Genomic DNA, 72,089 nt, shown 5'->3' with positions numbered 1-72,089 from the left:
TCTCACCTCCCGCCTAACTGTCATAGTACTTACAGGGAATCCTGATGCAGTTTGGAATTTCTGTGTGATGGTCTGGATAGATGTCTGCCTATTATTAATTACGGCTCTCTTTCAACTGTCAGCGGTCTCTGTCAGCCAACAGACGAGGTCGGCCTGTGCGCTTTTGTGCTGTACGTATCCCTTTACGTTTGCACTTCTCTATCACATCGGAAACAGTGGACCTAGGGATGTTCAGGAGTGTGGAAATCTCGCGTACAGACGTATCACACAAGTGGCACCCAATCAGCTGACCACGTTCGAAGTCCGTGAGTTACGCGGAGCGCCCCATTCTGCTCTCTCACGATACCTACTGAGGTCGTTGATATGCAGTACGTGCAGTAGGTGGCAGCACAATGCGCCTAATATGAAAGACATAAATTTTTAGGGGTGTCTGGGTACTTTTGATCACATAGTGTATTTCACATAGTCACAACGGTTTATAGCACATCACCTTAAATGTGGTACTTTCCGAAGTGGTCAGCTGGAAGCCAACTCAATGTTAGGACGAAACCATTTATAACGTCAGTAGTAAACTTGGGAACCTGATAAACCTATCTAGTTAGGACGATTTTTGCATTGTCGTAACAAACTGACCCAAACACCGCGTGTCTTTTTACCATGTAAATGGAAATAAATAAGCTGGTATGATTATTCGAAATCTTAAAAAAACACTGGACGCAAGATGCATCAGCGTCAGTCATTATGCTGTGCCGTCGCCAAATTTCAATGACTTCAGTTGCCAGCTAAGCAGAAGCTTGTTTTTATTTTAGCATTTCCTTCGTTTTCCCAGGAAAGAAGAGTTACAGTTTAAGGTCTCATCGCCACCTAAGTATTTACATAGCTCTGTTGCAGAAAGATTAGGGGGGACGGGAGTAAATTGTGATCCAGCTCACGGATGCTAATTGATATGTTGTAGAAATATATAGTTTCTCATGCTGTCGCCAACGGTGGCGAACGGTGAACCGATAGCACGGCTGTAATAGAAACCGACAACTTCAGCATAATCCTCGGATGTAGTGTTTAGTGCGGTTCCAGCTTAGATACTGAGAACGACAAAGTACCACGCATGAATATAAAGGCAACTCTTTTGACTACACGTTTCATTTTTCGCAACCTGATGTGAGAGAAAAGAAGACAAGTTAAACATGTATGTCCAACCAACCTGCCTCTTTGTTTCCAAACGTTATACGCACTGTAGGCTCCTTATTATCAGTGACTATTCTTTAGACGGGTTGAGGTTTCTTCTGGGTGGCCTCACAGCCTCGGTAAACTATATGGAGGACACTGCTCCACTAGACTGTGTTTAAAATGATTTATTTGCACTTCTGGTATCGGGCACTGCCCTTTCTCAAGTGAATCTATAGTTACAGACACGGATGCATTGTTTTCAAGGCAGGCGATTTTTTTTTTTAGCGAAATGATAATGAAGTATCCACATCTGCTAGTATAGAAGCACTTGAGACTGGGCAGTGCCCGAAATTACACCGAAGGGAAAAAGAAACTGGTACACCTGGCTAATATAATGTAGGGCCCCCGAGAGCACCCAGGGGTGCCGCAACACGACTTGGCATGCGTTCGACTAACGGTTGAAAAATGGCTTTGAGCACTATGGGACTTAACATATGAGGTCATCAGTCCGCTAGAACTTAGAACTACTTAAACCTAACTAACCTAAGAACATCGCACACATCCATGCCCGGGGCAGGATTCAAACCTGCGACCGTAGCGGTCGCGTGGTTCCAGACTGAAGCGCCTAGAACCGCTCGGCTACAACGGCCGGCGTTCGACTAATGTCTGAAGTAGTGTTGGCGGGAACTGACACCATGAATCCTGCAGCGCTCTCCATAAACCAGTAAGAGTACGAGGCACGGTGCAAGGCATCCCAGATATGCTCAGTAATGTTCATGTCTGGGGAGTTTGGTGGCCAGCGTATGTATTTACTCAGATCAGTGTTCCTGGAGCCACTCAGTAGCACTTCTGGACGTGTGCAGTGTCGCATTGTCCTGCTGGAATTGTCCAAGTCCGTCGGAATGCACAATGGACATGAATTGATGCAGTTGATCAGGCAGGATGCTTACGTACGTGTTACCTGTCAGAGTCTTATCTAGACGTATCAGGGGTCCCGTATCAATCCAACTGCACATGTCCCACACTGTAACAGACCCTCCACCAGATTGAACAGTCCATTTCTTACATGCAAGGTCCATGCATTCATAAAGTTGTTTCCATACCCGTCCATCCGCTCGATACAATTTGAAACGAGACTCGTCCGACCAGGCAACATGTTTCCAGTCATCAACAGTCCAATGTAGGCGTTGACGGGTCCAAGCTAGGCGCAAAGCTTTGTGTCGTGCAGTCATCAAGGGTACATATCGATGATATTTCGTTGAATGGTTCGCATGCTGACACTTGTTTATGGTCCAGCACTGAAATCTGCAGCAATTTGAGGAATAGTTGCACTTCTGACACGTTGACCGATTCTCTTCAGTCGTCGTTGGTCCCCTTCTTGCAGGATCTTTTCCCGGCTGCAGCGATTTCGGAAATTTGATGTATTAACGGATTCCTCATATTCACGGTACACTCCTGAAATGGTCGCACTGGAGAATGCTCACTTCACTGCTACCTTCGAAATGCTGTGTCCCATCGCTCGTGCGCCGACAACAACATCACATTCAAACTCACTTAAATCTTGATAACCTGCCATTGTAACAGCAGTAAGCGATCTAACAACTGCGCCGGACACTTACTGTCTTACATAGGCGTTGCCGACCGCAGTGCCGGATTCTGCCTATTTACATACCTCTGTATTTTAATGCGCATGCCAATACCAGTTTCTTTCGCGCTTCAGTTTAGAAGCCTAAATGAAATATTTTAAACACAGAGTGGTGGAAAATTGTTCCACTTCAAAGGAGTTCATATCGTTTAGATTATCTTTCATGGAGAAGCAAATGAGCAACATAACATTTGGCAGATGGAGTGTTCACTAATAACAACGGCCTAATTAAACTGCACTCTTCTCGAGAACTTGGTTAGGAGCTCCGATATTCGCCTAATGAGATGAGATGGCGCTGGTGCTGGGGACAGCAGATGACTCGCAACTAATTAAATTCCGCTGCCTGGTCCAGCGATTCTAAATTCCAGTGCGGAACAACCGCCTCCTCACAAGAAAGTGGCCATGGGTCAGCGAACTCGTTAAGACTGAGAGAAACGCACGCACTGGGGATTCTTCTGAAATAGACGACCATCGAAACTACATTCCAGCCTTAGTGGCTAACGAATAACACAAATGAGGTGAAAATTCTTTCGACGGAGCGCATTGAGATTTCAACATCGCTGCCATTGCTCTACATTTATCAAAAAAAAAAAAAAAAAATTAAGAGCACATAATAAAACTGTAAATGCCAATACAAATTTTGGAGATAGTAGGAATTACTTTAAAGTGTTGAGGCAGGCGATTGTGGTTCTTGTAACTGCTCCCAAAATCAGGAAAAGGTGAAATGTGCAGGTTTTCATTCCAGGCTTATCACCCTCCAGATTCAATTTGGTGAACTGTCCACTAGATGCGTGGTGTTTTAACAGAAGACCATCGAATTAAGATTTCTAAGACTTCTGAAACGGTGCCCATCTCCTCTGAACAGGTGCACAATATTGTGAACAAAGTTCTGCATATGAAGAAGCTGACTGTGCCATAAGTGTTGATTTCAGACGTAACTAGTCCTTGGCGTCTCTCTGCCAACAGTGCCGTACCAGTTTACTTCTTTTCACATGAAACTAAATCATGGAAGGTAGTTTTAAGTACTCTGATGAACATTCGCCAGTCGATAGGCAGCAAGGAAAGTCAGACCGTGTTCAGAGTAAAGACACTTCGACTGTCCAGGTTTTATCTATAAACTGTCGAAGTATTCGTAACAAAGTTTCCGAATTTACTGCCCTTCAGAAAAGTTCTCGCACTCAGATTATTCTTGGGACTGGGACCTGGCTGAAAACCAGAGTGGAAGGCTCTGAGATATTTAACGAGTCGTTGAACGTATACCGGAAAGACGAATTGGAGGCCATAGGAGGAGAAGTGTTCATTGTAGTTGACAAAAATACTGTCGCTACTGAGATCGAAGTGGAGTGTGACAGTGAAGTTATGTGGTCGCATGTAACAGGTCTACGTGAAAACAAGTCAATTTTTTTTTATGTTTTTACTTGCCACCCGATTCCGCTGTGACAGGTCTAGAGTCATTCAAAGAAAGTCTACCTTCAGTTGCTTGTACATACACAGGTCATGCAGTACTATTTGGAGGTGACTTTAACCTACCAAGTATAGACAGAGCTGTGTATGGATTCATTACGGAGGTTACAGACAGAGAGTCGCGCGAAATATTTTTGAACACATTTTCTGATAACTGTCTTGGGAACGTGGCCGGCAGCCCACGCACAGTTGAAATATCTTAGATCTTATAGCTACAAATAGGCCAGATATTACCGACAATGTCAGTACAGAAACGAGGAAAAGCGATCATGATGTTAAGTTTAAGCAGATTTTTAATTGTGGTCTGAAGAGTTGTGCGCCTAGTAAGTGGATACAGGGTGAAGAAGAACTACCATGGTTTACTAACGAAATCCGGAAGGTGCTGAGGAAGCAGAGGTTGTTGCACTCAGGGTTCAAAAGAGAAAGTACAAATGAGGACAAGTAAAGGTTAGTGGAATTTCTTGTGTTTGTGAAAAGATCTATGTGCAAAGCATACAACTATCACTGTCGTACCTTAACGAAAGATCTGTTCAAATGTGTGTGAAATCTTATGGGACTTAAGTAAATGGCTCTGAGCACTATGGGACTTAACTTCTGAGGTCATCAGTCGCCTAGAACTTAGAACTAATTAAACCTAACTAACCTAAGGACATCATACACATTCATGCCCGAGGCAGGATTCGAACCTGCGACCGTAGCTGTCGCTCGGCTCCAGAATGTAGCGCCCAGAACCGCACGGCCACTCCGGCCGGCTTGGGACTTGACTGCTAAGGTCATCAGTATCTAAACTTACACACTACTTAACCTAAATTATCCTAAGGACAAACACACACGCCCATGCCCGAGGGAGGTCTGGAACCTCCGCCGGTACCAACCAATGATCTGGCACAGAACCCAAGAAAATACTGGCCCTATCTAAAATCGCTAAGCGTGTAAAGGCTTCCATTCAGTCCCTTGTTGACCAATCTGGTGTGGCAGTTGACGACAGCAAAACGAATCCGAAGTTTTAAATTTAGCATTCAAGAAATCGATCACGAAGGTGAATCATACATACATACCGTCGTTTGACCCTCTGACAGACTCCCTTATGGACGACATAGAAATAAGCAAATCTAGCGTAGAGAAACAACTGAAAGATTTCAAAGCAAATAGGTCACCAGATCCGGATGGAATCTCAATTCGGTTTTACAGAGTGCTGCATGGTATTGGCCCTGTTCCTTGCCTGTATTTATCGCGAATCTCTCCCCCAGCACGAAGTTCCAAGAGACTGGAAAAAATGCGCACGTAACTCCAGTATATGAGAAGAGAAAAGAAAAGAACGGACCCGCTAAATTACGGGTCAATATCCCTAACCTCTGTTTGCGGCAGAATCCTTGAATACATTTTCGGTTCCAATACAATAAATTTTCTTGAGACTGAGAAGATTATATCCAAGAAACAGCATGGTTTTAGAAAGCATCGCTCGTGCGGAACCAGCTTGCCCTTTTCTCACATGATATACTGCGAAGACCTGAAGAAGGGCAAAGGGCAAATTGAATATTTCTAGATTTCCGGAAAACATTTGCCACGGTGCCCATTGCAAGCTATTAACGAAGCCACGAGCATCTTCAGTAAGTGCACAATAATGTGAGTGACTCGAAAACTTCTTAAGTAATAGGAACCCAACATGTTGTCCTCGACAGCGAATGTTCATCAGAGACATCCTTTATCGGGAGTCCCCCAGGGAAGTGTGGTAGGACCGTTGTTGGTCTCTATACACATAAATGATTTGGCGAACGGGGTGGGCAGCAATCTGTGATTGTCTGCTGATGATGCTTTGATGTACGGTAAGATGACGATGTTGAATTTCTAGTTGGTGTAATGAACGGCAAGGGACTGTTCAAGCTGGTGGAGGCTCTGTAATTGTGTGGGGCATGTGCAGTTGGGGTGATATGAGACCTCATATACATCCACATACGACTGTGACAGGTGACACGTATGTAAGCATCCTGTCTGATCCGCGTCATCCATTCATGTCCATTGTGCATTCCGACGGAGTTGAGCATTTCGTCCAGGACAATGCGACACTCCACACATCCAGAATTGCTACAGAGTGGCTCCAGGAACACTGTTCTGAGTCTAAACACTTCCGCTGGCAACCAAACGCCCCAGACACAAAAATTATTGAGCATATCTGGGATGCCTTGCAACATGCTGTTCAGTAGAGATCTCCACCCCCTCGTACTCATACGGATTTATGGACAGCCCAGCAGGATTCGTGAAGTCAGTTTCCTGCAGCTCTACTTCCAGACATTAGTCGAGTCCATGCCACTCGTGTTGCGGCGCTTCTGCAAGCTTGCGGTGGCCCGACGCGATATTAGGCACGTGCACCAGTTCCTTCGGCTCTTCAGTGCAGTTCTAAATGTGGGAATATGTAAGTAGGAAAAAGAACCTGTTGTTCAGATCTCGAATTAGTAGTGTCCTGCTTGACACAGTCACGTCGTTCAAATGTCTGGGCGTAACATTGCATAGCGATATGAAATAGAACAAACACTGGTAGCAGTTACTTCTGTAAAATATCTGGGAGTATGCGCGCGGCACGATTTGAAGTGGAATGATCATATAAAATCAATTGTTGGTAAGGCGGGTACCAGGTTGAGATTCATTGGGAGAGTCCTTAGAAAATGTAGTCCATCAACAAAGGAGGTGGCTTACAAAACACTCGTTCGACCTATACTTGCGTATTGCTCATCATTGTGGGATCCGTACCAGATCAGGTTGACGGAGGAGATAGAGAGGACCCAAAGAAGAGCGGCGCGTTTTGCCACAGGGTTATTTGGTAAGCGTGATAGCGTTACGGAGATGTTTAGCAAACTCAAGTGGCAGACTCTGCAAGAGAGGCGCTCTGCATCGCAGTGTAGCTTGCTGTCCAGGTTTCGAGAGGGTGCGTTTCTGGACGAGGTATCAAATATATTACTTGCCCCTACTTATACCTCCCTAGGAGATCACGAATATAAAATTAGAGAGATTCGAGCGCGCACGGAGAATTTCCGGCAATCTTTCTCCCCGCGAACCATACGCGACTGGAACAGAAAAGGGAGGTAATGACAGTGGCACGTAAAGTGCCCTCCGCCACACACCGTTGGGTGGCTTGCGGAGTATAAATGTAGATGTAGATGAAAAACAACCAATTTCACATATTTGCTTTCCCCAGAGCGGTATTGTTACTGCCCTGCACCGAATTATCGGAACTATGTTTTAGTAAGTTACATGATAGACAATTTACAGAGAAGCAATCAGTAATGGTTTTGGATGTTTTATTTCTTCATCATGCTGCTGTTGCAACCCTATTGAGGTTGTACACGTCCACCTTAATATTGTCCCGTATATTTCCTTAAGTGAACTGAAATTAAATAACAAAAGTAACTGTCACATGACATAACATAAACAAATTATGGTTCAAAAAATGGCTCTGAGCACTATGGGACTCAACTGCTGAGGTCATTAGTCCCCTAGAACTTAGAACTAGTTAAACCTAACTAACCTAAGGACATCACAAACATCCATGACCGAGGCAGGATTCGAACCTGCGACCGTAGCGGTCTTGCGGTTCCAGACTGCAGCGCCTTTAACCGCACGGCCAAACAAATTATGGTATTAATATGTGTGAAAGACAACTGGAAAGACAGTTTCATGAAGTCTGCATTATCGGTGCAAACCCAGAGAAATTCCTTTTAATCTTTTTTTCGAGACAGTGGCGTGCTTGTACAAGGTCAGTGGACATGTTTCAGTAAATGCCTGTGAATAACACGAATAAAAATCATCGGCCGTACTGCCACAATAACGCCGCACCGTTGTTGGGAGAATCATTTAGAATCATGCCTTGGTTCCGTCGGCCACAGGGACAGCTCAGATGTATTTATGTTATGATTAATAGCGACAGGGCTGAAGAAGCGAGCGCGCGCCGCCTGTGAGCTGCTAATTGCCCATGAAGCGTATTTATACGCTTTCTCGCGGCTGCCAGTTCTTCGGACCGTCAGCCATATTTACTTCCTTGGCCGACGCTGTACTGCCGTGCGCGGTGGTTTATTATGTTTGTGGCTTGTGGTTTATCACATAAGTCAAGACGGGAACTCATAGTATAAATATGTAGGGGGTATAGTGGTAAGAATGTACTGAAGGCCTGTATGATGGAGAGGAACTGATGACGTGATAAAAAAACAACTAGAGAAAATATGGATGAGATAGGGGATTCACTATTTGAGTCCGAATTTAAAAGAGCAGAAGGGATGGATAACAAAATGGCTCTGAGCACTATGCGACTTAACTTCTGAGGTCATCAGTCGTCTAGAACTTAGAACTAATTAAACCTAACTAACCTAAGGACATCACACACATCCATGCCCGAGGCAGGATTCGAACCTGCGACCGTAGCGGTTGCTCGGCTCCAGACTGTAGCGCCTAGAACCGCACGGCCACTCCGGCCGGAGGATGGATAACATTCTGGCGCAGTTTCTAAAACCTTCGGGGTAAGTGACAACAACTAGACTCTTCAGGGTGATGTGTAGAAACTTGAGACTGGCGACGTACCATCAGACTTTCGGAAAGCTAGCAAGATCTGATGAGTACGAGAACTATCGCACAGTCAGCTAAACAGCTGATGCATCCAAGTAGCTGACGAGAAGATCTGTTTGGCCTTAGGAAACGTAAAGCCCCCAAAAAAGCAGTCCTGGCGTTACACTTGATAACTGAAGCGCCCGCAGCTCGTTGTCCAGTGTTTACTGTTGCTGCCTCTGGATAACGTGGTCCTGGGTTCGATTCCCGGCCGGGTCGGGGATTTTCTCCTCCAGGGGCTGGGTGTCAGTGTTGTCCTCGCCATTTCATCATCATTCGGGAAAGTGACGAGACTGGACAGAGAAAATACTGGGTATTTGTAAGGGTATTGATACCCAGGCCGTTGAGCGCTCCGCAAGTCAAAAGCATCGTCTCATCAGCGATAATGGATGCAAGACTGATGATAAATGAAGAACGTTCATAGGATTTTCTACGTGGAAAAAGTGTTGAACAATGTAAAAAGGAGCAAGGTCTTCGAAATTCTGAGAAAAATAGCGATAAGCTGCAGGGTACAAAATGTTCAAGTGGCTCTGAGCACTATGGGACTTCTGAGGTCATCAGTCCCCTAGAACTTACTACTTAAACCTACCTAACTTAAGGACATCACACACATCCATGCCCGAGGCAGGATTCGAACCTGTGACCGTAGCGGTCCCATGGTTCCACACTGTAGCGCTTAGAACTGCTCGGCCACTGCGGCCGGCTAAGCTACAGGGAAAGAAGGGTAATACCCGATATGTGCAAGAACGAAGAGAAAACGGTAACACTGGAAGACCATGTGCTTGCTTTGAAAAGGGTGTAAACACGGATGCAGTCTTTCGTGCCTACTGTTCAAATTACTCATATACAAGGAACTTCTTGGCAGATTAAAACTGTGTGCCCGACCGAGACTCGAACTCGGGACCTTTACCTTTCGCGGGCAAGTGCTCTACCATCATTCTGCAAACATCCCCCAGGCTGTGGCTAAGCCATGTCTCCGCTATATCCTTTCTTTCAGGAGTGCTAGTTCTGCAAGGTTCGCAGGAGAGCTTCTGTAAAGTTTGGAAGGTAGGAGACGAGATACTGGCAGAAGTAAAGCTGTGGGTACCGGGCGTGAGTCGTGCTTCGGTAGCTCAGTTGGTTGAGCACTTGCCCGCGAAAGGCAAAGGTCCCGAGTTCGAGTCTCTGTCGGGCACACAGTTTTAATCTGCGACGAAGTTTCATATCAGCGCACACTCCGCTGCAGAGTGAAAATCTCATTCTGGAAACATCCCCCAGGCTGTGGCTAAGCCATGTCTCCGCTATATCCTTTTTTCAGGAGTGCTAGTTCTGCAAGGTTCGCAGGAGAGCATCTGTAATGTTTGGAAGGTAGGAGACGAGATACTGGCAGAAGTAAAGCTGTGGGTACCGGGCGTGAGTCGTGCTTCGGTAGCTCAGTTAGTAGAGCACTTGCCCGCGAAAGGCAAAGGTCCCGAGTTCGAGTCTCGGTCGGGCACACAGTTTTAATCTGCCAGGAAGTTTCATATCAGCGCACACTCCGCTGCAGAGTGAAAATCTCATTCTACTCATATACAGTGAAGAAGGAATGACGAAATTAACATTCAGGTTTAAGATGAGATTAAAATTCAGGGTGAAAGGACTCGCTGATGACATTGCTATCCTCAGTGCAGGTGAAGAAGAATTACAGGGTCTGTTGAATGGAGAAAAAATACAGTCTAATGAGTACATAATATGGACTCAGAGCACACCCAGAAAGACGCAAGTAATGAGAAGGAGCGTACATGAGAATAGGGAGAAACTTAAGATTAAAATTGGTGATCATGAAAAGACGAAGCTAAGAAATACTGCTACCTTGGAAGCAAAATAACTAACGAAGCAAGGAGGATATAGAAAGCAGACTAGCATACCCTGAGAGGACATCTTGATCAAGTGAAACCTATTGGCACCAAATATAGGAATGAATTTATGGCTGGCCGCTGTGACCGAGCGCTTCTAGGCCCTTCAGTCTGGAAACACGCGGCTGCTACTGTCGCAGGTTCGAATCCTGCCTCGGGCATCGATGTGTGTAATGTCATAGGTTAGTTAGGTTTACGTAGTTATAAGTCCAGGGGACTGATGATCACAGATGTTAAGTCCCATAGTGCTTAGAGCCATCTGAAACATTTGAATAAATTTATGACACTGTCCATTTTGAACACAGCATTTCGCGGAAAACGGGACCAGAAGAGAATCGAAGCATTTGAGATATAGTGGTAGAGAAGATTGTTTAGAATCAGGTGCACAGATAAAATAAGGAATGAGGAGGTTCTTCGCAGAATCGTCGAAGAAATGAACGCATGGAAAAGACTGGTAAGAAGATGGAATAGGACATGTGTTGAGATGTCCGGGAATAAGCTCCGCATTACTAGAGGGAGCAGAGATTGGAATACGTTTAACGAATAATTTAGGACCTTGGATGGAAGTGGTACTGTGAAATTTGGAGAGGCTGGCACAAGAGAGAAACTCGTGGTGGGCCACATCAAAACTGGCCAGACAAAAGTAATAGGTGATATGAAATGCGAAGATCACGTGAAAAAGATGTTATGGAAGGCGAATATTTCGGAAGCGTTACAGGGAAAATGAACACATTTGTTTAAACAAATCTGCAACAAAATGCTACAGCGACTAATTCTAGAACACTTTTCGAGTATTTGGTGTCCTTAGCGATTATTCAGACTGTAGACGACTAAGGAATTTAGAGAAACATTGCTAGGGTCGTAAATCGTTTATAGCCCATAAGAGTCGTAAATATAAAAGAAATGCTCGGGGAACTTAAATGGAAATTCTTGGAAGGAACACGACGACGTTCACGGGAAATACAGTTTGGTAAATTCGGGTTTGGCGACTGCCTGGGGAACGTCGCCTGCCAACACGTGTAGCACCGTCATTGGATGTCACGTGAGGAACAAATTTTTCAGGGGTATTTTAAGTTTCCTAGAGCTGCCGACGTCGACTCTGGGTGATGTAAATGTGTAGCGGAAATGTGAAAGAATAGCCACAGCTAAACCAAGACCTGGCAAATCGTCGAGCACTGTGGACAGCGATTGTAAAAAATCTCGTGAAATGAGCGGCGAGCTAGAACGTTTATTTCACTCCAGACCCCACCGTCAAAGATTCCAATATCATCATCTACAGAGATTAGAGCGCGCACGGAGGCTTTCAGACAGTCGTTCTTCCCGCGAACCATACGCGACTGGAACAGGAAAGGTAGGTAATGACAGTGGCATGTAAAGTGCCCTCCGCCACACACCGTTGGGTGCCTTGCGGAGTATCAATGTAGATGTAGATGTAGATGTAGATCTTCTCTGGATCTCGCTGTTGAGGGGGAATGCACTGTCGTTCATCCTCAAACATTAAGATGTCTGACTCAAAATGTTGCCAGCAGAGTTCAAGCCGTCATAAAGGCGAAAGGTGGACACACTCCACGTAAATTTCCCCTGAAAAGTATCTGGATTCTTATAGTCAGATTATATTGTGTAGTCCATCTCTAATTTTAAATACTGGTGTAAATATTGACTAATTTTAAATTTAAATATATTTGCAACTAAATGACTCCAATTTTCTGTAATGGGGTACCACTTTTCCTTCAAATTTACTTTCCATTCATTTTATTAGATAGCATCTTCGGTGCAATGAAACACATATACATTTACATGCTGCACTTCTCCTTTTCAGTTACTGTTATAGCAATTTCAGCTTACTAACTATGCTGACACTTTCTTTCTTAACTTATATTTGTTACTTAAGAATTGTGTTTTCTCCTTAACGAATCTGATTTTCGCTTCACTACAGATGAATCAAAAATGGCTCTGAGCACTATGGGACTTAACATCTGCGGTCATCAGTCCCCTAGAACTTAGAACTACTTAAACCTAACTAACCTAAGGACATCACACACATCCATGCCCGAGGCAGGATTCGAACCTGCGACCGTAGCAGTCGCGCGGTTCCGGACTACAGATGAATCCGGTCTCCTTCTTCCAGCGCTATGTATATTTGCACCATAGTTCATGCAGTTATCCTCCAAGTTATTTTGTTGTGTTCTGGTATTGCTGTGACATCTTCAATGAATCTGTATGATGTATAAAGGCAGTAATACAGTTTTTACTTTAAAATTATCCATAATTTTTCTTTCATTGTTCCCTAATCCTTCTCCTTTCTCATCTCTCTGCTCGCATTTTCCTTATTTTCTTTCTATCTTTGTGTGTATGTGTGTGTATCTGCGCGCGCGCACACACGTGTGTGTGTGTGTGTGTGTGTGTGTTGATTATCATGCATTGTGAGTAAGTAGACCTACACCCTAAGACAAAACAACAACGCATCACGAAGGAATTATCAGAATGGGATGGAAATCGGTAGATGTGATGTTAATGTTCAGGCAAACAAATGATTACAGTTTCAGAACAATTGAATGGTTTATTCAAGAGACAGAGCTTCATAATTCGAGCAAGTCAATAATGCAATGGTCCACCTCTGGCCATTGTACTGTTTCTCCTGGGTGGACTTATGTTTAAAAAAATGTAAACTACATATTACGATAAATTTCATAAATAACCGACAAGTACGCCGAAGAAGAAGAGATAGAACAACAATGAACATGTTATTCCATGGACTCTTGCGCTTATGTGTATGAACTATCTTTCCTTTTTTTCTTTCACTTATCGTATCTGCTTGGATTCAGACCTAAGAGGACGTTCTTGTGTAAAGCTCATCATGATGTACCAGCTGATAAATTAAGTTGCACTTAAAACCCGAAAAATATAATGGTTATTTTGTGAAAAGAATTTGTGTATGTGGTCAATCTATTGTTAGTCTGATACCTGGATTGTCTTAAGTAGATATGGGCCTTAACAAAGAATTTTCATTGTTAGGCGCTATCTTAGAAAAACCTTTAACGTTTTCTTTTAGCTCATCTACGAGACGTGCCGTCGGTTAGGACAATTAACTTTATTTCAGATCCCACGAGACCGGAGGTAGCTACTAATATTTTCACAATTTTACTTACAGATTTTCTTTATATAACGAGATAACATCCCAGGCAGAAACGGTCTGGTCACAGGATTCCAGTTCCATTATAGGATTTCATTTGTAGATGCTACTCTTGTTATCTTATATTGGGGAATCGAGACGAAACCACGATGTTAAGTTACGTATTGCAGTAGTGTACATCGAACAGACTTGGCAAATATTCTCTGGTGCAATAAGCATACGACTTCTCACGAGCCTGGAATAATATCTGTAGTGTTGAGTAAATAAGAAAAGGACAATTAATTATCGACGATTACGTAACTGCCCTGAGGACTGAACTAGTTAACTGAGTGCTTATACACGTCGGACTAAATTAAATAACATATTACACTGGTAATAACATTCCTACGTTAGTTATTTCTCTTTAATGCTGAGCCATTGCATTAATGCGTGTTTCTTTTTTATATAAGTCACGGCTCATATTCATTCTATTACATTACACTGATAGCAAAGAAAAAGAGTCACAAATAATTTTTATTTTGTTACATTACACCCTTACGCAGGCTGTTGTTCAGGTTAGCTTTCATTACATAGTTGTTGGATGTCCCCTTTAGGAATATCGTGCCAAATTCGCTCAAAATGGCGCGTTAGATCGTCAAAATCTGGAGCTGGTTGGAGGTCTCTGTCCATAATGCTCCGGCAACCTTGCTGGTCAAATAAGCTCTGGCACGCACGAAGACACGCAGAAGAAACTGTCGCTGTGATACCTCCCAGTACCGCGTCGGACTCTTCTTTTGCCTGGCGTAATGCAGCATGGACTCAGCAAGTTGTTGGAAGTCTCCGTCAGAAATACTGAGTCGTAATGCCCCTGTAGCCTTCCATATCTGCGAAAGTGTTGCCGGTGCTAGATATTGTGTACGATCTTATCTCTCGGTAACATCGCATAAATCTTCGACGGGACTAATGTCAAGCGATGTGGGTGGCCAAATCATTCGCTCGAAGTGTCCACAATCTCCTTCAAACCAATCGCGGACGACTTTGGCCCCGTGACATGGCGCATTGTCATCCATAAACATCCCCTGTTGTTGGCTGAAAATGGTCTCTAAAGCAGACAAACAGAGCCATTTCCAGTCAATGATCGCTTTAGTTGGACTAGAGGACCTAGTCTTTTCCACGTAAACACAGACCACACAGTTGTGGAGCTGTGAAACTTCTTCGTTGGATCCGCGCCACACTCGAGCCTACAATCAGCTCTTACCAGCTGAGGTCGGGACTCATCTGTCGAGGCCTCGGTCTTCCGGTTGTCTCTGGTCCAATTGATGCGATCACGAGCCCAGGAGAGGCGCTGCAGGCGATATCATGCTGTTAGCAAATGCATTCGTGTCCGTCTTCTGCTGCAATACTGCAATAACGCCAAATCTTGCCGCATCGTCCTAACGAATACGTTCGTAGTACGTTTCCACATTAATTTCTGTGGTGATTTCACGCAATGTTGTTTCTCTGATAGTACTGACAATTCTACGCAAACGCCGCTGCTCTCGGTCGTTAAGAGAAGGTCGTCGGCCACTCCGTTGTACGTGGTGAGAGGTAATGCCTGAAATTTTGTACTCTCGCCACAAATGACAGCTCCACCAATGGATCGCGCTTTTATATCTTGTGTACGGCGTGTGTATCTGTGGCTATTACTTTCCCGTCACTTTCGTCACCTCATTGTATCTTGCTGGTACGTGAGCCTGGAATGGTTTGGCAAAAAGGGCGGCCGGCCGGGGTGGCCGAGCGGTTCTAGGCGCTTCAGTCTGGAACCGCCCAACAGCTACGACGCGGGTTCGAATCCTGCCTCGGGCGTGGATGTGTGTAATATCCTTAGGTTAGTTAGGTTTAAGTAGTTCTAAGTTCTATGGGACTGATGACTTCAGAAGTTAAGTCACATAGTACTCAGAGCAATTTGAACCATTTTTGAACCAAAACTGGCTAGTACAGTCGACGTACTTCTGTACTGTAATTGAGCCACAGATGACAACGAAAAGGGTCCTGCTATGGAATGATATGGCACCCCAGACCATCGCTCTTGGTTATCGGGACGTATTGCGGGCGATAAATGGTGTACCCGTGGTCTAGGGGTCAGTCGGCTCTCAGCCATGGCAGCGTGCGGACGGCCCCGCGCGCCGGCCAGTGTTCCGCTGCAGGCGTTGTTTACTTCCGCGTCGTAGCTTTCAGGCTTGCGTCCGTCCACTGTGTACAACATGTCGAGCGCTTACCGCCGTGCGACCCTTAAAGTTTCCTTCCCAGCTGAACATGCGCGACCTCGTGCACATGAAGTTGAAACGTTCATTCGTGAAGAAGTTCGTTTAGATCCTAACCACGTTATCGGAATCCATTTTTCGATCACGAGTAGTGTCGTTCATATTAAAATGACAAACACCGAGGTGTGTGAAGATGTTATTCGCCGCCATGCCAATGGACTTAAGTTCAAATACTCTGATGGTCACGTCGGAGCTGTAACACTTGAACTCGCAGAGTACGGTCAACGCACGATTAGGGTGTTTGAACTACCTTTTGAAGTGCCGAAGGACGAAGTTGTCTCTGCGTTACAACCATACGGTAACGTCATCGGTTACGTAGAGGAAAAATGGCAAACTTTCACGACCTACCAGGTCCTTAATGGTGTGCGTCAGGTCAAAATTGAACTGAAAAAACATATTCCATCATACCTGACCATTGGCGGGGTGCGAGCCATTGTCATGTACGACGGCCAACCCCGAACATGTGCGGGTTGCGGACAAGAAGGCCACGTCAGATCCGCCTGCATGCGACGCCGCCTGATTCAGACGCCGGTCGGCGAGGAAGCGTCCCCAGCGGTGATGACTCAGATCCCTGTCACATACGCCAAGGTTGCCCAGGGAGGTAACACGTCTACACAGAGTCTTCCTGCTCCGTTGACGTCGTCTGATCAGGTAGATGCAACCGCTCCTGAGATTCCTTCTGAGGTGCCCCAGACGCCAAATCCTAACCTGCCGAATCATCGCAGCACTGTGACTGAAAATGCTACTGAGATGGACGTTGATCCGGGAGTGGTACCTACTTCTGCTTTCCTTCAGACTGGTCCGGAGTCAGACGAAAGCCACCCGCCATCGGACTCTGAACGACTTGTTCGAAAACAAGGGTCGACACGAAAGAGAAAGAAACGTAGCCGTACACCCCCTGATGAATCCATTCTACGGATGGATACCGGGGATGCAGACCCGAAGATGGACGACAAACCGATCTTTGTTGACCGAACGGCTGATGCGACAGACCCGCCACAGGCGACCACTGGCAACGAACACCCCTCATTACTGCCGCCGTCGCCCCCACAGGTCGACGTTGAAGAGAGCCTATCCGATGAGACGAAAACTACGTCTCCTCTCCACGTGGATGACGTGCACAGCCGATGCCCTACCGCAGCATCAGTCTCCTGGGCAGACGACGTGGAGATCGAAGGGACTGGGGTGGATGCTGCTGATGATGGGGCACCCCCATCGGTTGCGCCCGCGCCCGCAAACTCTCCACAATAGCAGCCTCTTCAGCGGACCGGCAAGATCGACGACCTCTCGCCCCTGAAGAAGAAGCCCCGCCTGTGCCTGTGGGACTCCAACACCAGCATTATCGTGTCGCAACGATTAACCTCGCGACCATTCGTGCGCCCCACAAACTAGCGCTGCTCCGCGATATGATTTATGATGCGGACATAGATATTGCGCTTTTTCAGGAAGTGCATGTCGCCGATTTTTCACCACCACATGGCTTCACGGTGCATCTTTCTCCCGCTTCGGACACCGGTAGTGGTGTTGCCATCATCTTACGCGAAGGTCTTCCTGCCGAAGATGTCTTATACCTCCCCAGCGGCAGAGGTATGGCCTTTACTCTCTTTGGTGTACGCATCATCAATATTTATGCGCCGTCGGGCTCCAGCTACCGTCGTGAACGCAATGCCTTCTTCGCGAATGAAGTCACACCCCTTTTTATGGGACCACACGATGACTGGATCATGGGTGGAGACTTCAACTGCACCCAGCGACCTCAGGATCAATTGCCGCGTCACTCACCATGCGCAGCTCTTGAAACAGTCGTCACGCGGCTACAATTTGTCGACACGTGGAGACATGTTCACGGTGATCTTTTGGGCTTTACGTACCACACTGCGCACTCCTCTAGCCGACTGGATCGCATCTACATCTCGCGATCCCTAATTCAACACACTCGACAGGCTGAAATCTGGCCTGTTGCTTTCTCAGACCATGAGGCTTACTTCTGTGATGTTGTTCTCACAAGACAGGCAGTATGGCACGGACGTGGTTTATGGAAACTGAACACGGCACTTCTTAATTCACCTGACTGTCGACTTCTAATAGAAGACACTTGGATCACATGTAATAGACGCCGACCCACGTATCCGTCTACCATATCCTGGTGGATCCAGTGTGCAAAACCTGCTCTTCGAAAAACTTTAATCCGGTATGGCAAAGATGTTGTCGCTTGGAGGAAGAGCACTATGGATTTTTACTACAGAATCCTACGAGAATGCTCCACGATGCCAGCCTCCCCTGAGCGCCATACAAGGATGAACCAAGCTAAGGCCCAAATCTCCAATCTCATGCGACGGCACTTGGAAGGGGCGATAGTACGATCTCGTACTGCTGATCGCATGCCTCATGAACATCCGTCGATGTACCATATCATCCAAGAACGACAAAATCGACGCCGAAAATTGATTCACGTCCTAACGGATCAAGAAGGGCGTCGCTACGTAACCCAATCTGCCATAGGGAATGTGCTTCACGCCCACTACCGGCAGCTCTACGCCGCAGTTCCACATTCCCCAGAGTTGATCGAGGAAGTCTCACAGCTCAACTTCGGTGGTATCCCAGGAGATGCGGCGATTGAATTGATGTCGGAGGTGACTGATGAGGAAGTCCGCGATGCGATCCGGGCAGGAACCATCAATCGCTCCCCGGGCCCCGACGGTCTTCCCCTCGAATTTTATCGCACCTTCCGTGATTTGTTAGAGTCCGCATTCACCTCCATCTGTCGAGAACTGATGTCTCCGGAAGTACCTGTGCCGGACGCTTTCATGGAAGGAATTATTATTCCTGTACATAAACCGCACAGTGGCAACAATATCAGTGATTATCGGCCCCTCACCCTCCTTAACAGTGATATGAAAATCTTCACTCGCCTTTTGGCAGCACGACTTAAAAACGTTGCCCGATATGTTGTGTCGCCAGACCAAGCATCTTTGGGAGGCGACAACAATATTCGCACGGCTCTATGCCGCTACAGGGATATGATCGCCGTTACCCAGGCACAACGCCTCTCTGGAGCACTTGCGTCTTTGGACTTCAGTCAAGCTTTTGATAGGGTTGACCATTCGTTCCTTACGGCCGTTCTCCACCATATGGGTTTCCCGGTCGCCGTTATCACGGTAGTGATGCGCCTTCTGCGGGGTGCCTCATCCAGGATTATGTACAATGGCAGACTCACTCCACCGATAATAATAGGTCGATCCGTACGTCAAGGTTGCCCTCTATCAGCAATTTTGTACGCCTTTTCCTTGGAATCCTTGCTATGTGGACTAAGACAACGTTTGGTAGGGTTGTCCATAGATCGCTACCGATTCTGTTGCACGGCCTATGCTGACGATGTCGTCATCTGTTTACGTAATGCCGACGAAGTTCGAGCTGTTTTGACGTGGGTAGCGACTTATGGTGAGGCGTCAGGTAGCTCTTTAAACGTACGTAAGTCACAAGTTATGTTCATTGGCACGGGACTTCCCGTGGAGTGCGTTACACCTCTCACCACCGTTGATACCATTCGTTGTTTGGGAATAGATTTTTCATCTGATCTCCGGCGTTCAGCCACCATCAACTGCCGACGCCTCCTTTTAATGATCAGAGCAGGTCTTATGGACCATCGCCTTCGATCCATAGATATTCTCCAACGAGCTCGATATGTCAATACATATATCGCATCCCGAGTTCCCCATGTAGCGCAAGTTCTACCTTTCCCGCTTACTGTGGCACGTCGCATGTTGGCAGCGATGGCATCTTTCGTCAGCTCTGGGATGTTGTTCAAAATTAACTATGCGACCCTTACTCTTCCCCGTGAACGAGGTGGGATAGGTCTGTTTCACGTGCCGGATAGAGCTCGCGCCCTATTTGTCAGCTCCCAGATGACGGTATGGACACGTTGCCCAACGAGCCTCACTGGTCTCCTCCTGTCGGCATACCCGCCGGTCTCACTGTCAGCCCCAGTGATGATCTCGGATGTTCCGGCCCAGTTCCATTATATACGGTACTTCTTTCTGGAACTCAGTTATCTACGCCTCACCTTACCAAGACAGCTTTTACTCAAGACAAAGGCAGTATACAATGTCCTCCAATTAGGTCGTCCACCTAACCCGATTGAACTAAAGTTCCCACAGGTTGACTGGCGTCATATATGGCGCGCGGTGTTCGCCTGTTACCTTGACACGAATGTTCAATCTGTCTGGTACATAACTGTCAATGGTAAGCAAATCAACCAATTTCGCCTTCATCGTATCCACCTCGCCCAATCACCTCTCTGCTCCACGTGTGGAGTGCCAGACAATGATGAACATCGGTTTGTTTGCGGACCGGCGGCGGAGGTTTGGCACTTGGTTCGAAGTATTGTGGCTTTTCTAGCGCGGGACATTCCGGATCGGATTACTCCCCTTTCATTATTATTTCCGGAACGTGACTATTTTCCTCGGACAAAGACCAATGCTGTGAATTGGATTCGCGGACATGCCATTCACTACTTATTTGGACAAACTGTAGACTCTGTACTCGATTTTTGGACATACCTCAATGACCGTCATTATGTCGTTGTCCGTCACCCAAAATACAGACAATTTTTCTCGAACTTCCTTGGGAGTGCTTTCCACGAGCCACCTCGCAGCTGGAATGTGTTAAGCCAAGAGAGGAGAAGATTTCCTGTTTGAACCAATGAACATTTCTGACAATTGAGCGGAACACATCAATTTCGAGAAGACGTGACTCAACATATTACCAGCGGGGCGCAGAAGGCCTCTGATCAATTACCCACAAAAAAAAATAATAAATAAATAAAATAAAATCAATAAATATCAAACAAAAAAAAAAAATTAAAATAAAATTCAGAAAAAGGAAGATTTTGTTTTGTTTCTAAGGATAGCCCTAACCTTGATTTCCCATATTTCCCCTGGTATATAGGCAGCTCTCTGGGGTAGGTTTAGTCAGGAGCCAACGCCTGAAGTGGCCTAGATTTTTTTTTTTTTTTTTTTTTTTTGTTGTAGGATGAAAAGTGGCGGTGGCACTTGTTTTTTTTTTATTTCCATTTTATTAAAAAAAGGGGGCAGCGAAAAAAAAACAACAAACAAAAAAAAAGAAAAGAAGAAACAAAAAGAATTAAAAAAAGAAAAAAAAAGAGAAAAAAATGACCTCAGCAAAAAAAAAACAAAAAAAGGGGTAGCGTCTTTGATTCATAATCAAAACGTCATCGGTCCCGGGTTCGATCCCCGCCACTGCCTAAATTTTGATAAATAATCAGCATTGGCGGCCGAAGACTTCCGGCATAAGAAGTCAGCCTCATTCTGCCAACGGCCTTGTCAAAGGGGGCCAATAGAGGTTCAGGGCACTCTCTTGTTCTAGGGGTGGGAAATTGCCCCTAAAGGCGGAAGAATCAGCAATGATCAACGACATGAGGATGCAGAAGGCAATGGAAACCACTGCATTAAAGACACGTAACGTGTATCCACAGGACAGGAGTAGAAGAAAAAGTTACAGGAGAATATGGGCTTGGGACAAGGAATGAAAGAGGAGAAAGACTAATTGAGTTCTATAACAAGTTTCAGCTAGTAATAGCGAATCTGTTCAAGAATCACAAGAGGAGGAGGTATACTTGGAAAAGGCCGGGAGATACGGGAAGATTTCAATTAGATTATATCATGGTCAGACAGAGATTCCGAAATCAGATACTGGATTGTAAGGCGTACCCAGGAACAGATATAGACTCAGATCACAATATAGTAGTGATGAAGAGTAGGCTGAAGTTCAAGACATTAGTCAGGAAGAATCAATACGCAAAGAAGTTTGATACGGAAGTACTAGGGAATGACGAGGTACGTTTGAAGTTCTCTAACGATATAGATACAGCAATAAGGAATAGCGCAGTAGGCAGTACAGTTGAAAAGGAATGGACATCTCAAAAAAGGGCCATCACAGAAGTTGGGAAGGAAAACATAGGTACAAAGAAGGTAGCTGCGAAGAAACCATGGGTAACAGAAGAAATACTTCAGTTCATTGATGAAAGGAGGAAGTACAAACATGTTCCGGGAAAATCAGGAATACAGAAATACAAGTCGCTGAGGAATGAAATAAATAGGAAGTGCAGGGAAGCTAAGACGAAATGGCTGCAGGAAAAATGTGAAGATATCGAAAAAGATATGATTGTCGGAAGGACAGACTCAGCATACAGGAAAGTCAAAACAACCTTTGGTGACATTAAAAGCAACGTTGGTAATATTAAGAGTGCAACGGGAATTCCACTGTTAAACGTAGAGGAGAGAGCAGATAGGTGGAAAGAATACATTGAAAGCGTCTATGAGGCTGAAGATTTGTCTGATGAGATAGAAGAAGAAACAGGAGTCGATTTAGAAGAGATAGGGGATCCAGTATTAGAATCGGAATTTAAAAGAGCTTTGGAGGACTTACGATCAAATAAGGCAGAAGGGATAGATAACATTCCATCAGAATTTCTAAAATCATTGGGGGAAGTGGCAACAAAATGACTATTCACGTTGGTGTGTAGAATATATGAGTCTGGCGACATACCATCTGACTTTCGGAAAAGCATCATCCACACAATTCCGAAGACGGCAGGAGCTGACAAGTGCGAGAATTATCGCACAATCAGCTTACCAGCTCATGCATCGAAGCTGCTTACAAGAATAATATACAGAAGAACGGAAAAGAAAATTGAGAATGCGCTAGGTGACGATCAGTTTGGCTTTAGGAAAAGTAAAGGGACGAGAGAGGCAATTCTGACGTTACGGCTAATAATGGAAGCAAGGCTAAAGAAAAATCAGGACACTTTCATAGGATTTGTCGACCTGGAAAAAGCGTTCGACAATATAAAATGGTGCAAGCTGTTCGAGATATAGGGGTAAGCTATAGGGAGAGACGGGTCATATACAATATGTGCAACAACCAAGAGGGAATAATTAGAGTGGACGATCAAGAACGAAGTGCTCGTATTAAGAAGGGTGTAAGACAAGGCTGTAGCCTTTCGCCCCTACTCTTCAATCTGTACATCGAGGAAGCAATGACGGAAATAAAAGAAAGGTTCAGGAGTGGAATTAAAATACAAGGTGAAAGGATATCAATGATACGATTCGCTGATGCCATTGCCATCCTGAGTGAAAGTGAAGAAGAATTAAATGATCTGCTGAACGGAATGAACAGTCTAATGAGTACACAGTATGGTTTGAGAGTAAATCGGAGAAAGGCGAAGGTAATGAGAAGTAGTAGAAATGAGAACAGTGAGAAACTTAACATCAGGATTGATGGTCACGAAGTCAATGAAGTTAAGGAATTCTGCTACCTAGGCAGTAAAATAACCAATGACGGACGGAGCAAGGAGGACATCAAAAGCAGACTGGCTATGGCAAAAAAGGCATTTCTGGCCAAGAGAAGTCTACTAATATCAAATACCGGCGTTAATTTCAGGAAGAAATTTCTGAGGATGTACGTCTGGAGTACAGCATTGTGTGGTAGTGAAACATGGACCGTGGGAAAACCGGAACAGAAGAGAATCGAAGCATTTGAGGTGTGGTGCTATAGACGAATGTTGAAAATTAGGTGAACTGATAAGGTAAGGAATGAGGAGGTTCTACGCAGAATCGGAGAGGAAAGGAATATGTGGAAAACACTGATAAGGAGAAGGGACAGGATGATAGTACATATGCTAAGACACGAGGGAATGTCTTCCATGGTACTAGAGGGAGCTGTAGAGGGCAAAAACTGTAGAGGAAGACAGAGATTGGAATACGTCAAGCAAATAATTGAGGACGTAGGCTGCAAGTGCTACTCTGAGATGAAGAGGTTAGCACAGGAAAGGAATTCGTGGAGGGCCGCATCAAACCAGTCAGTAGACTGATGCCCAAAAAAAAAAAAAAAAAAGGTTCAAATGGCTCTGAGCACTATGGGACTTAACATCTATGGTCATCAATCCCCTAGAACTTAGAACTACTTAAACATAAATAACCTAAGGACATCACACACATCCACTGCCGAGGCAGGATTCGAATCTGCGACCATAGCTGTCGCGCGGTTCCAGACTGAAGCGCCTAGAACTGCTCGGTCACTGCGGCCGGCCTTGCGGGCGATAGGTTGGTATCCCTCTGCTGTCCGGGGCGTCTTCAGATACGTCTTCGCTGGTCATTTGTCTCATTTCTAAGCATCTCTGGAAACAGTTCTACACTGTCAATGAGATTCCAAGCTGAATGTGCCTGACACCACTACTGTGGATGTTGGTGTACAGAGGGCAACGTTCGCCGGCGCAAGGTGCGCCGTGAGCTCAGCCCTCCTTCATGTGAGGCGCCTATTAAAGGTCCTTGTGCTCAATAAAACACCAGTTGCGCGTTCGATAGATGTTGAATACGGTCTCTGAGAACCTCCCTGACGACTGCTTAGTTTTCACGTTCTGTCGTCTCTCTAGGTCGACCGATTCTTGACGCTGTGTTCGACCCTGGTTCACCAGTTTCTGCCAACATCGTCTAATAACGGCATCGCTGCTCTTCAAATGACGAGAGAGTCTTCGATCATCCCAGCCGGCTTCTTCAAGCCCAACTATACGTCCTCTCTCAATGCTGACGTCAGTGTATATTGTTCACTCGCCTGTCTGTGAGGCATAGTTACTGTCCAACTGAATCTATGGAATGAAATTCACAAAGATTTTATGCCCTTGTATCGACAGGTCCTGTAACCCCTTCTTGGTGTGTCTTTCTTTGTTTTTTGTTTGTCTTTTTTTGTTTTTTGACACTATGTGTTTTGTTTATTTGGTTTGTTAAAATAATGTTCCATGCTTATAGCGGGATCGTTGTGGTTTCTCTCGTGTTTAGAAAATGTGAAAGTCAGTCTTCCCCAATACCAAAAGAGATTTTCGCTGCTGTTCTTACTCTTACTCATAGTTCTAATTACTACCTTATTGGAATAAAGCTTGCAATTTACTGTCAGTAGCATATTTCGTGGGGCATGAGATGATGCTCCGGGACGGTCCCTCTAACTACCCCAGCTGCCTGTACAAATAAATAGATAAACTAGGTAGCGCCCTCATGCTGTTTGTAGACGTCAGTGTTATACAGAATGGATAAGGGTTTTGAAACAATTGTTACACGCTTATAGTACAAGATCTACAACTTTGCTTCCGCCGTTTGCTACCAGGTGGTGGCAATGGTAAATAGCGGTCGAAAGAAACAGATCGCAGACGTCAGGCAGTTAGCTTGGACCTCGGTCAACATAACCTCATTCAAACATTAGTCGATTTGTGTCTGCATCATGAAGTTGCTCTTGATTGAAAATTTCAGTTTACGAGCCTAATTCTCGTAATTTGCGGCAGGTGTTACTGTTTTGTTTCAGTATGAAGAAAACAGCGGCTGAGTCTCATCGAATGCTCTCAAGTACTTATGGTAAGGACGCTATTAGTGAAAAAAACCTGTCCTGAGTTGTTTGAACGCTTCAAGAACGGTGATTTTAACGTCGTAGACCGGCATAGTGGTGGAAGAGAGAATGTTTTTGAAGATGCAGAGCTGGCCGGTGTGGCCGTGCGGTTCTAGGAGCTTCAGTCTGGAACCGCGTGACCGCTACGGTCGCAGGTTCGAATCCTGCCTCGGGCATGGATGTATGTGATGTCCTTAGGTTAGTTAGGTTTAAGTAGTTCTAAGTTCTAGGGGACTGATGACCACAGATGTTAAGTCCCATAGTGCTCAGAGCCATTTTTTTTTTTTTTTTTTTTTGGAAGATGCATAATTGGAGACATTGCTGATTGAAGACTCCCGTCAAACTCAAGAAGAATTGGCACGATTAGTGGGCGTGACACAGCAAGCCATTTAAAAACGTCTCAAGGCTATGGGCATGACTCAGAAAGAAGGAAGGAGTGAGCTGAAACCAAGGGACGTTGAACGACGTTTGTCTGTTTGTGAACAGTTGCTTCACAGGCTAAAACGGAAGGGATTTCTGCATCGCATTGTGACCGGGGACGAAAAATGGGTTCATTACCATAACCCTAAACGCAAAAAAGTCATGCGGATATCCCTGCCAAGCTTCCACGTCGACGGCCAAACCGAATATTGACGGCTCCAAGATCATGCTCTGCATTTGGAGGGACCAGCTCGTTGTCGTGTACTATGAGATGTTAAAACCAAGTGAAACAATCGCAGGTGCTCGTTATCGAACGCAATTAATGCGTCTGAGCAGAGCATTAAAAGACAAACGGCCGCAATACAGCGAGAGGCACGATAAAGTGATTTTGAAGGACGACAACACTCGATCCCACGTTGCAAAAGAGGTCAAAACGTACTTGGAAACGTTAAAATGGGAAGTCCAACCCCACCCGCCGTATTCTCCAGACGTTGCTCCCTCTATCATCTGTTTAGATCAATGGTGCGAGGCCTGGCTGACCAACACTTCCGATCTCAAGAAGAAGTCACAAATTGGATCGATTCGTGAATCGCGTCAAAAGATGAGCAATTATTTCGACTCGGGATTCGGACTTTGCCCGAAAGATGGGAGAAAGTAGGGGCCAGCGATGGAAAATGCTTTGAACGATACGTGCTTAACTAATGTGTTTCATTAAAGCCTCAAATGTTGGGGAAAAACGGTGGAAGCGAAGTTGTACACCTTTTATTTGTTCTTGATGATAGCACAAAATGAGTTTCGTTCACTCATGGAAAATTTGATAATTACGAAATTAACATGATAACATGCTGAAATGTGCTGAAATTGTTTTTAGTGCTGCAGGCAGAACAACAGCTTTATTAGTAGTACAGCAAGAGCACGTGTAGAAATAACATAAACACATGCAGCCTCTGCCGCTGACAAAACAAATATTTTCTTTATTCAGTCGCATATAGGTGGAAATACCCTAAAATCATTAATGTAGTATTAATAGCTCCTGAGGATTCGCAGATCAACAACATTACTCACGGTAATAATTTTCCATTTTATTATACCATAAGATGTGACGTTGAGTCCCTAGTAAGTGAATTATTCTAAATTTTGTAGCAACATATTAACAAACTTATTTGCGCTGGTGTTCTTGCTCTTGTCACAAGTGTTTTAGTTTAGGTCTTATTTAGTTGTAGATAATAAATCGAAAGTATTGTTTTCATGTGTGTGAGGATTTGTTACAGGTCCCACTCACTAGAACTTGAACTTTTGCTTTCTTTAAAATTCTTATTGCAATATTAATGGCTATAATCACAGATCCATGCAAAGGGAGGATCGCAAAACCTTTATGCTCTTTGGAAACCGGAGATTCCCTTGCGTGGTTGAGGTATCTGTTCAGCACATTCAAGTACCGATTACCAGTGAAGTTTTCACGGCCTTCGATTATGTGATCTAACCCTTCGCGTTTGCATGTGTATCCTTTAGCAGTGCTCCCGGAATATTAATAATTATTCCTTCACACTGGACTCATATTCGGGAGGACGACGGTTCAATCCCGTCTCCAGCCATCCTGATTTAGGTTTTCCGTGATTTCCCTAAATCGTTTCAGGCAAATGCCGGGATGGTTCCTTTGAACGGCCGATTTCCTTCCCAGTCCTTCCATAACCCGAGCTTGCGCTCCGTCTCTAGTGACCTCGTTGTCGACGGGACGTTAAACACTAACCTAACAATTATTCCTTCGCTGTTTCGACTACAGCAAGTTTCACGGAATGTCGTTGAATGGTTTCTGAGTGCAATGTCCAGAGATGTGCCCATTTATTCGATCAGACGCCAACGTGAGGAAACAAAGATTTCACTGATAACATGAGCTGAATTTCGCTTAAATCACGAGAAAGCTAGGTGTATGATACACGTCCATACTGATGATGAGTCAGATTAATGGTCTTTCAAATTCTTTAGCTGTAATAATAATTTCGTGTGGCTCAATGGCCTGGTGCAGGTACTCCAGTTGTACACTTTCGACGACTTGCGTGTCCCTAATCAACCCCAGCTACACAATTAAGGAGAGGGGATCTACGGTTTAACTTCGAACCCAAGTCGTCTCTGACGAATCCTCACATCACTGAGAGCTGAAGGCTAGGTTACAGACAGACTGAAAAAAGTCCTTGATTCGACGAGGATTCAATACCGCCACCTTTCAATTCCAGTCACGAACTTCACCGCATATTTTCCCCGCAATTTTTCGCTTTTGTGGCGTAATCTCAGCGACTGGTTAGAAACAGTCTGGAAACAAGACTTATCCAAGCAAATGACATTCTTGCATTGCTCCGCAGTCCAAGTGTTATAGTTTCGGAATCACGCTATCCTGTTTCGTGCGTTTGCATTACTGGTGTGTGATATTGGAATACTGACTGGGCCTGCAGTTCCCTTCTTACGTAGTTCCCTTCGCTTTGTTTTCGTGTTGACGGGGTTCGAGAGTGCGATATTCGGTTCTGCAGTGATTTTTGCTGCCGTCGTCCTCTTATTTTCTGTCAGAATCCTTTTTCAATGGCCGTATTCCACGATCATTCAACACGCACTTTCGTCTGCGTTGTGACTTATCGGATAATGTTTCTTCCCGTCTCCCTGTATTCGGTATGAATCTTCGATGAGGTGGCTACTGAAACGTCAAACCATTCAGCTAACTTGGTTACGGGAACAGCCATCATTCGAGCACCAACAATTTGGCCAAGTTCGTAATCACTTACCTTCCTCATAATGGACTCACAACTACCCAGAACACTATTCCGACCGCGATTGACACTTGCAACGTACTGAGGATATTGCACAGGTGCCGTTAGTGGTCAGATACAACAGCACAACCTGAAAGTTTAACTACCATCTGCATTTACCTTAAAGCACAGATTTTGCGTGGTGTTTCCATATTTTTGCCCAACCCCCTTATCTATTCAAAAAATGGTTTAAAATGGCTCTGGGAACTATGGGACTTAGCATCTGAGGTCATCAGTCCCCTAGGCTTAGAACTACTTAAACCTAACTAACTTAAGGACATCATACACATCCATGCCCAAGGCAGGATTCGAACCTGCGACCGTAGCATCAGCGCGGTTCCGGACTGAAGCGTCTAGAACCGCTCGGCCACAACGGCCGGCGTCCTTATCTATCAAAAGAAGTAAAAAAAAAAATCGTGATAATTTGAATGACCTGTTATTAGGTGCAAAAAAACATATTTTTCAGTTAGCTTGAAAACTTTGTTCAATCGTTTTTGCACTCAAGCAACAAATAGGTGCAACATAGTATTCGCAAATCAAAGACAATCCTTTATTGTAGCTTTTCGGTTCGTAGCTGAGACACTGAGTAGACAAACAACGTACCGGATACACTTACGATAGTGGGTGGCACGGCGCCAGTAGTATTTGAAGAAGCCAGCCTGATGATTTGAATAGGTGCACGTGAGTGTGTAAAACATTCTGAGTATCTGTCGCATCAAATCTAGTTAAAACTGGAGCTTTCGACAGACTCCTCCACCGTCTTTTTCAGCACCAACTGCCTGCCGTGGCCACTGTTGTTGTGACCATAGCACATAGATAGTGATTGGACGGTGCATTACGTCATGCAGCCAGAGATTGTTGCACAGGTTCTACCAGCGCTCTCACAGGAGATCATTTTTCTGTCTTCTCAGCGTCGAGACTCTCTTGGAAGCCTACGAGAGCTCAGTCTTTAGGTCCTTATAGGACTGCACATGTGTCGCACGCTGAGTGGGCGATAGTCGTTCACCGTCACTCGCTATCTACGCCTCTCGGTCTCCCTCACTTCCAAACGGGTAAGCAGTCAGCGAGTGCGACATAAAAGGCGCGTGAAGGCTTGCACCCCGCTAAGGAAACATGACGGTTAGCTGCTGGAGACCGGACGTGAGTTCGGAGTACTCGCTTTAAACTCGCCAGCGAGTCCTCATATGACGTCATCTCCGAATTCTCAGTCTCCGTATGTTCGGAGACGCGACTCGTGAGTCTGTGCTGCTGCCAGTTTAACCGAAAACTCGTCACTGTAGTCTGTTGTCGTCTACAAATGGACTGGACCACCTAGAAAAGTGGGTGAGTGCACGAGTACGGAAGTATAAGTGAGAACTCTCTACATTGCGCCGGTAAATCCACAATCGGTGCAAATGGCGATTATTACATGCCAGTACAATGACTGATCGGTTAGTATTCATGGCTTTCTCCTCCACGTTGCCCTCAGCCTCCCTCAGCTTCTTCTCCCTGGCAGAGGATAACTTGAACAAACACTGCGGCCATCGATCATCTTCCATCAGTCGGACGTTTCCATACCACCTCAGTGCTCGGGCATAAATCTGTTAGTCTCCTAATCTGTTTTAATCTGTTTGTATGTAACTTTATACACACGATAGTGCAAATATACATATATATTTATGTATAAGTGTGTATGTGTGTATACAAATATGCATGTATATGTACGTGTGTATTTGTTTAATACTAAAGTATGTTCAACAATTAAGTTGAAATACACACAGTGTCGACAAGTTACCGAGTCTGCGACGACAATACAAGAAAACAGGAAATGGAGATGAGGAGTATTCTCTAAATGGTGATAATTATCAAAATAAACTTACAGCAGCCTTCGAAAAAGTTGCATAAGTGAATGATAAGCTACACAGCTCGCTAACAGTCAATAAACCAACGTTGCTCTGACATAAGTCATGGAAGGCCTGCTAATATAGCGTCGGATCTCATTTTGCCCGGCGTAGTATAGCAGCTGAAAGTTCCCTGCGTAAATATTGAGCCATCAAGCCTCTACAGCCTTCCATAATTGCGAAAGTGTTCCTTGTGTAGGATTTTGTACACGAAGTGACCTCTCCTTATGTCAATTATATTCAATTCATTGCTCGTAACACTTCATTTTACATGCATGTGCGTTGTCAACTAATTATGAAGTTTTTAAAATTACCAATTTTTTTAATTTACATTATTTCTTATTAAACTGTAATTCATGATATATTCAAATTATAAGGGCATTTTTGGATAAGCCACTGCTTGAATCGCTTTTGAAAAGTATCCCCCGTCAATATCGTAACTTCATTTGGTAACAAGTTATTAAAAACAGCTCCTTTGACATAGGGGCTTTTCGCTGTTAAAGTTAATCTTCTGTTATCCATACGAAAATCTTTTCTATGCCTTGTTTCATAGCTGTGAATATCAATGTTTCTTTTTGTGATCTTAGTATCTTCTTTGACTAGCATTATAATTTATAGTATATACATGGCGTAAACTGTGAGATTATTTTGCCTAATGAATAGGGGTTTGCAAGAACTTCCTGGTTTTACTTTCGCTGTGATCCTCAAGGCTCGCTTCTGCAGTATGAAAGCGCGGGATTAAGCGAGCGGTCTAAGGCGCTGCAGTCATGGACTGTGAGGCTGGTACCAGCGGAGGTTCGAGTGCTCCCTCGGGCACGGGTGTGTGTTTTTGTCCTTAGGATAATTTAGGTTAAGTATTGTGTAAGCTTACGGACTGTTGACCTTAGCAGTTAAGTCCCATAAGATTTCACACACATTTGAACATTTTTTTGCAGTATGAAAACTCTTTTCCTATTAGTTTGCCATGTCCCACCCCACAGCACTCTTCCATAAGACAAGAAAGGATACGATAATCCACACTATACAGTCCTTAGGATTTCAGTGATAAGCTTCAGTGATAATCTTCTTAATACATACAGACTGGGTGTTATGTTTTTACAGACATAATCAGCTTGCTGCATCAACGAAATTCGATCATCTATGCATAAACCCAAGAATTTACTATCTGTAAAGGTTTTCGGTAGAATTACATAAATATTCTGAAGGATTCATTCGGGTGGACTGGGTAGCCAAATCATTCGCTCGAACTGTCCAGAATGTTCCTTCAAACCAATGGCAAACAGTTGTGGACCGGTGAGATGGCGCATTGTCCGTCTTCGTTTGGGAACAAGACGCCCATGAATGAAAAAGATCTCCAAGTACCCGAACATCCATAGGACTCAGCCCATTCCATGTAACACAGTCCACACCATTATGGAGCCACCAACAGTTTGTAAAGTGCCTCGTTGACAAATGGGGGCCCATGGGTTTGTAGGGTCTGCACGACATTCGAACCCGATTGTCAGCTCTTACCAAATGATATCGGGACTCATCTGATCAGGCCACAGTTTCCTAGTCGTCTAGGGTCCAACCGATCTTGTCACAAGCCCATAAGAGGCGCTGCAGACGATGTCTTGCCGTTACCGTCTGTCGTCTGCTACCATAGCCAATTAACGCCAGATTTTGCCGCACTGTCCTAACAGATACGGTCGTTGCACGTCCTACATGGATTTCAGCGGTTATTGCACGTAGTATTTGTTGCCTGTTAGCACAGACAGCTCTACGCAAACGCCGCTGCTCTTGGTCGTTAAGTGATCGCCATCTGGCGATGCATCGTCCTTGCAAGAAATTCGATATTCTCGGCACACCCCTGACACTGTGGATCTCGGAATATTGAATTCCCTAACGATTTCCGAAATGGAATTTCCCATTCGTCTAACTCCAACTACCATTCTACGTTCAAAGTCTGTTAGTTCCTGTTGTGCCATAACCACATCGGAAATCTTTTCACATGAATCGCCCGAGTACAAACGACACCACCGCCAATCACTGACCGTTCGCACCTTGTGTTAGCGATACCTAATACCACCATCTGAATATGTGCATATCGCTATCCCATGACTTTTATTCCGACCGTGGTGGCCGAGCGGTTCTAGGTGCTTCAGTCCGGATGTGATGTCCTTAGTTTAGTTAGATTGGAGTAGCTCTAAGTTCTAGGGGACTGATGACCTCAGATGTTAAGTCCCACAGTGCTCAGAGCCATTTGAACCATTTTTTGACTTCTATTACCTCGCGGTGTAGCATGCTTGTTGGTTCCACAGACGTTAATCTGTGACCAGTTTTGGTTTGACGGAGCACATGTGCTTTCTTTTCGTGGAGATCGAATAAACAAGAACACAGCCATTTTGTTTGTGTCTTTTCGTCTAAAGCGTGGACTATAGTATCTAACTTTTCCCAGACACTACTCTTTCCCTTTACGGGGCACATTTTCAGTTGTATTCACTGCTTCGCTTAAGCTCTCCACAGTCCCAGGAAACGTAGCTTCATTTGGGTCTACCTGATCCCGAGAGTCAGGGGTATTCGCCCTGTCAAAACTACTTTACAACAGCAAGATAAGGCATTCAATTTCTATGCTACGTTACAGCTTTACACTCCCACACTCTTGAGTGAGAGAAACGAGTTGACGAGTAGGAAGCGAACGCAGTGCAACAGTTCTCAGACTTGTCTAACTCACAGAAGTACAGCGGGAAGGAAGGAAGCCAGTGTGAAACTGGAGTAGCACCACCTTGATTTCTAATGTAGGCAACCCTCAACATTGGACTCTAACACTCGGTCTGTTTCTGACCCCCCATTACCTACAACTGAATGCGAGACCTGCGGTAGAGCATCGAGCCTGCACACACTGAAACTTTGAGGCCTTTGCGCATCTGTGCCCTTTCCGCGTCGCTGCGCAAGTCGAGCAGTGTCATTAAGCGAGGTAATGTCGGTCGTCTTCGGAAACTTCTGCAAAGCTGTTTGAAGTTTATTCGTCCTCTCTCCCGCACAGCGCTGCCTCATTAACGACATGCTGATGGCGCATACGCTTGCAGTGCTCTGGCTGTCGCCACCAGCGCAGACATGCACCTCCGGAAGCGTGACGTAATGAGTGTCTATAAGTGGTCACCACAATAGAAGCCGCGACGGTAAGTTGTTCATGACGAAGTCGATGAAGAATTTTGCCAACCGCTCGAGATTTTAGCCAGAGTTGAGGGGATAGATAAATCGAGAATATTTTATACAATGACGTCGTCGTGAAGAAGTTCTCTGTCACGTTGCAGCACACTGTAGATGGTGAGATTGCCAGAATAACGACAGTGCTCTCAAAGTATTGAAGGTTACAATGCACAGTGAGGAATCCACAGTGGCCGGCTGCTGTGCCCGACCGGTTCTAGGCACTTCAACAAGGAACCGCGCAGCTGCTACGGTCGCAGGTTCGTATCCTGCCTCAGGCATGGATGTGTGTGATGTCCTTACGTTAGTTAGGTTTAGTTAGTTCTAAGCCTAGGGGACTGACGACCTCCGATGTTAAGTCCCATAGTGCTTAGAGCCATTTGGACCATCCACAGTGGTGCAGAGTTTGAACCCTCCTCTGGCTCTGTTAGATGGAACAAGTACTTCAGAGTTCATAGAAACTTATATCTACAATGATGGAAACATACCAATACCAAGAAATAAATAATACAGGGTTCTAAAATTTCGTGAATGCATTTATCTAGGTGACACAGTTAAGTGATTCCGATTGGAACATCACAGGTTAATGTAAGCACGAGAAAAGTCAATGCAAAACTGAAATGTTGTTGCGTTAATAACTTGTGTAGCCGCCAGTATGTTGACTTCTGCATCACTTGTTAGCAGCAGACACAGTGGCTGCGCCAAAGACTGACACGGCGTGGAGTTTTACAATTATTTATTGAACTTTCTTTACAATTTCTCCCTCATCGTCGCTGCCCAGCCCTGCGGATTCCTCCACCTGGCTGCTGCTGACAATGCGCGCAACGCGCGCCGCCGATCGCACTCGGGAGCCTCAGGCCAGCAGTTCTCCGCCGAAGCCAGGATGCCCTGTGGTTGAGATGAACTCGTCGCCGCCCGACGCTCCAGTGCGATCACGCCCATGGAGCCGCGTCGCCGTGAGGTCAGCTGCCGACGCCTGCTGCACCGGCGGCTGGAAAGCCGTCAGTCACGATGTCCGCGAGGTTCCATCATGGACGGACCACGGACCACGGACCGCTCGCCGTGGGGCCGGGTTGCCGTGAAGTCCGGGCGTCAGTCCCCGGCGGCGCCTGTGACCAAGACCGTGCTGCGGCCGGTCCTGCTGGAAGTTCTCGCTCTAGTTAGTCAGCCATGGTGCCGACCGAACTCGGGCCACGCTCCAGAGCTGAAGTTGACATCTGCCGGCAAACGGATGACTCCTGCGAGCTGGAACAGACTTCCGGAATCGTCACCTACGAAGACTGAACATTCAGACACGGTCCACGTCCGTTCTCAGATCCGATATGCTTCCTAATGGCCTCTGTCTGTTGCTGCCTGCGCTCCGCTACTTATATTCGGCAGGAAAACGTTTTTCAGCCTCGGTGGTAGCTTTTTGTTATTACTCCCGCAGTATATTGCAGTGTAACTTAGTGCGCTGGCCTCACTTCCCCTTACTCAGCACTCTCCAGGCTTCGCTCAGCGCTCGGTCTGTGTGCGTCCTTGCGTCAACCTGTTGGTAGACTGCTGCTGTCAGAAAGGCTATCTGTGCCTGCCTACTTCGTAACACCTCGGTCGCCGGCGTGCCTCTGTTTTGCGATTCTCCACTGTGTGAAGCAATGTTTATTACATGTGGCTGCAACAGCATGCAAACGTGCAACCTTTGTGTCATACAGGTGCAAGATGTCAGTTTGCGAGATGAGTTCCACACTTGTTGCTTTTTGGTCTATCGATACAGGGATGGTTAACGCTGGTTGTGAATGACGCTAGGGTTGTCGTCCGATGATGTCTCATGTGTGCTAGATTGCAGACAGATCTGGTGACAGAACAGGGCGAGGCAACATGTCGACACTCTGTAGAGCTTGTTGCTTTACAATAGCACTATGAGGGCCAGCTTTATCCTGTTGGAAAACACCCTCTGGAATGTTGTTCATGAGGGCAGCACAATAGGTCGAATCATCAGACTAACGTACAAATTTGCAGTCAGGGTGCATGGGATAACCAAGAGAGTTCTCCTGCTGTCATAGGAAATTGCACCCCAGACCATACTTCTAGATGTAGGTCCAGTGTGTGTAGCACGCAGACAGGATGGTTCCAGGCGCTCACTAAGCCACCCTCTAACCATCACACGGCCGTCACCGGGACTGAAGCACAACCGCCTTTCATTAGAAAACACAAAGACTTCCACTCTGCCCTCCAATGAGCTCTCGCTTGTCACCACTGAGGTCGCAGACGGCTGCGGTTTGGGGTCAGTGACATGCAGGCTACAGGGCGTCTGGCTCTGAGCTGTCCTTGAACCAACCATTTGTAACAGTTTGTTGCGTCACTGCGGTGCCAACCGCTGCATGAATTGCGGCTACAGACGCAGTATGATGCGCCACAGCCATACGCCGAACACGACGGTTTTTGCTCTCGGTAGTGCCAAATGGTCGTCTGCAGCCCGATCTTCTCGTGACTGTACATTTCCGTGACGACCACCGCCAGCAGTCACGTACAGTGACTCCATTCTTGCCAAGTCTTTCTATAATACCATGGAAGGAACATCCAGCTTCTCGCAACCCTACTACACGGCCTAGTTCAAACTGTGGGCTACTGATAATGGCCTCTTCGTCGTCTTGAAGGCGTTCTTGGCTAGCGTCACCTCACCTCGTCCTGCCGCGCGGGATTAGCTTAGCGGTCTAAGGCGCTTAAGTCACGTATGAGCGGCTGGTCCCGGCGGAGGTTCGAGTCCTCCCTCGGGCACGCGTGTGTGTGTTTGTACTTAGGATAATTTAGGTTAAGTAGTGTGTAAGCTTAGGGACTGATGACCTTAGCAGTTAAGTCTCATAAGATTTCACACACATTTGAACATTTTTTCACCTTCTCCAATCTCAAACGTAACCAATCAGAGGACTACAACAGTGTGTATTTAAGGGAAACTTGATTTGCATTCCCTAGTGTCGCTACTAGATCCACTCTTATGGGGTTGCCGCGAAACACGAATAGACGTCATCTGTTCAGATTTGTTAAAAACTCTAACTACTTCCGTTTATCTCGCACAACTCCTTCTTTCTGTCAATGTGTATGCTCAGCTAAATTTCACTAGCCACTGAGAAGAGAATGTATAGCGTACTTACATTCCGCCGCATATTAGAGCCCCTTCCCCTTTTTTTCGTATAGAATGTGAGAAACATGACTGATTATGCATATGGTAACTAATCTAACAGCCTTTGCTGTCTGTACAGGAGCGTTATCTAGGGGACGATACTATGTTCCTAGATTCCTCACTTAATTCCAGGTTCTTGACAATTTATAAGTAGGCTTTAGGGAGAGAGTTTGCGTCTATCTTCAATCGTCTGCCAATTAAGTTGGCTTACGTTCATTTGCGTTATAGACTTCCGTAGTCAGGTAAACCTGTAACCATTCGTAACGTCCATTATACGCGTTTAATATTCCCTGTTAGATCTACATGGTTAACAAAATGTTATGGCCAGGCTTTCGGGAAATATTCCTCACACGTATAGGAATGGTTCAAATGGCTCTAAGCACTATGGGACTTAACATCAGAGGTCATCACTCCCCTAGACATAGAACTACTTAAACGTAACTAACCTAAGGACATCACACATATCCATGCCCGAGGCAGGATTCGGACCTGCGACCGTAGCAGCTGGGCGGTTCCGGACTCAAGCGCCTAGAACCGCTCGGCCACAGCGGCCGGCCCACAGCTGCCGGCCCACAGCGGCCGGCTGTATAGGAATAAAATGTTGTATGGACATGGGTCCTGATACGCTTTATTGCCATGTTAGAGCACAGTTTCTACTTCTCTTCGTAATCACATTAATCGTTGGAAACATACAGGAAAACAATGTGTCAGCACAGTATGAAACACATTGTTAAATAAAATGTTCAAGATGCCCTGCGTTAAAAGGGATACATACATTAACCCACAGTCGCATTGAATCCCTGAAGTGATGACATATCCTTCGAAAACTGTGTATTGTTCCATAGCCTTCCACCAATACAGGCTCGAAGACATTTCGGTATTACCTTCGTACTACACACCGACTGTGAGTCTAAGAATTGCAACTTACTGTACATTTTAACCAAACGTAACCAAGTGGGTGCTTTGAAGATTTCATGTAAGAAACGTTTCATGTAACGCTGGTACGTTTTGTTTCTGTGATTGGCGAGAGGCTAGGAACTCAGCTCTAATATGGAAACAAAGTGTTTCCAGACCAGTGTCGATGAAACATATTTCATTTCTCTATGTAACGTATCCTGAAAGTTGCAATACGTTTTTGGTCCACTCTGTATTTGATTTTGGTCCACCATGCTTGAACAATAACTGTTGTAGGTGGGTTGATAGGGGGTGTTTTGCAAGAAGTTTTCCTTGAAGAAGCACAGAACTATCCCACCATCCCGCCAATGGAAGGTCTCTCCTTTGTAGACGCACAGCACTACCCCAGGATCCTCCCAATCAACGCACTTTCCTTTGTAGACGCACAGCAATACCTCAGTATCGCGCCAGAGAACGAACTCTCCTTTGAAGACGCACAGGACTACCCCGGTATCCCGAAAATAAATGGACGTCTGCCATTTGCTTTACCTATGACTGGCTGTGTGATTACTCCATTGCATACCACAAACTGCTGCACTCAGGCACTTGTAGGAGTCTGATTCCAATAGTGACTACAATTTTGCATTTCCTGAAGTGTGTAATTTTGCATTTCAAAAAATTTAAAGCAAGTTACCAATCTCTCAATCTTCTTCAAATAAAGATTCGATTGAATATTCGTGTAGATTTTTGTAAGATGGTACTTCATCCGTAAAATCTAACGACTACGAAGTTATTAATGTATAACATGAGTAGCAGGGGCATGCCTGAAATTACTTCTACATCTGCTGATGACTCTCCATCCACGATAATATACTGCATTCTGCTTACCAAAAAGTCCGCAATTCAGTTACATATTGCGTTTAGTACTCTATTTTATCGCAGTTTCATAGCGAGTTAATTGATTTTCGGATTCGATTGTCAGACTCGATTCATGGTTTTCAGGATGCAATATGAGAAAAGTGCGAGTTGGATTTTGAATGACCTTTGTTTTTGGAATCCATGCTCGGCGGCCGAATATACGAGCACACAGATAGTTTCCGTAACATTAAATTTGATATGAAGCAGAAGACCATTTTTTCTGTTGGGATCCTTGCTTTGCTTTTTCTTAGTTTCACTCTATCACTTTATGATAGCACCAGGATGATTTCTTCAACAACAGAACGGTCTATTGCATCCACGTACTTCAAGAACGTTAACGCAGCAGAACTAATAATCAAGATGTTATACTACACATTAACTGCGAGCGAGTGCTGAACAGTAATGTCTAAGAATTTTTATGTGAGAATTTTTAAAGATTTTGATGTAAAACAAACTTTATTGACATCCTACGTCTTTATTCAACATGTCTACATATTTACTTCTCAACGCAATCACCCTGGAGAAAAACACATTCCCCACAACCAGAGGCCATTTTATAGACACCGACGCTGGAGAATGGGTTTGTTGACGGAGCCAGAATCTCACCTCAGATTAACCGTTTCGTTTGCATCTAAGTGAAGACATTGAAGGTGTTCTTTAAGTTTTGCAAACAGATGAAAATCACAAGGGGCCAGGTAGAGATTGTATGGAGGATGATCGATGACAGTGAACCGAAGACATCAGATTGTTTCAGATGTTGCCGGCTGATGTGTGATCTGGCATTAACATGCTGAAGGAGAACATGCTTCATATGTGGTCGAACTCTTCGAATTCCAAACTCGATTGCAGCACGCTATTTCTCGCTCATCATCATAATTAGGTTACAAACGGCCATGGTGCATGCTACAATTCGGAGCCGTCTAGCGGCGCAGTGTTGCAGCTTGCGTCAGTGAAGCGGAAAAGTCGGCCCAGTATTATGAATGACGCGTAATACCACAACCGAAACTGAGAACAGAATAAAAAATTCGGAGGTGTTAATAATTAAGATGCTGGTGAAGTGTTTAAGAGGACTCTTCTGTTATTTCCAGAATGAGATTTTCACTCTGCAGCTGAGTGTACGCTGACATCAAACTTTCTGGCAGATTAAAAGTGTGTGCCGGACCGAGACACGAACTCGGGACCTTTGCCTTTCACTGAGCTACCAAAGCGCGACTCACACCCCGTCCTCACAGCCTTACTTCTACCATTATCTCGTCTCCTACTGTCCAAACTTCACAGAAGGTCTCCTGGTTCGCACTTGCCAGCGAAAGGCAAAGGTCCCGAGTTCGAGTCTCGGTCCGGCACACAGTTTTAATCTGCCAGGAAGTTTCATCTTCTGCTATTCCTTTGCATGTGAATATGTTCACTTCTCATATTTTGCAACATAACACTATCATTCCACACATTACCGTTGCTATCATAACTATGCACGGATATCCGTCCTGGATAGTGGTAGATGCTGAAGGTAGCAGGCCGGTGCGGCCGTCCGGTTCTAGGCGCTTCAGTCTGGACCCGCGCGAAAGCTACGGTAGCAGGTTCGAATCCTGCCTCGGGCATAGATGTGTGTGATGTCCTTACGTTAGTTATGTTTAAGCAGTTCTAAGTTCTAGGGAACTGATGACCTGAGATGTTAAGTCCCATAGTGCTCAGAGCCAATTTTTGCTGAAGGTATTACATGAACTAGATGAAGTAAGAAGAGAGAACAAAGTTCGTCACATTTCGGAATACGAAAACCACAAAACCACAAAAATTTCTGGATACGGTCATGGTGCAAGACTTGTCAAGCAATTTTCTTTAGAGAAAGAAAAAACAATCTTATCTGATCTAAAATGGTTACTTTTTATAGCTGTTCCTCGTTAATTCTGCAAACAAAACAACATCGCCTCTGTGTGTTTAATCGGCCCAGAGTTATGGTTTTATCCTACTTTCAAAGCCCTGACGCGTGAGCTACGTTTAGCGGTTCGTCCCAGCATTTAGTGCTTGACACACATACGCGGAAGTCTTTCTCTAACATTCTTTTATATGATTAGCACCGAAAGATCACATGTCAGCAATTGGTGGTGCAGCAAAGTACCCTTCCGCAGGGTGAGTCACGCTTTCAAGTTACGGATGAAGTGAGTGTGGTGCAGTCGCAGTTTTTTCTGTTTTTAAAGGCGTTTCACCGTATAAATAGCCAGATCGGTGCGGCAGTCCTTGCCAGCGGTCGCAAGCATTCTGTCTCACACGCACACACGCACGCACACACACACATATACTCGCACGCTGCCCTCGAGTTAATGACGCGCGTCGGCGGCTGGCCTGATAGTGTTGGCCCGGGAATGAAGCCCTGTGGGACACGTGCCGCCAGCCACCGCGCAGCCGCTTTGTCACTTTGCGGCTGTTTGCCTGCCGCTGAGGGGGCCGCCTTCGATGTTTATCAAGCAGCACGAAGCGCGGCCCGAGGCGCCGACCAGTGGCTAGTGCCTCAGAAGTGCTGTCCAGCTACAGCCACTGTGATTCTTCATACAGTAAACATATCCACGGAGAAACACTCAGATGCGCAGAGCAGAATTTTTGTCGCCAGCCTACAATTACTTCGATAGTCACGTGGCTGTAGTACGGCATTAGGCTTGTCCATAAGGACGTCGCAGATTTTAAATTTCATCACAACGCTAGAACGGACAAATCCTGATCTAACCTAGTGTGGGGTTTTTCACAAGCGTTCCATAGACATGTCTGGAATCAGCTTGGCTTAAAGCTTAGGAGAGATAAATGCAAGGGCAGAAGTGTCACATCTGAGGTATCGCCATTTTTTGTTACTGGGAAAGAGCAGGTGGGCATCACAACTTTTTAGATTTCGTACTTCATGCGATCGTATTGCTGAGTGTCCACTTTAAGACATTCTGTTGCAGTGGCATTGCGAATAGCTTCCTTGTAGGTCGAAGTGACAAGGTTTCTGGAACTTATATTTTGTGCTATGATATGCAGCAGATTAGCGACAGACTTTTTTTTGATGAAATTCTTCCGCTTTTACTTTCTGGGACAATCATTTTAATCTCTGCTCACACTTAGGGAAACTGAAGTATCAATCGCTCTTATCCATTCACCACATCAAGGGAATTTTATGAATAAGCAAACTAAATCACACTAAGGGAATGATTCATATACTGTACAGGGTGATTCACGCAAGAAGTACATCTACATCTACATATACATTTATACTCTGCAAGCCACCCAACGGTGTGTGGCGGAGGGCACTTTACGTGCCACTCTCATTACCTCCCTTTCCGGTTCCAGTCGCGTATGGTTCGCGGGCAGAACGACTGCCGGAAAGCCTCCGTGCGCGCTAGAATCTCTCTAATTTTACATTCGTGATCTCCTCGGGAGGTATAAGTAGGGGGAAGCAATATATTCGATACCTCATCCAGAAACGCACCCTCTCGAAACCTGGACAGCAAGCTACACCGCGATGCAGAGCGCCTCTCTTGCAGAGTCTGCCACTTGAGTTTGCTAAACACCTCCGTAACGCTATCACGCTTACCAAATAAACCTGTGACGAAACGCGCCGCTCTTCTTTGGATCTTCGCTATCTCCTCTGTCAACCCGACCTGGTACGGATCCCACACTGATGAGCGATACTCAAGTATAGATCGAACGATTCTTTGGTAAGCCACCTCCTTTGTCGATGGACTACATTTTCTAAGGACTCTCCCAATGAATCTCAACCTGGAAGCCGCCTTGCCAACAATTAATTTTATATGATCATTCCACTTCAAATCGTTGCGTACGCATACTCCCGGATATTTTGCAGAAGTAACTGCTGCCAGTGTTTGTTCCGCTATCATATAATAATACAATAAAGGATCCTTCTTTCTATGTATTTGTAATACATTACATTTGTATATTTTAAGGGTCAGTTGCCACTCCCTGCACCAAGTGCCTATCCGCTGCAGATCTTCCTGCATTTCGCTGCAATTTTCTAATGCTGCAACTTCTCTGTATACTACAGCATCATCCGCGAAAAGCTGCATGGAACTTCCGACATTATCTACTAGGTCATTTATATATATTGTGAAAAGCAATAGTCCCATAACACTCCCCTGTGGCGCGCCAGAGGTTACTTTAACGTCTGTAGACGTCTCTTCATTGAGAGCAACATGCTGTGTTCTGTTTGCTGTTCTGTTAACACCTCAGTTAATTCGTGAAAGGTTCCAGGTATCGAAACGAGGTTTTCGACAAATGATAGTACACTAAAGGTATGTACTTTGTTACGTGATAAACTGTTTTAACCCTTATATCCATCGAGATGTTGTTGTTGTTGTGGTCTTCAGTCCTGAGACTGGTTTGATGCAGCTCTCCATGCTACTCTATCCTGTGCAAGCTTCTGCATCTCCCAGTACCTACTGCAACCTACATCCTTCTGAATTTGCTTAGTGTATTCATCTCTTGGTCTCCCTCTACGATTTTTACCCTCCACACTGCCCTCCAATACTAAATTGGTGATCCCTTGATGCCTCAGAACATGTCCTACCAACCGATCCCTTCTTCTAGTCAAGTTGTGCCACAAACTTCTCTTCTCCCCAATCCTATTCAATACTTCCTCATTAGTTATGTGACCTACCCATCTAATCTTCAGCATTCTTCTGTAGCACCACATTTCGAAAGCTTCTATTCTCTTCTTGTCCAAACTATTTATCGTCCATGTTTCACTTCCATACATGGCTACATTCCATACAAATACTTTCAGAATCGACTTCCTGACACTTAAATTTATACTCGATGTTAACAAAATTCTCTTCTTCAGAAACGCTTTCCTTGCCATTGCCAGTCTACATTTTATATCCTCTCTACTTCGACCATCATCAGTTATTTTGCCCCCCAAATAGCAAAATTCCTTTACTACTTTAAGTGTCTCATTTCCTAATCTAATTCCCTCAGCATCACTCGACTTAATTCGACTATATTCCATTATCCTCGTTTTGCTTTTGTTGATGTTCATCTTATACCCTCCTTTCAAGACACTATCCATTCCATTCAACTGCTCTTCCAAGTCCTTTGCTGTCTCTGACAGAATTACAATGTCATCGGCGAACCTCAAAGTTTTTATTTCTTCTCCATGGATTTTAATACCTACTCCGAATTTTTCTTTTATTTCCTTCACTACTTGCTCAATATACAGATTGAATAACATCGGGGAGAGACTACAACCCTGTCTCACTCCCTTCCCAACCACTGCTTCCCTTTCATGTCCCTCGACTCTTATAACTGCCATCTGGTTTCCGTACAAATTGTAAATAGCCTTTCGCTCCCTGTATTTTACCCCTGCCACCTTCAGAATTTGAAAGAGCGTATTCCAGTGAACATTGTCAAAAGCTTACTCCAAGTCTACAAATGCTAGAAACGTAGGTTTGCCTTTTCTTAATCTAGCTTGTAAGATAAGTCGTAGGGTCAGTATTGCCTCACGTGTTCCAACATTTCTACGGAATCCAAACTGATCTTCCCCGAGGTCGGCTTCTACTAGTTTTTCCATTCGCCTGTAAAGAATTCGCGTTAGTATTTTGCAGCCGTGACGTATTAAACTGATAGTTCGGTAATTTTCACATTTGTCAACACCTGCTTTCTTTGGGATTGGAATAATTATATTCCTCTTGAAGTCAGTTTATTACGCCTGTTTCGTACATCTTGTGATAATGAAGCAAATAAAATATTTTAAAAGGGAATGATATATTTTTTTAACGGTATCCGAAAGTGCTTGAAAAGTCGAATACAGTTTCTTGTTAATGCTGTGGTTCAAACTCTTCGCAAAATAATCCCAGAAATATTTTAAAACTTACTAGCACGTCGACCAGAATCGGCTATTGCCTTGCAAACACGCTCATGTCAGGCTATGTCGTTCTTACCAAGCCCTTCGACTGTTTACTTGCCTGCACTGCAGAACTAACGGGAACTGTATCATCTATCGGCAAGTAATTTCTGCTTCGGCATTCCTTCCGTGCAGACATAGAGCAATAAGGAGGAGTCAGACATGCTGCTTTTGTACAGAGAATGGTGGCACGAGACGTCCATGATAATACTCCGGGCGAGTGTAAAAATTAATGTGCGCAGCGGAAAATAATAAACGTTAAAATGATGATTTGGCCCGGCCTGATTATCCCCTGAAGCATATTAGGATCTAGGATCTCTTAACGCTCTTTTGAACATATAAATTACAATCTAAGCATAAATGAATGATGAAGGCAACTAATACTACTAAATGATAAACGTTGTTGTTCAATATTTATTTATTATGTATTAAAATCAACCCTTCAAGTACAATTGTCTATATTTACTAACTAAAATTATTAATCCATTGCACAGCTGTGCCCCTTATTATGACTGCGCGGTCTGATATCACTAACGCGAAATGACTGACATTAACTACGTTCCAAACACTAGAAGACACTACTTTCAAAGATGATCTACGGTGGTGTGGAACCTCAGTGGAAATAAACTAACGTGATCACAGCAGTTTAGCTTTATGGTCCTAGTATGCCGAAGCAATTTAAGGTATCATCATATGTACTGCGTCCGGTGCGTCGAAGTGATGGTTCTCATACTCGTCTGTAACGATGGAAGAACTCCAGCCACAAATTAAATCTTTCAAACATTAGGACAGAAGAAGGCGATCCTTTGACTAATATACTCTAATACTGTCTTCTCCTCTCTGTGCTCTACAGACGAGAAACGCCAACTCCCAACCACAAGGACGGAGTTCAGATAATGTCACAACATAAGTATAGGCAGAAGAAGTGCTCTCAATTACTGATCACTGCATACTCAACGACGACTTCCAACCCGGAGGTGAAGTCCAGAATCGTTTAGGTTCGCAACAGTACATTGCCTAACTGTTCTAACTATAAACTCTCCTGTGAGGAAAGACAGCAAGTCTGTATGTACCAACAAAGCTGATACCGAGCGACCGTCACACATGGGCGCTCACAACGGAAGACTTCGTCTCTCCACCACTGGCTTCCCAGCAAGGCTCGGCTCCCCACCCTCGTAATTCCAAAAACGGATCATATTCCCGAAACCACGGAATATTCTCCCTCTCCACAGATTCTTTCGAACGCAGATCAACCGTATTTTAGTCTTTTGTGGTCTAGCGCGGGAAGTTTGCGAGGAAAACCTATACTCGTACAATGGTACGCTTCTGAGGAAAAATCCTTGGGAATAACCAAGCCTGCGTGGTCTCCGAGAGGTGCCGCTTCTTCGTTCGACTCACCTGCGTCCAAGATTTGCAGAGTTCCCAGTTATCCCTCCGGTCCTGCTACAATAGCGGCCGGCTGTCAGTCTATTGTGCTCCAGAGCTCAGGTGTCGAGACGTCCGTCTAGCTACCTCCTGTGTTTAAGCAGGACCAACACCAGTGTGGGCCTTCCACCCAGAGCTTGAGTTCAGCCTGCCGTTTCATCTCCACTGGCGTTCGAACCTCTACTAGTATAGGCAATCATTCATTACACTATTTTTATAATAACGACACTCCGTCACCTTTGATGCAATGAGCGTTAACAATTACTTACAAGGCGTACGTGACAATGTCAGTCTCCTTTAAATATTGATATATACGATGTACAACCTATCACATGATACCTAATTGTGGTTGTAGATCACGGCAAAGTATGTGGATGTGTGCTTGTAAGGTGCGAAATTATAGCCACCTTACAGACGTATTGCGATGGAACGTGGGGTCACTCAGGGGAGTGTCATTCCCTTGTTGCATCGACATAAATTCCACCCTTAGTGCCTCTCACTACACCTGGAACTCAGAGGACGAGATTTTGAAAGTCGTATAGAATTTTGTTGGTTTGCTCCGCATCACTTGGGAGAAGTCACCATGTTCTTACAACGTGTGCTATTTACGGATGAAGCAACGTTTACAAACAACGATAATGTAATTTTACGTAATATGCATTAATAGGCACGTGAAAATCCATGCTGTCTTCGACAGGTTCAACAAGAACGCCCGTGAAGCGTAAACCTATGATGCGGTATCATAGGTGTTGTGTCTAGACAAGACAGCCTAGACACAATGAGAGCAAGCCGAAAGGCACGCGCTTAAACTCACGCAGGCTGGCGTGAGGTCTGAAACAGGATGCGTAATGAATGCTATAAAGAAAAGTACGTAGCTGCTGGAATACTTAACTTTAATCCACAATGGGTGAACATTGGTCTTGTTGATACAGTATTATCATCTCAATATAACTTGGTGATGGCGCCTTGCTAGGTCGTAGCAATTGACTTAGCTGAAGGCTATGCTAACTATCGTCTCGGCAAATGAGAGCGTATTTGTCAGTGTGGCGTCGCTAGCAAAGTCGGCTGTACAACTGGCGCGAGTGCTCGTCCGTCTCTCTAGACCTGCCGTGTGGTGGCGCTCGGTCTGCAATTACTGACAGTGGCGACACGCGGGTCCGGCATATACTAACGGACCGCGGCCGATTTAAAGGCTACCACCTAGCAAGTGTGGTGTCTGGCGGTGACACCACAATAGGAAATTCCAGTGGAGAGCCTTACTTGATCCCAAGGTTGCTAACTGGAAATACGAATGCACGCTTTCTTACGAACAGTCCAGCCGTTCTTCCAGACGAGGTACCACAGCATGAGCGACAGTGGATGTGGTTCCAACACGATGACTATTTAGCTTCACATTTCCCGTGTTGCACGCAAATAGTGAATGGAATGTTTCATGACCGTTGAAGAGGACTGGACGCTGCAGTACAATGGCCGACCAGGTCCCTTCATTTAACCCCTCACGACTTCTTTCTGTGGGGAGCATTTAAAGGTGCAGTCTATCATGAAGTTCCAACTACGCCAGACGATACGCGTCGTCGACTGGCCACGCCATATCATCCAATACACTTTCATCGGTTCATCTATACCTCTAACTGTGCCACTAATGAGCTTTGCAGTCGATGGTAAACTATTTGAGCACATACTTAAGTGAAATGTAAAGCTACATTTCGTTAATAAAATTGTTTTGTGGGTGTCATGTTGTCAGCGTTCTGAATAAAGTTTTTAGTTTATTTAAATTTATTGCATCTATCTGCAGTTACGACTGTTATTTATGGACACATTTATCCGAGAGCAGGCGCCTCCAGGCAGACAGACAGATCAGTTTTCTTTTCTCCAAATCTAATAAAATTAAGAGAGTAGTTTCCTTTTCTTTCCTTTTATATGGCCGTTTTCATTATGAGGCATTAATGACCGACATTTGTGTTTGGGGTTTGAGAAGCAAGCAGCAACGAGGAGGGTTTTTTTAAGTAGAAAACTGCCTGACGAAACTGTAGTTGTTTCCACAAAAACTGCAAATGTATACATATTTAAAACAGTTTTCCTAAGCCCCGTTTGATCCGCCAGAAACTAGCATATGCCGTAATTCCATATACAGAAATGGTAGCTGATTCTGTTTCTGTGTCGTAAAGGAAATGAGGTTTTATGTTAGTAGCTTGATTAAATTTTCTTATTCTCAGAAATTAGAGGGAGAGATTTGTGTTACTTGGTTAAAACTTTCTATGGTCAAAATTTCATAAATATTTCTTTAGTAACAAACAACTGGTTTCGACAGACTTTGATCTCCGATCCACCTTACACGGCGTTTAAGGCACAACAACGATTAGAACATGTCCAGCTAACGTTAACGGATGTGCAACTGTGCATTTTATTGTATACTGTGTTTTTTATGACCACATACGAGCGCAACGTACGTGGAAATGGCAATGTGTAAAAGGTGCTTCTTGATTTTAAATGTTTTATTTATGACAAAATTTATCTTGTGAGCTACATTTTTATCTACATGACAGCTTGGCGTGAGGTACAACTGAAAATGAGCACATTTCATAACATAAATTTTTGAAGACTTGAATATACCAGTAAAGTCTGTCGAAACTTATTATTTGTAAATAAAGAGATATTTATGCGATTTTGGCCTTACAAAGTTTTTACCTTAGCAGCGCAGGCCGCTCTTGCTGCAAATAACGACGGAGCCTCGCATTTTAGCTCTGTTTAGCGCTGTTTACACCACAACAGCTGCCTCTCACGACATCACTTTTTCAGTTTTAGCACATTTATAGATTTATTTTGCCAATAATAACAAGTGTTACATCACTGTATTTGTCTTTTCAAGCGCTTTCGGATGCCGTTGAAAAGTATATCATTCTGTTTAAGAGTCATATTTGCTTCAACATATCGATCGATACAAAGGCTAGGACTGTGTATTGCACACTGAAGTACATGCCCGTTACCATTCTGTCATTTGCCGAAAACCTAGCTTCGATACTTGAAATCTTTAACGAAATAAAACGGCTGTTACGCCTTATGTGACTGACCCTGTACTTTGGGCGAAACGCGTGCACATTCAACAGATTAAACGACTGAACAGCCCACACTTACAGCTGTACTCATTACTTGGCTCATAAATATATGGCCACAGAGTCACATTAATTAGCCATACCGTTTTTTACCTTCATTACTGTGTGCCTCGACAGCTAGATAGACTTCTGGTTTTATCTATGAAAAACAGAGTGGTTGGGAAAAATATGGAAGCACCGTGAGAAATCAATGCTTGAATATAAATACGGATGTTAGCCAAGCCTGCAGACTGTGCTGTTGTATTTTACCACGAACGATTCCTGTGCAATATCCTCAATACGTTACAAGTCTTTCTTTCCTTTTTTTCTTTCTTCTTTAGCTACTGCCTTTATTTCGCATTGTGCGCAGGGTTAAGTACGGATTTGGCATGCTTAATTTTTTAAGGGGTGGCCGGATGCCCTTCCTGCCGCCACCCCATACCCCCTAGGACGGAAGTGGTGTACTCCAGCTGTCTGTGTCTAGTGTAAATCGTGAAATAGTGTGAATGTGGGTCAAATGTCTACGAGTCGTGTAACTGAGGCGGGACGTGGGGAACAGCCCGGTATTCACCTAGCAGGATGTGGAAAACCGCCTAAAAACCACATCCAGACTGGCCGGCACACCGACCGCCGGGCGGATTCGATCCGGGGCCGGCGCGCCTACCTGAGTCCAGAAAGCAGCGCGTTAGCGCTCTCGGCTACCCTGGCGGGTCCTCAATTCGTTACAAGCGGCAGTCATGATAGAAGAGGATTCTGTGTCGTTGTCAGTGCGTTATGTCGGAGCTAACAGTAAGTGCGTTCGGACGTGCCCGTTCGTGGCTCTATGTCACTCGTTGACCACGATGGCACCGAAACAGAGGACGACCGAAGAAAGGCAGAAATACTGAATTCAGTGTTCCGAAACTGTTTCACTGCGGAAAATCGTAACACGGTCCCTGACTTCAGCCGTCGCACGGACGCCAAAATGGAAAATATTGAAATAAACGATATCGGAATTGAAAAACAACTGCTATCACTTAGTAGCGGAAAAGCATCCGGACCAGACGAGATACCCTTAAGATTCTACAGTGATTATGCTAAAGAACTTGCCCCCTTTCTATCAGCAATTTATCGTAGATCGCTGGAAGAACGTAAAGTACCTAGCGACTGGAAGAAAGCGCAGGTCGTTCCCATTTTCAAGAAGGGTCATAAATCAGATGCGAATAATTATAGGCCTATTTCGCTTACGTCAATCTGTTGTAGAATAATGGAACATGTTTTGTGTTCTCGTATTATGACGTTCTTAGATAATACAAATCTCCTTCATCATAACCAACATGGATTCCGCAAACAGAGATCATGTGAAACTCAGCTCGCCCTATTTGCCCAAGAAATTCACAGTGCCGTAGACACTGGCGAGCAGATTGATGCCGTATTCCTGGACTTCAGGAAGGCATTTGATACGGTTCCGCACTTACGTTTAGTGAAAAAAATACGAGCTTACGGAATATCGGACCAGGTTTGTGATTGGATTCAGGATTTCCTAGAAGAAAGAACACAACATGTCATTCTTAACGGTTCAAAATCTGCAGATGTAGAGGTAATTTCGGGAGTACCGCAGGGAAGCGTGATAGGACCTTTATTGTTTACAATATACATAAATGACTTAGTTGACAACATCGGTAGCTCCGTGAGGCTATTTGCAGATGACACGGTTGTCTACAAGAAAGTAGCAACATCAGAAGACTCGTACGTACTCCAGGAGGACCTGCAGAGGATTAATGCATGGTGCGACAGCTGGCAGCTTTCCCTAAACGTAGATAAATGTAATATAATGCGCATACATAGGGGCAGAAATCCATTCCAGTACGATTATGCCATAGGTGGTAAATCATTGGAAGCGGTAACGACCGTAAAATACTTAGGAGTTACTATCCGGAGCGATCTGAAGTGGAATGATCACATAAAACAAATAGTGGGAAAAGCAGGCGCCAGGTTGAGATTCATAGGAAGAATTCTAAGAAAATGTGACTCATCGACGAAAGAAGTAGCTTACAAAACGCTTGTTCGTCCGATTCTTGAGTATTGCTCATCAGTGTGGGACCCTTACCAGGTTGGATTAATAGAAGAGATAGACATGATCCAGCGAAAAGCAGCGCGATTCGTCATGGGGACATTTAGTCAGCGCGAGAGCGTTACGGAGATGCTGAACAAGCTCCAGTGGCGGACACTTCAAGAAAGGCGTTACGCAATACGGAGAGGTTTATTATCGAAATTACGAGAGAGCACATTCCGGGAAGAGATGGGCAACATATTACTACCGCGCACATATATCTCGCGTAATGATCACAACGAAAAGATCCGAGAAATTAGAGCAAATACGGAGACTTACAAGCAGTCGTTCTTCCCACGCACAATTCGTGAATGGAACAGGGAAGGGGGGATCAGATAGTGGTACAATAAGTACCCTCCGCCACACACCGTAAGGTGGCTCGCGGAGTATAGATGTAGATGTAGATGTCGAAGGTAACCAAAGGCTTTGGTGTTTCAACAGGCACCGTATCAAAGGTTTACATCACATACACGGAATGCGGAAAAACGTCGTCTGCTACGTCGTAATGCGGACGCAAGTGTGTGATTACTGATCGTGACAGGCGGATACTGAAGAGGATTGTGACGCAAAATGAGGGGAAGACAGAAGCACAAGGCACTGCAGAACTGTCACGCTCGTGAACCCTATCAGCATCAAAACAACACGAAGGGAGCTCTATAAACAGGGAATTGCAAGACAAGCTGGAATTCCAAAACCACTCATCAGTGATGACAATGCCCGTAACAGGAAAACGTGGTGCCGAAGTTATGAAACCTGGACTGTGGAGCAATGGAAGGAAGTTATTTGATCGGACGAGTCTTTTTACACGGTGTTTAAAATTTCTGGCCAAAATTACATTCCAAGAATGAAACATGGTGGGAGTTTGGTGATGATATGGGCAGTCAAATCGTGATATTCCATGGACCCCATGGATAGACTGCAACGTCACATTATTGTCAAAAATATGTGATCATTTTGGCTGATCTGGTCCATGCCATGGTACAATGTTTATGCCCCAATTTAATTTTCGTTTCAAATTTTTGTACGTTCTAGATGAATCTACACTCCTGGAAATGGAAAAAAGAACACATTGACACCGGTGTGTCAGACCCACCATACTTGCTCCGGACACTGCGAGAGGGCTGTACAAGCAATGATCACACGCACGGCACAGCGGACACACCAGGAACCGCGGTGTTGGCCATCGAATGGCGCTAGCTGCGCAGCATTTGTGCACCGCCGCCGTCAGTGTCAGCCAGTTTGCCGTGGCATACGGAGCTCCATCGCAATCTTTAACACTGGTAGCATGCCGCGACAGCGTGGACGTGAACCGTATGTGCAGTTGACGGACTTTGAGTGAGGGCGTATAGTGGGCATGCCGGAGGCCGGGTGGACGTACCGCCGAATTGCTCAACACGTGGGGCGTGAGGTCTCCACAGTACATCGATGTTGTCGCCAGTGGTCGGCGGAAGGTGCACGTGCCCGTCGACCTGGGACCGGACCGCAGCGACGCACGGATGCACGCCAAGACCGTAGGATCCTACGCAGTGCCGTAGGGGACCGCACCGCCACTTCTCAGCAAATTAGGGACACTGTTGCTCCTGGGGTATCGGCGAGGACCATTCGCAACCGTCTCCATGAAGCTGGGCTACGGTCCCGCACACCGTTAAGCCGTCTTCCGCTCACGCCCCAACATCGTGCAGCCCGCCTCCAGTGGTGTCCCGACAGGCGTGAATGGAGGGACGAATGGAGACGTGTCGTCTTCAGCGATGAAAGTCGCTTCTGCCTTGGTGCCAATGATGGTCGTATGCGTGTTTGGCGCCGTGCAGGTGAGCGCCACAATCAGGACTGCATACGACCGAGGCACACAGGGCCAACACCCGGCATCATGGTGTGGGGAGCGATCTCCTACACTGGCCGTACACCACTGGTGATCGTCGAGGGGACACTGAATAGTGCACGGTACATCCAAACCGTCATCGAACCCATCGTTCTACCATTCCTAGACCGGCAAGGGAACTTGCTGTTCCAACAGGACAATGCACGTCCGCATGTATCCCGTGCCACCCAACGTGCTCTAGAAGGTGTAAGTCAACTACCCTGGCCAGCAAGATCTCCGGATCTGTCCCCCATTGAGCATGTTTGGGACTGGATGAAGCGTCGTCTCACGCGGTCTGCACGTCCAGCACGAACGCTGGTCCAACTGAGGCGCCAGGTGGAAATGGCATGGCAAGCCGTTCCACAGGACTACATCCAGCATCTCTACGATCGTCTCCATGGGAGAATAGCAGCCTGCATTGCTGGGAAAGGTGGATATACACTGTACTAGTGCCGACATTGTGCATGCTCTGTTGCCTGTGTCTATGTGCCTGTGGTTCTGTCAGTGTGATCATGTGATGTATCTGACCCCAGGAATGTGTCAATAAAGTTTCCTCTTCCTGGGACAATGAATTCACGGTGTTCTTATTTCAATTTCCAGGAGTGTACTTCGAACAGCAAAGGGATCAAGTAATATGAGTTTTCACTGATTTAGGTAATTTTTTATTGTAATATTATAACAGAAGCTTTCGGAATGTGGTACTACAGAAGAAGGCTGAAGATTAGATGGGTAGATCACATAACTAATGAGGAGGTATTGAATAGAATTAGGGAGAAGAGAAATTTGTGGCACACCTTGACTAGAAGACGGGATCGGTTGGTAGGACATGTTCTGAGGCATCAAGGGATCACCAGTTTAGTATTGGAGGGCAGCGCGGAGGGTAAAAATCGTGGAGGGAGACCAAGAGATGAATACACTAAGCAGATTCAGAAGGATGTAGTTGCAGTAGGTACTGGGAGATGAAGAAGCTTGCATGGGATCGAGTAGCATGGACAGCTGCATCAAACCAGTCTCTGGAGTGAAGACCACAACAATTACAACAACAACAACTTTCAGAACGACAAGGGTACAGTACTGTTATGTACAACTTTACATTGTATATGTTCACAGTATGTGGGGAGGTTTTTACATTTCATGTGGATTTTGAGACCTGGAATTCGGAAACCTTGATTCCTCGCACATTTGGTGAAACTAAGTCACGCAGTGTGAATGTTAGATGTGGCTCCAGGCAGACCGAGATGTGCTCTGCATCTCGAAGTTCCCCACATTGACAGGTAGCGTCTCCCATAATCTATTACGGTGCTTCCTATTCTGTTTGCACCTCGTCACTCCATTTCGCCATCTTTTCAGGGTCTTCCACATCTAATAAGGTAGTTGGAAACCAGCAGAAAGCTACTCCTCTAGGATTTGGACTGTGTTCCCTCACAGTTCCATTTGACGAGCAGAAGGTGATGGAATTCCATCAGTTGTGCGGAGGAAAGTATCTGTTCGCACCAGACTGGGAAATATTGATTCACTTTTATACATTGGGTCCGCCCCGATAGCTGAGTGGTCTGCGCGGCGGATTGTCACACCATGGGGCCCGGTTTCTATTCCCGCGTGGATCGGAGATTTTCTTCGCTCAGGGACTGGATGTTGTGTTGTCCTCATTATCGTTTCATCACCATCAGTGGAACGCACCGGGAAACCACCATTGGAATCACTTCGCAAGACGCTCATGTGGTGGACCTCTCGGACGAGGCTTCCCCCGTGACAAGACCTGCCGTAAGGCAGAACACAAAGTCATACATTGGATGTGAGGGTCCTTTTCTTGCTTTTTTTCTTGTCAACCTCTGCCATTGATTTCCTAACTTCCGGAGGTGCTACGCCTATAGCATGGTGGATTTAATTAGATAGTGTATTCTTCTTCTTTTCTTCTTCTTCTTCTTCTTATTATTATTACCATCGTTACCGCTATCACTACTGCCGTGGCGCGCACAGCCATACAAACGCAACGGTCGGCTACCGCGGCAGAGTTACGCGGCGCCTGCAACTTAGTACCGGCGCGTTCCGCCAGCCGGCGCTAGAAGCGTTCCCGCCAAACATTCAATCATCCGCGAACTACGCCCTCGCACGAGCCTTTTTCTGGCGCGGATGGTCGCACTATGATAGCATATCCGCCAATCAGGGATCGCCAACGGCCGCCAATCATCACTCCGGAATCAGCGGAGGAAGACTGGAGCCGCCGTGTTAAATAGCCGGAAGAAAGGGAAAGCAGGTGTCTTTCGACCCGCCGCGGACTGCCGCCCGGAAGATACTTCGACGCAGCCGGAACGTCCGGTGCCACGTCTTCGCTACGCCGGCCATAGACCCCGGACTCTGCGCCCGTCTACTTCCTCGGCATCTGTCGGAAAGCGTCGAGAGAAAACCAGACAAAGGAACGTAAATTTAGCTCAGTTGCCAATATTTCAATTCAAGAAAGTGGCATAATTCTTTGGCTTGTTATAAAATTTTGGCGGGAAGAAGCTTTTTGTTTTCGAAGAAAGTTTATTTTTTTGTAGAATCAAGCGGTGGTCTTGCTCCACCTAATAAAAATTTTTTGTTCGCAATTGTGTGTTAATCTGTGGGTATAACAACTACCATTATTCTTATTAATATGATCGTGAAACTCATGCCTAGGCCTCTTATGCAGCCAGAAGGTTGGTTCAAATGGTTCAAATGGCTATGAGCACTATGGGACTTAACATCTATGGTCATCAGTCCCTTCGAACTTAGTACTGCTTAAACCTATCTAACCTAAGGACAGCACACAACACCCAGCCATCACGAGGCAGAGAAAATCCCTGACCCCGCCGGGAATCGAACCCGGGAACCCGGGCGTGAGAAGCGAGAACGCTACCGCACGACCACGAGATGCGGGCCAGCCAGAAGGGATATAGAATTACGTATACGATTTCTAGTTTCTCTTTTTTACAGTGGCATTACTTGATCTTACGAAGCTTTTCAACAAATTTGGTTGAGAGGCAACAGTGCATAGCGAGGGTCAGACAGTATTAAATAACTACAAGCTACACACAAGCGTTAGCCGAGGAAGGGAATGGTAGATGTGTTCCCATTTTTAATCTTGCAACTGTAATCGAACTTTTAATGAGCAGCGTTTACCGAAGTAATTAACGAGCTTGGGAATGGCAGCATAATGCAGTAAACGAGTATCAACGTATTTTCAGCTGAATGACATCGGCACATTGCACTGTAGAAGTAGTTATTAACAGGACGAATGAAATCGGCTCTGTGCCACCAGTAAGCTGCAGTCCGGCTCTGCAGATGAGTGGCTAGCAGAAGTGAGTGCGGCTAGGAAGACCTGCGATTGACTGTAGCGTTCAGAATTGTTTCCTTTGAACTGGGGCTCTGCTTGAGGTTCAATGTCCGACATTTAACGGAAGGATGAACGCTGCACCTCATAATGAATACCAAAGGCGCCGCGCGAGAACATCGTCAATCGTATTGTCGTGCTCCGTGCAGCGCGTTTACAATAGGAGTGCGTGCACTACACCGCCCGCGCCGCACAACTTGCCAACAGGAAACGCGGCAACATTGTAGAAGGCGCAATGCATTCGGCTCTAGCGGCCGGCTCTGAGCACTATGGGACTTAACATCTGAGGTCATCAGTCCCCTAGAACTTAGAACAACTTAAACCTAACTAACCTAAGGACATCACACACATCCATGCCCGAGGCAGGATTCGAAGCTGCGACGGTAGCGGTCGCGCGGTTCCAGACTGAAGCGCCTAGAACCGCTCGGCCACTCCGGCCGGCGCTCTAGCGGCTGGGAGGGTGACATCAAAGGGGAATTCTGCCTACTGAACGATGCAGCACGAATATAACCACGGCATTTGTGAACTGTGCAGGTACTAATAGAACATTTATCACTCTCGTGTGAAGTGGTGAACAACTTTTTAACTTAAAACAACCAGAATGCGCCAAATCTCAACGACGAGATAATATCCGGGAAGAAAGAGGAGCATGACTGAAGGGTTTCAAATTTTTTTAGATAGTATACTCACACAGTCACATTCGTTAAATGAACGTCATACGATTATTGTGATGTGCGGTATAAAGGGTGATCAAATAATTGCTGTTTGAGGGTGTTACTGCAGAGTACATGCATTCCAGCGCGACTCCCGGTGGGTATATAGGCAGCCATAAGGCGAAATAAGCGGTGCTGCTGCTTCATGATAATGCGCGTTCCCATGTATCAAATGTCGTAACGCAAAAGTTCTGCTAAGTGGAAGGTACTCGAGCAGCCGCCCTATAGTCCCGATCTCATCCCACAAGATTATCACGACCTCGGTCTCTTAAAACAGGCCTTGAAGGGTCGATAATTTCTGTCAGACGGGGATGCGCAGCAGACAGTTAGGGACTTCTTCAAGCAGCAGGACACAGTATTTTACCAAAACGGTATCTTCAAACTGGTGCGTCGGTGGGATAATTGTCTCGCTGGTCACGGCGATTTTACCTCATTGACATTCCGATTCTGGGCTGTACTGCCTTCTAACCGAAACTTTTTGATCACCTTTTATGTTTCTTTAGGAATATTACTGCTGATAAGAATATAAAATTGCTCCACATACAGTGCTTCCATCGCAGGTATTGGATCTTCTCCATCCCTGACTCCGAAAAGGTGGTACTTCACTGAGCTTGCTGTCGGATTAGAATAATTCGTTAAATCGTTACTAGTTTTCAAGGCACCATACTACGCCCACCATTTTGAAATCACTTTCTGTCTAGCGACAAAAGTTATCCGTGAGAAAACTGTGAAAGCTACAAAAAAAAAATAAAAGACATAAATTTAAATAAATGGTTGTAGCTTTGATATAAGTTGAACTGAGAAGTGTCTATTTCTTATTTCTTGATAGTGACTCGTTTTGAACACCTGCGCCCACCTCAAACCATCTGTACCGCAAGTGTGACAAATACAGGTGATAGTCCATGTACAGGAACTACCTCTACAGTAATCAGAACAGTATATGGCCTATTTAACAACACCACATATGTGGTGTAACTTGCTACTGTTAAAGTCGACTGAACAACACCGCAAAATGGTTCAAATGGCTCTGAGCACTCTGGGACTTAACTTCTGAGGTCATCAGTCCCCTAGAACTTAGAACTACTTAAACCTAATTAACCTAAGGACATCACACACATCCATGCCCGAGGCAGGATTCGAACCTGCGACCGTAGCGGTCGCGCGGTTCCAGACTATAGCGCCTAGAACCGCTCGGCCACCCCGGCCGGCACAGCAACACATATGCGGTGTAACTTGTTACTGTTAAGTCGCCCATATACCGTTCTGATTACTGCAGGGGCAGTTCCTGTACACGAACTGTCACCTGTATTTGTCACACTTGCGGTACGGATGGTTTAAGATGGGCACAGGTGTCCGAAAAAAGCCACTATCAAGAACTAAAAAAATAGGTAGTTCTCAACGCAACTTATGACAAAGCTACAACCATTTATTTCAATTACAAGACAAGTCGCGCACCTAGTTTTCACCTGCAGCATGCTGCAATTCGTAAGACATAAATTGTTGTTTATGATGCTGTGTTAGTTGACTTGATTTATTGTTGTTTTACTAGATGCGAATCACTTTTACTTCATACACCGGCGTTGATGACCTTACAGTTTAGCGCCCTAAAATAATAAACATAACTTAAACATAAGAATAGCATCTCCGGCCGGTGTGGCCGAGGGGCTCTAACCGCTTCAGTCTCCAACCGCGAGACCGCCACGGTCGCAGGTACGATTGCTGCCTCGTGCATGGATGTTTGTGAAGTCGTTAGGTTAGTTACGTTTAAGTAGTTCTAAGTTCTAGGGGACTGGTGACCTCAGATGTTAAGTCCCATAGTGCCCAGAGCCATTTGAACCATAAGAATGGCATCGATCATCTTGTAAGACATACGTTGTCCGTGACGCGAAAGTAAGTCAACGAAGCAAAACTTTTTTTACTGTTTTAATGCTGCAGTGACCGCCTCAGTAACAGAGCGGTCAGCGTGTATGACTGCTGTGCGGAGGTCTATGTTTCAATTCCCGTTAACGGCAGCGATGTTTTTCTCGGTGGAGGATTGGAAGGGGAAGCACTCGGCCTCCTGATGCCAACTGAGGAACTTCTTGAGACAGAGTTAGTGGCTCCAAGGCCAACCAACCCAATAACAGCCTTGAGAGCGGTGTGAAGTCCCCACATCCCTCCATCCAGTGACGCCATTGACACTGGATGACATGGTGGTCAGTCGGTCCTGATTGGCCCATCATTGTCAGAACGCGAAGCTTTGCTTTTTTTGAAGCTGAGTGCCGCAACGTACACTTGATTTTTCAATTTTCTGCTACAGCACAACGTACCAAACGCTTCGATTCCCTTCTCTTCCGGTTCCCCCACAATCCTTTACTCACAAATGCTTCAAATGGCTCTAAGCACTATGGGACTTAACATCTGAGGTTAACAGTCCCCTGGACTTAGAACTACTTAAACCTAACTAACCTAAAGACACCACACACATCCCTGCCCGAGGCAGTATTCGAACCTGCGACCGTAGCAGCAGCGCGGTTCCGGACTGAAGCGCCTACAACCGCTCGGCCACAGCGGCCGGCAATCCTTTATTCACCTTCATGCAACTCTGTGCTCGTTCTCAGAACTGCTTCATGTTGAGGCTGATGTTTTGACACTAGTAGCGTTCTTTTGGCTAGGAATGTCCTCTTTGGCTGTGCTGATTTACTTTTTATTCCCTTGATTCGTTATTTGCTACCAAGGTAGCAGAAGTCCTTTCGTAATTCGAGCCTGTGTTCAATCTCTAATTACAGGGCCGTCGACGTGACGCTAAACTCTGATTTTCCTTCCGTCCTTTCACCATGAATTTTAAACCTATTGCCGGCCGCGGTGGTCTAGCGGTTCTGGCGCTGCAGTCCGGAACCGCGGGACTGCTACGGTCGCAGGTTCGAATCCTGCCTCGGGCATGGGTGTGTGTGATGTCCTTAGGTTAGTTAGGTTTAAGTAGTTCTAAGTTCTAGGGGACTTATGACCTAAGCTGTTGAGTCCCATAGTGCTCAGAGCCATTTTTTTTAAACCTATTCTAGAACCGTTATTTCATTTTTGTCACTATTTCTTACACGTTTAGAGTGAGCAATACAGGTGAAAGACTGCAGCTGTGTACACCCTTTCATACGTATCAGAGAATTAAGCCTTAGCTGAAAATGTGTAATATTCTTTATTTAAGTACGTTAGTTTTGCACAGATACACAATTAAAATTAGTAAGTGAATCAAAATCAGCTACCCAGTCGCAAGGAAAAATGGTTTTATTCGACCTCTGACCATGATTTCGACGGATGTGAACCCGTCTTCTTCAGATGTACATGTATTTTCAATTTGATGCTCACGTATTTGCACTGAAGCGCCAAAGAAACTGGTATAGGCATGCATATTCAAATACAGAGATATGTAAACAGGCACAATACGGCACTCCGCTTGGCAACACATATTCAAGACAAGTGTCTGGCGCAGTTGTTAGATCGGTTACTGCTGCTACAATGGCAGGTTATCAAGATTTAGGTGAGTTTGAACGTGATGTTATAGTCGGCGCACGAGCGATGGGTCACAGCATCCCTGACGTAGCGATGAATCGGTGATTTTCATGTACTATCATTTCACGAGTGTACCGTGAATATCAGGGATCCCGTAAAACATCAATTCTCAGACATCTTTGCGGCCAGAAAGAGATACTGCAAGAACTGGACCAACGACGACTGAAGAGCATCGTTCAACTTGACACACGTGCAACCCTTCCGCGAACTGCTGCAGATTTCAATGCTGGGCCATCAACAAATGTCATTGCGCGAACCATTCGACGAAACTTGATCAGTATGGGCTTTCAGAGCGGAAGGCCCCCTCGTGTACCCTTGGTGACTGCACGAAACAAAGTTTTACGCCTCGCCTGGACTCGCAACACCAACTTTGAACTGTTGATGACTGGTCGGACGAGTATCGTTTGAACTTGTGTCGATCGGATGGACGTGTACGGGTATGGAGACAACCTCATTAATACATGCATCCTGCATGTCAGCAAGGGACTGTTCAAGCTGGTGGAGGCTCTATAAAGGTGCGCGCCGTGTGCAGTTGGAGTGATATGGGACCCCTGATACGTCTAATTACGCCTCTCACAAGTGACACGGGATGTCCATTTTGCATTCCTATGGACCTGGGCAATTCCAGCAGGACAATGCGATACCCCACACATCCAGAATTGCTAAAGAGTTGCTCCAGTAACATTCTTCTGAATTTAAACACTTCCGCCGGCCACTAAACTCCCCAGACATAAGCATTATTGATCATATCTGGGATGTCTTGCAACATACTGTTCAGAAGAGATCTCCCTCTCCTCGAACTCTTACTGATTTATGGACAGTCCTGTAGGATCATTGGTGTCAATTCCCTCCAGCACTATTTCAGACTAGTCGAGTCCATGCCAAGTCGTGTTGTGGCACTTCTGCGTGCTGGTGGGGGCCCTACACGATATTAGGCAGGTGTACCAGTTTCTCTCGATCTTCTGTATAGAAGCATGGACATCAAACTGAAAACACATATATTTCTGAAGAAGACGGGTTTAAATCAGTTCATGGAACTGATCTCTAATCGTTGCTGCCGGCTAGGCATGTCCAAAATAACAGAATAAGTGGAATTATTACATCTGACTGTTCCGGTTTCTACACGATGAACCTACAAAAGTACTGGCCATTAAAATTGCTACACCATGAAATGACGTGCTACAGACGCGAAATTTAACCGACAGGAAGAAGATGCTGTGATATGCAAACGATAAGCTTTTCAGAGCATTCACACAAGGTTGGCGCCGGTGGCGACACCTACAACGTGCTGACATGAGGAAAGTTTCCAACCGATTTCTCATAAACAAACCGCAGTTGACCGGCGTTACCTGGTGAAACGTTGTTGTGGTGCTTCGTGTAAGGAGGGGAAATGCGTACCATCACGTTTCCGACTTTGATAAAGGTCGGATTGTAGCCTATCGCGATTGCGGTTTATCGTATCGTGACATTGCTTCTCGCGTCGGTCGAGATCCAATGACTGTTAGCAGAATATGGAATCGGTGGGTTCAGAAGGGTAATACGGAACGCCTTGCTGGATCCCAACGGCCTCGTATTACTAGCAGTCGAGATGACAGGCATCTTATCCGGATGGCTGTAAGGGATCTTGCAGCCACGTCTCGATCCCCGAGTCAACAGATGGGGAAGTTTGCAAGACAACAACCATCTGCACGAACAGTTCGACGACGTTTGCAGCAGCAGGGACTATCAGCTCGAAGACCATGGCAGCGGTTACCCTTGACTCTAGATCACAGACAGGAGCGCCAAGCTCTGTTTGACTCAATGCTCAGGCGTATCGAGGCCGTTATTACGGCCCGAGGTGGTTGTTCTGGGTAATGATTTCTCAGGATCTATGCACCCAAACTGTGTGAAAATGTGATCACATGTCAGTTCTAGTATAATATATTTGTCCAATAAATACCCGTTTATCATCTGCATTTCTTCTTGGTGTGGCAGTTTTAATGGCCAGTAGTGTATTTATTATCTAAAGCTGAAGATTTTGGCGTCCAAACGGAATTATAATGCTGCTGTACAGAGAACAAGGGTGTTAGCAGCTCTGGGCTGGGCCTGGCATCCTAGCTAAAGCCCGCGTCCCGATTGGCTAGGAACGGAGCCAAAACAGATTCAGGAACTGGAGCGCATTTTTCTCTCCTTTATCTCCGCCGTCTGCGGTCGGGCAGGAAGAGGGGGAATGTTTACCCCGCAGGGTGGCCGCAGCACTGACCGGAAGTTTATAAGGCCGGCCAGCAGCTCTCGCCAGCGGGGTTTTGATGTGCGGCCCTCCAGCTTAACGACCGTGTCGCGGGCGTGTTCGAACCGGGCAGAGGCGCTCCACCTACTGACACGCATTTTCATTGGCTCCGTGACGTCGCAGACGGAGTGAGGATGGGGGAGGGGACGGTCGTAAAGCTGTGGGACGGAAGGACCGCCCGCCTGAGCGAGTAATTGTGGCCACGTGCGGGAGGGGTGGACAGAAATATCCGGAGGCTTCTTTCATTCACAGAGCCTCGTGGCTAGAGCCCTGAAAACAGCGGGGCCGGCACAGCAGCCTGTACTTGATAGTAAAGTGTTGCGACCTCTACCCTCTCTCTACAGGGTGAAAAGTATTTAAACTGACAAGCTCTGGGAGGTTGTAGGGGACATCAAAAAAATATTTTTCCCTAATGTCATTTTTTCCTATGAGGATTATTTAAACCGGTGGAGGCCGTATTACGCTCTTCAGTTGTTAGAGGGCGTATTACGCTCTTCAGTTGTAGGCAACTGCTGTCCACCAGTGTAGTAGTGCATTGTCTCTGTTTACTAATGGAGCGATACACCTGGAGTGAGTACACTGATATGGTTGGTGCGTACTATGTAGCGCACCACAATGGACGAGCTGTACAGCAGGTTTATCAACAACAATATCCTAATCGCCATATCCCGGGGATCCTTCAATCAGCACTCGTGCAATAGCACGTAACATGGGGACGAATCAGACGAATGTAATAACAGTCCTTCGAGAGCAATTGTTACAACCATTTCACTTACAGCGTGTCCACAACCTGGAACCAGTTGTTTATCCACCCAGAGCACAGTTTTCGCAGTGTTACCTGGAACAGTGTGAAATGCATCCTACATTTCCATCCTCTGTGTTGTTTACTGATGAAGCAACGTTCGGACGTGATGGAGTCTACAACATGCACAATTCGCATGTTTTGAGTGAGGATAACCCACATGCCACAGTTACTAGCGTTCCACAAGTGGGGTTCTTCGTTAATGTGTGGGTCGGTGTCGTTGGGGACTGTTTAATTGGGCCGTGTGTGCTACCTAGGCCATTAAATGGCAGGCACTATTGCAATTTTCTCGCCAGAGCATTGCCAGAATTATTGGAAGACGTCCCGCTCCCTACAAGACAACGTATGTGGTTCCAACATGACGGGGCGCCGGCACATTTCAGTCGTCGTGTGCGTCGATTCCTGGACCGACGGTTCCCAGAAACGTGGATTGGCAGAGATGGTCCTGTACCATGGCCTGCTCGATCCTCAGATATCTCCCCTCAGGAGTTTTTTTGTGTGGGGAGAGATGCGCAACATTGTTTACGCAACTTCTGTAGCATCAGAAGAGGATCTAGTTTCCCGGATAGTAGCAGCAGCAGGAACAATTCAGGATACTCCTGGGGTTTTTTCCCGTGTCAGATAGAACATGATCCGATAGGTAACCTTTGTTTACATGTCAATGGAGTAATTTTTCAAAATTTACTGTAATTGAAATTGGGTTGTGCTAATGTGTTGTCTCTTGGTCATAAACAAATGGAGAAGTGTTTGTTGGTTTAATTAATTTGCTATCAGAGAAATCGTCCTCTACCGGTTTAAATACCCCTCATAGGAAAAAATGGCATTAGGGAAAAATATTTGTTTTGATGTCCCCTACAACCTCCCGGAGTTTGTCGGTTTAAACACTTTTCACCCTGTATACAAACAATTCGAGTAAAAGGGCATAGTGTAGTGTGTGACCGACTTTGAAAGTCGGTGGCTACGTTGGTGTAAAGGGTACGGCCACCACCGGTGGCGTTGCTTGATTATTGTTGAGCTTTCACATAACTGACCGCATACAGATGTCGAAATAAAAATGCCCTTCAGGGTATGTTTACACGAGCCACGAAAATTACATATTTTTGGCACTATAGCTCGGAAACACTGCCTGGCGACTTTGCCAGTCGCACGGTTTGCGGTTACATATTCGGCATTGTTACCAGTCGCTTTGTCCACCCCTGGTAGCTGAGTGGTCAGCGCGACAGACTGTCAATCCTAAGGGCCCGGGTTCGATTCCCGGCTGGGTCGGAGATTTTCTCCGCTCAGGAACTGGTTGTTGTGTTGTCATAATTATCATCATCTCATCCCCATCGACGCGCAAATCGCCGAAGTGGCGTCTAATCGAAAGACTTGCACCAGGCGAGCGGTCTACCTGACGCCATATATATATATATATATATATATATATATATATTTATATATACCAGTCGCTTTACTCTGAAATGCCGGCCGGAGTGGGCGAGCGGTTCTAGGCGCTACAGTCTGGAACCGCGCGACCGCTACGGTCGCAGGTCCCAATCCTGCCTCGGGTATGGATGTGAGTGATTTCCTTAGGTTTGTTAGGTTTAAGGGACTGATGACCTCAGAAGTTCAGTCCCATAGTGCTCAGAGCCATTTGAACCATAACTCTGAAATGTTTGGTGTAATATGTTAATTTCGTGAAAAGAAGTGGTTACATAGGCCACAATATGGCTGTGAATTGGAAGTTGGGAAGCAAAAGAGAATTCAAGCTTTGTGAAGGGGGTGCTCTTTAAGTAACCTACCTGCTTCCGAAACCATTTCGTGAAACGATGCTGGAAGCATACCTCTTACGGAATGTTGGAACACAATTTTGAACACATCATAAAAACTATTCATCCTTGCACCTGTTAAGACGAATGCTAAAATTAAAGACCGCATGTCAGTTTACAACAACACAGGCGATCGCATTTGTTTCGTGGCTACTGTATATTCTATAAAAGCTTGATGCACCTTTTGTGCAATACTTTCATCGATATGCATCTTGATATGAGATTTACAGCTCTTCGATGAAAAGACTCAAGAAATTGGTTTCAGCAGTTTGTAATACCAATCAAATGTTTGTGCTAGTAGATACACACACACACACACACACACACACACACACACACACTGCGGGCTTTCAAATAACTACGCAACCCTGTACTCAGAGTTGGGATATTAAAAGTTTCGGCTGGTTTCGTTTTCTAGGGGCTGGGATACGTAGTTGCCGCATCACAGGCCAAATACTGCTGTGTCTAATAGTATACGATAGGAATACACACATGAATCGAATGGTCGAAGGTTTCTATCACTTGGCAATTGCGAATTATGAATGTAACATATAAATTTGGTTCAAATGGCTCTGAGTATTAAGGGACTTAACATCTGAGGTCATCAGTCCCCTAGAACTTAGAACTATTATAACCTAACCAACCTAAGGACATCACACACATCCATGCCCGAGGCAGGATTCGAACCCGCGACCGTAGTGGTCGCGCGGTTCCAGACTGAAGCGCCTAGAACCGCTCGGCCACACCGGCCGGCTAACATATAAATTTATAAATGAAAGATTGCAAGTAAATAAAATTTGCAGGTACTATCTTAACGACTCTAAATGATGAGTACGATAGTTGAAGTACTTTTGAGAATGCGGTATATTTCAGCAAAACACTTATTGGTGTCGATGGCGCAGTAATTAAATAAAATATAAGTTCAAGAACAGGGAAACAATAGATTCCTACTGCACGTAATTAGACATCAACAACAACATAGCTCGCGAGATGTTCACTTCTAAACCCACACTACGTCTTTACAGTAGAAGCCACGGAAATCTCACAAGTGCACAAGTCGGCACTCCAAAGTTTTTCTACCTGCCGCGACCACGCGCAAACCTCTCCACAGTCCAAGTCTCTCTCCCGACCGTGCGTCCGCCGCGCCGTCGCGTCCAGCCCTTCCCGTGTTCTGTCCCGTACTCCACGTGTCCTCTCCGGAAACGATCCTCCTCCCCCACTTCCATACAGTCTCACCATTAACGAGCGCTGTGATTGGCTAGAACGCTCCCTCCATGTCTCAAAGCCAAAGTACACTCACAAACATAATTAAGCACAATCGAAATACTGGATTTACATTTAAAAAAGTTGAAATTAAATGAATATTCCTACGGCTGGACCATAAACACGCGCTAACACACATTATTTCATTCATAAACAAATTAAGTAAACATATATCAAAGGAATAGAACAAAAGGTATGCCAGTAGCCTAACGTCTCTGTGCTTTCTTGAACACAATAAATATTTAACTAATTTCTTCACGAATAATATATATCGTATATAAGCAAATACATAGATGAATAAAGATATTTATAAGCATGCTGCTACCGTCTTTTCGTGTAACTGTGGACAGGGTGTCTACATGGACAAGGAAAAATAATTCCCGGATTTTTCCCGGATTTCCTGGTTGAAAATACACTTTTTCCGTGTTAAGTGACAGTATACTTTTTCTCGACTCTTATCAATCCTTTTATGGTTTATGGTTTTATACACCGGCGTAGAATTTCCCGGCACTTTAGAAAATGAAACTCAGGGGAAAAAACACGTTTTGGAAAGATGTTTGATGTGCAGCAACATATACACTGCATATTTCCGTGTTACGAAGGTATAAATTCGAATTCCACCAAACACCGCATGTTACTTTCCGAAGCATTAAAATCGAGATTGCGACGCGCTTTTGTAAGCCAGTCACAGCTCGTGTCACCTGATCTCGCGAGCTGATGACAGCATTTGACACGTGATGTAGTCAGCCAATAGCAAGATCACTCTTAAGTAGCGCGAACACACAAATAAGAAAAATTAATGGCTTAAATTAATGTACAATTGTTTCTACAAGAAAAGCAAAACTATCACGTATAATATTGCTCTCTAAGATTAATAAGCTGGAAGAGAAGCTGAGCTTACACATATATTGTTGATCTTTTTTGCACATCATACATCACATAAATGTGCCAGTAAAATTTTTTAATTACGACGTAAATGTCTGATCTTCTGGACTTGAAATTCTTCGTATGGTCGTCCCCAAAGAGTTGATTTTTAAACGAAAGTCAAACGCTCTGTGATTTAAGAAATACGTCGTACACTCTCACATAGTTTATCTTACATAAGAGGAAACTTACTTTGGAAGTAACGCTTTTCAAAGCAATGTCCGCAATATTTTTCCGTTTCAGCAGTTTCCAGAGAGCGCCAGATAACAGGCGTCACTGCACTTGCGCAGCTACGATGACGCAGGAAGCCCGCATGTTCGTACGTGTGAAATATTAAAAGATCTTGTATTAAAACGAATCTAATGTAGAAAACTGTCACGTCACGCTCATTGGAGGCAATTTGTTGTTAAGAAGCACTGCACAGTCTTCCTAAAGCCTTTGACACACTTTGCTGTTCGTAGACGCTTGTATGAGCACTGTGTTTTGTTCTTGTATATGGCGCATTTTCTTTGCAACTTAAGTTTTATTTTCGTTTTTTTCTCTCGTTCATGTTTTGTTGCTGCAGTATTATTCTTTTTTTTTGTTAGAGTATTGGTTCTTACCAGTCAAAATCACAAAAATTTAACTGAAAACTAAAACAATCAAAAATTCCCGGAACTCAAAATGATTCCCGGGTTTTTCCCGGTTTTCTCCCGGATGAAAAAATTCCCGGGTTTTTCCCGGATCTCCCGGTTGTCCCGGGTCGTAGACACCCTGTGTGGAGTAGTTATGGCCTGACACGATCGATAATAATCGGCCACTTTGACCTCCAATAACTCATGTACTAGTCAAGTTACATGCCTGTAGTTTGTACCAATTTAGGTTTACGCTACTAGCTGTCCCTCGTGGTCTCGCGGTACCGTTCTCGCTTCCCGAGCAAGGGATCCCGGGGTTCGATTCCCGGCGGGGTCATGAATTTTTCCTGCCTCGAGATGACTGGGTGTTATTGTGTCGTCTTCATCGATCATTCATCCCCATTACGGTCGGAGGAAGGCAATGGCAAACAACCTCCACTAGGACCTTGCCTAGTAAGGCGGCGCTCTGTGAAGAAGTATAGGACTTATCATCATCAATAGCTGTCTAACGACGAAATCGGATGAAGCGTTTAAATTTTGGGAATAAGTTGCTGAGTGTTACTTGTGTAATTTACAGTCGGATACTAAACTTTAAACTAATAAAGATATTGAAAATCTAATTACACCATCAGAGTCGTCGTGCAAATAATAGTAATGTACATGTTTCTTTTTGAGGTATCATGATTCACGTGGCTACTATTAATTTCTATACAAACTGTGAAATGTCTGCCATGATGGTTTCTCAAAGTCCGCCATCTTTGGCACTCTCGGAATACAAGTCTCTTTCATTGACACAGCGTCACCATGGAATTCCCAGCCACACGGTCGGTGGACCACGTGCTCGAGCCGTTGTGGCGCATCACGCGGATGTTAACGACCTCGGCCCTGTCTCGCGGCCCGAGCGGTGGCCGCCAACTCTGAACTTAGAATATTTCCAGGGCATTACCTACAACACACACACACACACACACACACACACACACACACACATGCACGCAGAAACGATGTAATCCGAAGGAACGTATAGAGACAAACAAATTACTATAATTTCAGAAAAATTTGATAATTTATTGAAGAGAAAGAGCTCCACAAGTTGAGGAAGTCCATAACGCGTTAGTTCACCTCTCGCCCTTATGCAGGCATCTGTTCCCGTCGGTATTGGTTGATAGAGTTGCTGGATGCCTTCCTGAGGAATATCGTGCCAAATTCTGTCCAATCGGCGCACTATACAGGGTGGTCCATTGCTAGTGACCGGGCCAAATATCTCACGAAATAAGCGTCAAACGAAAAAACTACAAAGAACGAAACTTGTCTAGCTTGTAAACTAGATGGCACTATGGTTGGCCCGCTAGATGGCGCTGCCATAAGTCAAACGGATATCAACTGCGTTTTTTTTTTAAATAGTGACCCCCATTTTATATTACATGTTCGTGTAGTACGAAAGAGATATGAATGTTTTAGTTGGACCACTTTTTTCGCTTTGTGATAGATGGCGCTGTAATAGTCACGAACGTGTAAGTACGTAGTATCACTTAACATTCCGCCAGTGTGGACGGTATTTGCTTCGTGATACATTACCCGCGTTAAAATGAACCTTTTACTAATTACGGAAAAGGTCGATATCGTGTTGATGTATGGCTATTGTGATCAAAATGCCCAATGGGCGTGTGCTATGTATGCTGCTCGGTATCCTGGACGACATCATCCAAGTGTCCGGAACGTTCGCCGGACAGTTACGTTATTTAAGGAACCAGGAGGTGTTCAGCCACATGTGAAATGTCAACCACGACCTGCAACAAATGATGATGCCCAAGTAGGTGTTTTAGCTGCTGTCGCGGCTAATCCACACATCAGTAGCAGACAAATTGCCCAAGATTCGGGAATCTCAAAAACGTAAGTGTTGAGACTGCTACATCAACATCTATTGCACCTGTACCATATTTGTTTGCACCAGGAATTGCATGGCGACGACTTTGAACGTCGTGTACAGTTCTGCCACTGGGCACAAGAGAAATTACGGGACGATGACAGATTTTTTGCACGCGTTCTATTTGGCGACGAAGCGTCATTCACCAACAGCGGTAACGTAAACCGGCATAATATGCACTATTGGGCAACGGAAAATCCACGATGGCTGCGACAAGTGGAACATCAGCGACCTCGGCGGGTTAATGTATGGTGCGGCATTAAGGGAGGAAGGATAATTGGCCCCAATTTTATCGATGGCAATCTAAATGGTGCAGTGTTCTACCGATGTTACCTCAAGATGTACTTCCAACATGATGGATGTCCGGCACATAGCTCGCGTGCGGTCGAAGCGGTGTGAATAGCATATTTCATGACAGGTGGATTGGTCGTCGAAGCACCATACCATGGCCGGCACTTTCACCGGATCTGACGTCCCGAGATTTCTTTTTGTGGGGAACTTGAAGGATATTTGCTATCGCGATCCACCGACAACGCCTGACAACATGCGTGATCTCATTGTCAATGCATGTGCGAACATCACAGAAGGCGAACAATTCTCTGTTAAGAAGAATGTCGTTACACGTATTGCTAAATGCATTGAGGTTGACGGACATCATTTTGAGCATTTATTGCATTAATGTGGTACTTACAGGTTATCACGCTGTAACAGCATGCGTTCTCAGAAATGATAAGTTCACAAAGGTAGATGAATCACATTGGAACAACCGAAATAAAATGTTCAAACGTACCTACGTTCTGTATTTTAATTTAAGAAACCTACCTGTTACCAACTGTGAGACATATCTTAAAGACTATTGCAGCGCCATCTGCCACAAAGCGAAAAAAGTGGTCCAACTAAAACATTCATATTTCTTTACGTACTACTTTAATATGTAATCAAAAGTGGGGGTTCCTATTTCAAAAAAACCCATTTGATATCCGTTTGAACTATGGAAGCGCCATCTAGCGGGACAAACCATCGCGCAATCTAGTTTCCCCCTTCAAGCTAGACAAGTTTCCGTCTTTGTAGTTTTTTCGTTTGACGCTTATTTCGTGAGATATTTGGCCTGGTCACGATCAATGGACCACCGTGTATAGTCAAACACCCGAGGTAGTTGGAGGACCCTGCCCGAAGTGCTACAAACGTTCCTAATTGGGTAGAGATATGGCGACCTTTCTGGCCAACGTCGAGTTTGGCAGACACGAAGACAAGCAGTAGAAACCATTGCCATGTGCAGGCGAAAGTATCTTGTTGAAATTTTAGCCCAATATAGCTTTCCAGGAAGGGCAACAAAATGGGGCATAGACGGCTCAATGTGCTGTAAGAGTGTTGCGGATGACACCACAGCGGGTCTGCTTTAATAGGAGATGGCACCCCAGTCCATCACTCCAGACTGTCGGCTTGTGCGGCGGCCGACAGCCAGGATTGTATCCTACAGCTGTCTGGCATGTCTCCAGATACATTTGCGCTGGTCATCGGGGCCTGCAATCTAACTGACTGGAGTACAATAGTCTTCAGTGATGAGTCTCACTTCGAATGGAGCCCTGATGATAAGCGAAGACCAGAAACGTCGAGTTGTACCGATCAACGGTGTCCACGTTAAACTGGATT

The sequence above is a fragment of the Schistocerca americana genome, chromosome 6, assembly GCF_021461395.2.
Source record: "Schistocerca americana isolate TAMUIC-IGC-003095 chromosome 6, iqSchAmer2.1, whole genome shotgun sequence".
Taxonomy (NCBI): domain Eukaryota; kingdom Metazoa; phylum Arthropoda; class Insecta; order Orthoptera; family Acrididae; genus Schistocerca; species Schistocerca americana.
Note: the sequence above shows the minus strand (reverse complement) of the source record.